The sequence below is a fragment of the Nuphar pumila genome, chromosome 6, assembly GCF_984573655.1.
Source record: "Nuphar pumila chromosome 6, dmNupPumi1.hap1.1, whole genome shotgun sequence".
Lineage (NCBI taxonomy): Eukaryota > Viridiplantae > Streptophyta > Magnoliopsida > Nymphaeales > Nymphaeaceae > Nuphar > Nuphar pumila.
The window spans coordinates 48,677,016-48,749,104 of record NC_143254.1 but is presented as its reverse complement, the minus strand read 5'-3'; the positions used below and the strand labels follow the sequence as shown (position 1 = coordinate 48,749,104).

The 72,089-nt window shown below is 36.1% G+C and overlaps 1 protein-coding gene across 1 annotated transcript; it reads right to left on the bottom strand.

Moving 5' to 3' along the window:
• Positions 1-19,550: 19,550 nt before the first annotated feature.
• Positions 19,551-55,322, bottom strand: LOC149834799 (mitogen-activated protein kinase kinase kinase NPK1-like). The gene is made up of 16 exons (XM_090010297.1): positions 55,035-55,322; positions 54,883-54,924; positions 54,353-54,418; positions 54,151-54,261; positions 53,982-54,062; positions 53,796-53,873; positions 53,543-53,625; positions 40,015-40,096; positions 39,779-39,879; positions 23,919-23,958; positions 23,714-23,836; positions 23,338-23,547; positions 23,057-23,257; positions 21,377-21,714; positions 21,210-21,271; positions 19,551-20,262 (listed from the first exon to the last, which is right to left on the bottom strand). Exons 1-16 carry the CDS (start codon positions 55,320-55,322, stop codon positions 20,159-20,161), a joined length of 2,010 nt encoding a protein of 669 aa, XP_089866423.1. The 3' UTR covers positions 19,551-20,158.
• Positions 55,323-72,089: the final 16,767 nt, after the last annotated feature.

Here is a 72,089-nt window from a genome sequence, read left to right as displayed (position 1 = left end):
CTCTTTTTTTTTTCTTTTCTCTCTTCTTTTCTATCTTTTATTCCCCTTCAAAAAGGGAATAGAGGCTAGAAAGGCAAAGAGAATGAAAAGAAGAAAACAAAAGGAAAATTTTTGCAATGATCACACCTGTCCAATTTCTAATTGATATCCATTCGTTCCGGTATAAATAGTAACTATTTGTTCGTCCACCGTGAGAGGGGATGATTGGGATTGTTTGAGCAACTCCCATAATTTTTGACCTCTTGCCAATTGATTTTCAGTAGCTTTATCTAGGTTGAAAGCGTATTGCGCAAAGTCTTCTAACTTTGCAAATTGAGCCAATTCTAATTTTAATTTGTCGGATACTTGTTTCATGGCTTTAATTTGAGCTGTGGGTCCTACTCTGGAGACAAAAATACCCACATTAATAGCTGGGCGGATTCCAACATTGAATAAATCTGCAGACAAGAAGATTTTCCCATCCACTAATGAAAATTACATTAGTAGGAATATAAGCCGCGATGTTCCTGGATTGAGTCTCAACTATTGGTAAAGCAGTCATACTTCCTTCGCCTAAACTAGAACTTGGTTTATCGGCTGTTTCCGGATAAGCTTCACGACCGGGTGGTCTTCTTAATAGAAGAGACATTTGGCGATAATCTTGTGCATGTTTGGAGAGATCATCATAAATTATTAATGAATGTTGTTCATGGTACATAAAATATTCAGCCAGAGACACTCCTATAAAAGGAGCGGGGTATTGTAATGTAGCAAGGGAATCCACAGTTATCGCTACCACAATAGTGTATTTCATCACTCCCCTTTCTTGAAAAGTAGTCACTACCTGAGCCACGGAAGATGCTTTTTGACCTATAGCTAATTAATCACATATTACATTTTATCCTTTTTTATTGAGAATAATCTGTAGCTATTGTTGTTTTATAGGTCTGTCTGTCCCCAATAATTAATTCTCATTGACCGCATCCTATAGGAATCATCAAATCAATATCATAATCCTGTTTAAAGAGGCTTATATACGGAACCTCTCAAAATAATACCTGGAGTGGGAGACTCAATTAACCGATATTGGGAAGCTAAAATTTCACCCCTCCCATAAATTGGTTTAGCTGGAACATTTGTAATACGACCCAAATAAGCCTCACTCAACGATATCTGAACAATTTGTCCTGTTGCTTTTACATAACTACCTCATTGTCTGTCATCTGTTAATACAATGCCAACATTATTTGATTCCAAATTCGGAGCAATACCTTTTGTACCCTCTTTAAATTCTACTAATTCACCTGTCATTACTTTATCAAGACCATAACTATGAGCAATGTCGTCGCCCACTTGAAGTATGGTGCCAGTGTTCACAATCTTTACTTATCTATTATATTGCTCAATCCGTTCGCGGATAATATTACTAATTTCTTGGGATAGTATCTCTTAATTCTTTCTAGAAAGCAAAAAGGAGAAAAACAATACCTATAGTCGAAGGACTAATCAGTTATTTCTTTCGTGGCCCTGAGTATGCCAATATTAGCACCGATGGTGCGTAAATGTAACATGTCATTCAAACAATTATTCAAAGTTCCTAGAGCCCCTTGTAAGGCTTGTTGGAAAACTCGTTGTTGGACCTGATTAATCGCTCTTTGTTGTTCAAAATGAATGGTTTTGTTTTTGTAATTTTCTAATTGTTCTAAATTCTGATAAGCGGCATTAATCAAATTCACCTTTTCTTGTTCTATCTCAGAGTATCCATTCAATCGAAACTCATTCGCTTCCCTTTTCACTTTCCGTAAGCGAGCTCATCCTTTTTCAAGCCGCTCAACGGCTCCTCCAGATAGTTCGTCTGAATTGCGAATAGTACTCAAGATCCTATGCTTTCTATTATCTAACAAATCACTTAATGAAAGTAGATCATGTCCCCACTAATTCCATAACTTCCACGGTCTCTTCCCAAAAAGAACGTGAATCTTTCGATTCATTTGGCTCTCATGCTCAATTAAATTATTGTACTTATACTTATGCGGCATTCCCATATCTCTTTCTTAATGAGCCTACCCTTTCTTCTCTGTTTGTATTCCATAATATCGAAACTAATATAAGAAAACATGGGATCTCTGGAGGGCTCTTATGACCAAACCAAAAAAACTTGTAATTGTCAGCAAAGTTTTTTCTTTTATTTTTTATTTCTTCAAATCCAAGGGAATTTTTTCTTATTTTATATACATTGGTCGTTGATTCAACATTAGATTAAAAGGAAGAGGCGAGGTACTCCAGTCAATGGTTCAAATCATTTTATTGATATGAGTGTTCTATATCAAATAAATTCTCAACTAAATTTAAATTATTTATGCATTTTGAAACCATCTTTTCTTGTACTAATGCAGTGGTAAGAAGAGTATCGTGTTGTGCTTAGACTTTAAACAGATTAGTTTTAGCCATGTTGACTAAATGGTCTCACATTATTGGTTAGTAGAGAATCAAAATTACCAATGAGTTACGAAATGCTATGGTTCTTACATAGGATTTATTGATTCATTCAGAAGTAATTCGTTGAGGTCGTGCACATTTCCCTATTATCTATTTAGATTACAATAGCAAAATATAAAGTGCAGTTGGTTGGCTCTAGCATATTCTTGAAATACACAACCCGCACACACTCCCTTTCTGAGAAAGATCAATACACCAAGCACTACACTTAGATTTATTAGATTTGTTGCTAAAATATCGGTATTAAACCCGAAAGTCTCGGCGGATGGCTAGTGACCCAAAAACGGGAAACAATCGGTTAGATTTTTCATATGCAGTCCTCTTATCTTATGGATAAGAATAAGTCTAACAAAATAAATAAAAAAAAGATTTCCTTTTTTGGTATCACTTCACTCATTTAGATTCCTGATAAGACACTTATTAAGTCCCAAGTCTCGTGTCAATTGCGACATACAAAAAAGGTAAAATGTCCATTGGACCAAGGGCGAAAAAGAAGAAAGCGAGTGGAAGCGGATCCACTAATTTCTCAAATCAGACTTTCCTGGAGTATTGGATCAAGGAAGAAGTGATTGTAGGAGTGAAGTGTTGTGTTGATATAATTTAAAGAAGAGAAGTAAGGCCAAAGCAATAAAAGTACGTATTTTCACGTTTTCACGTTTCTAGGATTACACGAAGGGAAGTACTAATGCCGCGATCAAGCTGTAAATTGTTAAAGCTTCCATAAAAGCCAGACTAAGCAATAAAGTGCTTCATATTTTACCTTCTACTTCTGGTTCACTAGACGTACCTTCTACAGCTTGGCCCACAGCAATACCTTGACCGACTCTGGGTCCAATAGAAGCAAGTTCTATGGCCAATCCAGCAACAATAACGAAAGCATCAAAAATTAAGGGATTCATGGCAAGTTCCTCACAACAAAAAATGAAGAAATGACTAATGATATAATCAAATAAACTAATGAATTATTATATATTACTTAATTAATGTTATTTATATATTTATAATATTAATTAGTTACATTACTTATTACTTCATATTCCATCACTAAGATCCATACAACTAAACTAAGAACTCCCAACCTAATTTGAGAAGTGATGATATTTGATATTATTGAATCACCAGAACTACTTCAATATCTCATTTTTATTCCCTATCCAAGTCTTTGTAAATCCATATAATATAGTTCTTATATTTCTTTTCTCTAAACCCATTCTTTCAATTCTTTGATCCTTCATCTTCTTTAAATGCATTCATAGGTTTGACTTCATATTTAATCCACACATGCAGTCACATACAGAAAAAGGAGAGCTTATATCGTAATCCATACAGAGAAAGTGGAATCTATATCCATATAAAGTCGATAGTAATATGGGGAATGAAATAATATAAATGGGTAGTTCATATATAACTACTGAATATCTACTATCACATATACATGTGTTTCTTCCATAATGTAATCCATCACCATCTATTTTCTATTGAATCAGATCGGACCTTGGAATCATTCTTCTAAGCATACACCAGAGTTCACATACAATATGTAGCTACGACTATATAGCTTGACCCACTTAACCTACTTGATTTTTACTTGTCTTTATCATTATCTCACATGGATACAAACGAAGAGATTCATCAAAACGAATCAATCCCATATCAAGATTTGATGATTGATTGATACAATTGCAATTGCAATTCATTCTAATTTTAGTTAATTGTTGAATAGAATGGAATGAAATAGCAACGGTTTCGCAGAACATAGTTCTTGTTGTTTCGTCGCACGCCCCAAACGGGTAACAATTATTACCCCAATTATGAATCATCATAATTGACTGGGAAAATTAAGGAGATGTATGACATGAATAGGACGAAAGGGGATCTTAGGAAAAATTGGGAATTCTCCCTTTTTCTTACAATTTCGTACTGTAATACATAATATAATAAATATTAATATCGTACATATATATCTCTTGCTCTTGTTTTCTTCCTACTCTATATCATACATATCGTAAATAAATATATTTATATCAATCATGTTCCTCAAGCAAGTATCTTGAGTTGTGCATGAATTAATTATTGGAATAAGATTCGTGGGCTTACTTAATTTTGAATTTAAATCATTTCAAAAAGAAAAAGTGACTCTTTGAAATTCAAAGCATGATTTTATTGTTTATTTGGATGGAAAGCTACTCAATGAAGACCTTCCATCGATTCACCTATATAAGCCAAGGTTTCTAGAATCAGAGCTTGAATACCGCTTGTGAATAATCCGAGCAACATCACTGGTATAGGAATCACTAAATGTACTAAAGAAACAAGAACAACAACTACTAATTTATTGACCAATATATTCCTAAAAAGTCAAAAACTAAGTGATAAAGGTTTTGTGAAATCTTCTAAGACATTAATTAGTAAAAGTATTGGAGTTGGTTGAATCTATTTACCGAAATAACCCAATCCTTTTTTAGTAAGGCCTGCATAGAAATGTGCCAGTGACGTGAGTAAAACTAAAGCAATAGTAGTGTTTATATCATTCGTAGGTGCAACTAACTCCCCATGAGGTAATTGTATAATTCTCTAAAGTAAAAGCGCACCTGACCAGTTAGAAACAAAAACAAATAGGAACAAAGTTCCAATAAAAGAAACCCAAGGACCATATTTTTCTTTTTCATTTTGAGTTTTGCTCACGTCTTGAATGAATTCAAGAACATATTTGAAGAAATTTTGGCTGACGGTCGGAATAGTTTGTGGATTATGAACGGCTATCGCAGTTGAACCTAATAAGATAGCAATTATGACCCAAGAAGTTATAAGTACTTGGGCATGCACTTGGAAACCCCCTATTTGCCAATAGAAATGTTGGCCTACTTTCACCCCCCTTTAGTGTGTTGATGAAACATGTTAGAACATTCATAGTACCTTCTACCAAAAATGGAACTTAAGAAGGAATTATTTTGATTCAACCGTTTCTTTTTTTACTCTCCTGTCTAATTTAATCATATATTTTGGGTACTAAATTAATTAATGAATTAATCACATAATATACCATACAACGTAAATTTTTTCATTTAGGTTACTTTGCATCCTAAATTCAGGAATCTATCCATATTCCATAAAGGAGTAGAATGAAATCAAAGTTTCACGTTCGGTTTTGAATTAGAGACGTTAAAAATGATGAATCGACATCGACTATAACCCCTAGCCTTTAAAGCTAGAGATGCGGATTTGATTTCCTTTACCCACTCGATATGAATCATAATACATACATCATTGATTTGAATATGCGTCCTTATTCCTTAAGACGCATACAATCTGATTGTTTATGTTTTTCTCCAAATTGGGAATGAAAACAAGAAATAAGAAAAAGAAGAGAATCAAAATTAGAAGTGTCCATTGTCTAATGGATATGACAGAGGTCTTCTAAACCTTTGGTATAGGTTCAAATCCTATTGGATGCTTTCTAAGAAACATATTTGGAATGATTCAAATAAGAGTCATTTCTTTTCTTAACAATTTCTGTCATACTAAGAGACCCTACCAAATGATCAATTTCTTTATGTTTGTTCTTGAAGTAGAAATATTTCGATCTGCTCCTGAATAACCTCCTTCAAAATGGCTTCTGCTTGCTCGGTGAATACTTAGTATAAGATATGATTTCTTGGAACTAAGGCTTATTCGTTCTTAAATAGGTACGTAACAGAACAAAAAAAGTCCTTACCTGTCTAATTTCTAATTGATATCCATTTGTTTCGGTATAAATAATAACTATTTGTTCGTCCACCGCGAGAGGGGATGATTGGGATTGTTTGAGCAACTCCCGTAATCGTTGACCTCTTGCCAATTAATTTTGAGTAGCTTTATCTAGGTCGAAAGTGAATTGTGCAAAGGCTTCTAACTCTACAAACTGAGCCAATTCTAATTTTAATTTGCCATATACTTGTTTCATGGATTTAATTTGAGCTGCGGATCCTACTTTGGAGACAAAAATACCCACATTAATAGCTGGACGGATTCCAGCATTGAATAAATCCGCGGACAAGAAGAATTGCTCATCTATAATGAAAATTACATTAGTGGGAATATAAGCCGAAATGTTCCCGAATTGAGTCTCAACTATTGGTAAAGCAGTAATACTTCCTTCGCCTAAACTAGAACTTGGTTTATCGGTTGGTTCCAAAAGGTGAGAATGCAAATGAAAAATGTCTTCTGGATAAGCTTCGCAATTGGGTGGTCTTATTAATAGAAGAGACATTTGGCGATAATCTTGTATATGTTTGGAGAGATCATCATAAATTATTAAGGTATGTCGTTCACGGTACATAAAATATTCGACCAGAGCGACTTCTGTATAAGGAGCAAGGTAATATAATGCAGTAGGGGAATCCGTAGTTGTCGCTACCACAATAGTGTATTCCATCACTCCCCTTTTCTGGAAAGTAGTCACTACCTGAGCCACAGAAGATGTTTTTTGACTAATAGCTAATTAAACGCATATTACATTTTGACCTTTTTGATTGAGAATAGTATTTGTAGCTATTGTTGTTTTATCGGTCTGTCTGTCTCCAATAATTAATTCTCGCTGACCGCATCCTATAAGGATCATCAAATCAATAGCAATAAGCTCGTTTGAGGAGGCTCATATACAGAACATCTCGAAATAATACCTGGAGCATGATACTCAATTAACCGATATTGGGAAGCTAAAATTTCACCCCTCCCATAAATTGGTTTAGCTAGAGCATTTGTAACATCACCCAAATAAGTCTCACTCAACGGTATCTGAACAATTCATCTTGTTGCTTTTACAAAACTACCCCATTGTATCATCAATCTGTCACCCGTTAATACAATGCCAACATTATTTGATTCCAAATTCAGAGCAATACCTATTGTACCCTCTTCAAATTCTACTGATTCACCTGCCATTACTTCATCAAGACCATAACTATGAGCAATGTCCTCGCCCACTTGAAGTACGGTGCTAGTGTTCACAATCTTTACTTATCTATTATATTGCTCAATCCGTTCACGGATAATATTGCTAATTTCTTCAGAAGCAAAAAGGCAAAAAATAATACCTATAGTCGAAGAACTAACCGATTATTTCTTTCATGGCCCCGAGTATGCCAATATTAGCACCGATGGTGGGTAAATGTAATTCGTCATTCAAACAATTATTCAGAGTTCCTAGAGCTCCTTGTAAGGCTGGTTGGAAAACTCGTTGTTAGACTTGATTAATCGCTCTTTGTTGTTCGAAATGAATGGGTTTTTTTTATAATTTTCTAATTGTTCTAAATTCTGATAAGCGGCATTAATCAAATTCACCTTTTCTTGTTCTATCTCATAGTATCCATTCACTCGAAACTCCTCCGCTTTCCTTTCCACTTTCCGTAAGCAAGCCCATGCTTTTCAAGCTGCCCAACGGCTCCTCCAGATAGTTCTTTTGAATTGCAAATATTATTCAAGATCCTCTGCTTTCTTCTCTGTTCGTATTCCACGATATCGAAACTGATATAAGAAAACACAGGATCTCTGGAGGGCTCTTCCGACCAGACCAAAAAAACTTATGATTGTCAGCAAAGTCATTTCTTTTATTTCTTATTTCTTCAAATCCAAAAGAATTCTTTCTCATTTTACACACATAGGTCATCGATTCAGCATTAGATGAAAAGGAAGGGGCAAGGTACCCGTTTTCCAATTCCTAAGGGGGCAGATCTTTGCAGCAACAGGGAAGATGGTGGAGCACACTGAATCAAGTGAATCTGAGCCCTGTTGTTGTGGCTAACCAATGGCTGTCTTGATGGGCAATGAAGCCAATTGGTGGTGTACGTAAGCAGATTCAGCAGCCCAAGGTAGATGGAAGGCAGATTCAGCAGCCCAAGGTAGATGGAAGTATATGGCAGTAGATGTGCTCCAAAGACCGCAGAAGGTGACAAGATTCAGAAGATACCAACTGTTGGCACTGGTTACGGTTACGTGGAATCTTGGGCCACCCACCCTCGTGGGCCCCAGATGTCCACAGCCGTTGGATGGTGGAAGCACCTTTTCAAAGGAAGGTCTTATGCATTTTTGTAGTCTTGGACATTAATGACAGTTATTTACCGTGCTTCCTCGGGTCATTGGTTGGACCTACATTGGATGGTGCCCGTTCCCAAACCCACATCATCCATGACCTTTCTTTTTACTTTTTCTAATCTTAGGTTGGGATTTGGGAAGGTCTTGGAATGAGGGAAAAACCCATAATACCCTTTGATATTTGGTTCACATTGGCAGTTCTTGATTGTTAGTCGCAATGAAGCCACAAAATCTGGGAAGTTCCTGTATTTTGTTAGTGCCATTCCCATGCCCACATCATGAATTCTTTTTTCTTTTCAGTTTCTTAGTCATGGGATGGAAAATGCTCTTTGACATCATTAGTTCTTGATTTCAGTTGCAATGAAGCCTGAAATTTTGGGAAAAATCATATACTTCGAAATCTTGGATGTGGCTTGAAAGTCGAAAGCACTCTTGGATGCCCAAGCACTATAGGAACTATGTAAATTTGAGGACTTGGGGTACTCTTCCAACTAAAATCTTAATAGAACTTGTGACAAATGAATCCACATATTAACAGTCTATTGCTTGGAAGTTTTGGATTCAGCGAATTTGCCAAGTGTCAAGGAGCCCAACACACGATAATTGATACGATTGAATGTTTACTTTATGTACAAAACTTTTGGAAATGATAAATGAGTGATCATGGTTAACTTGGCAAGCAATGGTAGGTTCATTGTTTTGGCTAACGAATGATATTGTCTATCCAAAACCTAGAAGGATTAACATGGTCATGGTGCATTATTTCCATTTCTTCCAAAATCGAACACAATCAAACTCCCATAGTTCAACTATTGCCTTTTATATTAAGAAACACACAATGTGATGTAGTCCTTAAACAAGAACCAACTTGATACCTTGTTCAACCCGATTATCTTAGAGGCACCCACGTCCATGTTAAAAGAGGATGCCACGTACCATCGGCTGCCCATGTGATCAGCAGGGTTCTGTGTCAATCTGAAGGCCTAGGATCAAATCACGATGGCGTGTAGAGTTTACCATTGCTTTATCATGGTTGGGGCACCTAAGTCTGGGTGGAGTCCGGATCGGGTGCAATATGATTGCATAAAAAATGTACATTAAGCACCCAATAGCCTTCCATCAGGTCTTGAGTCCCACACCTGACAGGCCCTGTCCCCAAGATGGAGGGTGATCAGGTGCTTAATGCACAAATATTTGTGCAATCATATTGCACCTGTTCTTTTCACGGCTGGGTGGTCGCGTCATCAACCTGCAGTTTTACCTTGTGGAGATGTGGTCTCATTAAGTTACCCTGAAGGGTTTTCTTTTGTCATTTAAAAGAAAGAATAAAAAAAAGAGGATGCTACATCACAGCTTTTGGGACGTTTCTTGTAACACCCAAGATTGTCAAATGAGCCAACTGGCCAAGATCTATATTACAATTGTTTGGAGAATTATTAGTCAGTTGACTAATGATGGCTTCATCTGTCTAACTCCATTGTGTAACCTTTACTATTTCGAAACTGGATTGAATCGTTTATTATATATCAGGAAGGACTATTACAAGGGGTCATGTACATGTAGATGTTTTTGTAGTGTATTGCAAGCAAAAGAAACTGTTTCACAATGTTGGTCACTATAAAGCTTCTACAAGCAAACCTCATTAGTTCCTACAAGCCACCAGTAGCCAAATAATAGCACATAAGTTGACAAAATTTAAAAGTGACCCTTTAATATCTAAGTTGCTTACAATGAAATCTTTAGATATTTCTGCTGATGGGGACCAACGTGTTGGATGGATTTGGACTTGCAGGTTCCAATCCAACCAGGGGCCACACCTCAGGTTCATATTAATGTGAAAGAAGCTGGAGATAGTATCTGCCGAGGAAGATGATGTCAGGAATGAGATCCTTCTTACATCCTCCACATACTAAACGGTTTCTACAATGGAAAAAGGAAAATCGCCTTTTCCAGTAATTAACTTTCCATGATTAGCAATAAGCAAAATATTGCATATCAAAATGGCACCTCATTACTTGAATTCTTGAACCATTTACTTGAGGTGTATGTCACATTCTCTTGTCCGTACTAACAGAGTTTACTTGATCATTCTCTTGTCCCCACTAACTGACTTTACTTTATCATCTTTCTGTAAGGTTGCTGATAATATCAACAACAGCTAGTATTCAATTCTATGAATACACTTAACTGATTTTAGATGAAGAAAACGGACGATCGTAATTGAAGTTATTTGCAATCCAACTAAGACTTTTTCTGGTGAAGTATTTTGGTCATGCAGTTAGTAGCATACTTTGGAGTAGGTTGTGCTGGTTGAATGTTTGGTGGGTCTTGTCCAGCCAGTATGATCTATTTTGAATCATGAGATTGCAACTAGGGCTAGGAAATAAGCAAAGCCACTCATGTCTCAGCTCCTGTTTGACTCATCGAGAGCTATTTCAAACTCGCAAAAAAGACTAGGCAAGCGATACATTAAAAAAAAAAGTGTTCAGCTTGGCACTACTGTCAAGCAGTAATAGATATATTTGTTGTGAATAGGAGTCAGTTTCTCTTGCCATTATTATCGGATCGGTTTTGATTTTATTTCCATATTGCATTTATCTTTAATAGCTATGTATATCTTTAACGGTGAGCTGTTATCCCTCTCATTTGGTGGTGTGTAAAGCTGTATTAATACCTTGTTTTACAGCATTGTAAAACCGTGAATGAAAGACAAGAAAAGAGAGCTGGTTCCTTCATCGTTGATGTAGGCTGGAATGCCGAACCACGTAAACTTCTTGTGCTTACTGTGTTCTTCTCTTTGATTTATCATTTTGTAACATAGTATCAGAGCCAGGTTCGACTACACGCACATAGTTCATGTTTCTCATTGCTGCTGATATCCAAGTCATGGAGGATGATCAAAGAAATCAAGACCAGGAAAGGGAAGATGACAATGGCCAGAAGACTACTGCCCATGATCACAATAATAACGTGCTGAAGATTACTACCGTTCCGCTGAATGGAGCAAACTACCTCAGTTGGGCAAAAGCCGCTCGACTATTTCTGAGTGGTCGATCCAAGGTAGGATACATCACTGGTAAAATTACTCAACCAGAAAAATCAGATCCTACATTTGAAAAATGGGAATCTGAAAATGATCTAGTTATGTCATGGCTTCTAAATTCTATGGAGCCGCATATTGCAAATAATTTTTTGTTTCAAGAAAGTGCCCAAGATGTGTGGGATTCATTGAAAGAGTTGTATGCCGAGCAAAATAATTTGGCAAGGGTCTATCAAATTCAAATAGACATAGCAAATCTCTCAAGAGGTGACAAGCCCATACATCTCTACCTTGGTCAACTTTGTAGCCTGTGGGACGAGCTTCTTCAATATCGTCCAGCCACCTCAGATCCAAATATCTACAAACAAAGAATTGAAGAGGACAAAATATTCAAAGTCCTAGCTGGTCTAGGAAGCGACTCTGAGGGTTTCCCAAGCCAAATCTTGATGACCACTCCCCTTCCTAACTTCAATAGTGTGTGTCAGGCCATTCAACGTGAAGACACCCGACGCAAAGTGATGAATACTCCAAAAGTTCTGGATGTTGGTATTGATACTCAAGAGAGGATGACATGTTATGCTCAAAATCAGAATTACAGCAACATGACTCAACTGAGGAATCAGGGTGAAGGTAATAACTTTAAAAAATATAGAAGTAAACTAAAGGGATCACACTGCAGGAAAACAGGACACACTCGTGAAAGGTGCTGGGAGTTGGTTGGACGTCCATCAAAGGAGAAAAATTTCAGTAAGCTAAATGAAAAAAATTCTGCCAATTTTGTCACCAAAGAGGAATTGGAAAATCTTTTCCAGCAATTCACAAAGACAAATCTCGTCACTTCTCAACCTGGCAGCTCCTCTCAAGGTAATGTCTCTTTACTTGCTCAAAGAAAAAGTTTGGTTTGGGTAGTGGATTTGGGTGCTTCTGATCACATGACCTGGGATTCTACTATGATATGGGATCTTGACACTGCTAAGAAAAATCCGGTATTCACCGCCAATGGCTCCCCCATAGTCGTCGAAAGCACAAGAGCAAAAGTATTTTTTAATGACACTAAAAAATCTAGTGTCCTCTATGTTCCAAAAATTTCTGCTAACTTGATATCTATAAGCAAAATCACTAAGTCTCACAATTGCTTGGCAATTTTTTCGCCAAAGGATGTGATTTTTCAAGACTTAGCAACGAGGAAGGAGATTGGTAGAGGACATGAGCAAAATGGACTATATGTAATGGACGCAAGCAGCTCAACTTTTCTCTCTCATTCAAACGCCTCTGATTATTGGACCTGACATTGTCGTCTTGGACACATTTCAGACAAAACTCTAAAAGCGTTGATTCCAGATGTTACTCCTGAAAACCACGCTTGTGATGCTTGTGAGTTTTCCAAATCCACTAGACTTCCTTTTCAGAAATATGTTGAAAAAACCACTGAATTATTTGAAGAAGTTCATTCTGATGTTTGGGGCCCTGCTCCTGTAGAGTCTATCTTAGGACATAGGTATTATGTGTCCTTCATTGAAAATAAGACTCGGGTAACGTGGATTTATTTTCTCAAAAATAAACATGAAGTTCCCAAAATTTTTGAAGAATTTTATAATCTCATTCACACTCATTATGGGGTCAAAATAAAGAAGCTAAGGTCTGACAATGGAGGAGAGTATGTTAATAGTGTTCTTCAAGATTTCATGACAAAAAAAGGAATATGTCCCAAGCTTACTTGTGTAGGAACTCCACAGCAAAATGGAGTGGTTGAACGAAAAAATTGGCAACTCCTTAATATTGCTAGATCTCTCATGTTTAAAATGAATGTGCCTCAATGTTTTTGGGCTGATGCAATAGGGACAGCATGCTACATTGCAAACCGAATCCCAAGCAGTAGTATTGACTATCAAATTCCTCTTCATCAACTCTTAAATAGGGAAATCTCTATTTCACCTAAAGATTTTTGGATGCAAGTGTTATGTGCATGTTCAAGCTCAATATAGAAATAAACTTGAAAAGTGTGCCATGAAGTGCATTTTTCTTGGCTACTCCATCAAAAAGAGAGGTTATAAATGTTATAACCCATGCTCAAAAAAAATTTATATATCTAGAGACGTAAGATTTTTTTAGCATGAACCATTTTTTGAGGCTTCCATTCAGGGGGAGAGATTACTGATACTCAAATCTTTCCTAGTTTCCCTCTTCCTCTCATCAGTGCCTATGATAACATTGATAACAGGCATGATAAAGCTTCTCACCAAAATCCCTCAACTCATCCTTCTCAAGAATCTCAAACACCTATCGAGCCTAAACCAAGTAGTCACATTGATCAACCTGTTAGAAGATCCACACGCCACCATCAAGACTCAATGATTTTTTCACCTATCTATCCACCAAAAATCCTCACTCCATTGAAAAATTTATTGCCTTTGATCACCTATCAAAATCATACCAATCTTTTATCTTCAACACCTACCTTCATCAAGAACCAAAAACCTTTGAAGAAGCCAACAAAGATAAAAAATGGAGGAATGCCATGGTTGAAGAAATCTTAGCTCTTGAAAAAAATAAAACTTGGGAAATGGTTCCTCTTCCTAAGGATAAAAGCATAGTGTGATGTAAGTGGGTTTACAGGATAAAATTCAATAGTGATGGATCTATTGAATGATATAAAACTAGACTGGTGGCCAAGGGTTTTACTCAAACTGAGGGAATCGATTATAATGAAACATTTGCCCCCGTGGCAAAAATGAACTATGTCAGAACTCTTATCTCGGTTGCTTCAAATAAAAGGTGGGAGTTGACTCAACTCGACGTCAAGAATGCCTTCCTAAATGGAAGCTTAAGTGAGGAAGTATATATGGAAAGTCCTGAAGGAATAGAAAATAAAAAAGGTTATATTTATAAGTTGAGAAAGGCTTTATATGGCCTTAAACAATCCCCTTGCGCATGGTTCTCTCATCTAAGAGAAGCCCTTTTGAAGATTGGTTTCAAACAAAGCTCCGCGAATTACACCATGTTTTTTTCCAACTACAATTCAAAAATTGTCATTTTACTTGTGTATGTAGATGATATTATAATGACAGGTGAAGACACAGAATTTATAACTTATGTGAAAAATTATCTCAATGAACAATTTGAGATAAAAGATTTAGGCAAGTTAAGATATTTTTTGGGTATTGAAGCCGCTCACTCGAATAAAGGTATTTTCTTGTGTCAAAGAAAGTATGTGTTGGACCTTCTCAAAGAAACAAGGTGCTTGGGAGCAAAGGCAGTTGACACTCCTATGGAAGTGAACCTAAAGCTAAAAAAGGAGGATGGAGACATTATTAAAGACACTCAAAGATTTCAAAAGCTTGTGGGGAAACTTATTTATCTAACAGTTACCAGGCCAGACATCACCCATGTCGTTGCTGTTGTGAGCCAAGAACTTTACACATGGATGTTGTTTACAGAATTTTGAAACATATAAGTGAATGCCAGGAAAGGGGATCCTAATGAAAAGGGATCAATTTTTTGATGTTATTGGGTATGCCGATGCATACTGGGCTGGAGACCCAAATGACAGGCGCTGCACTTCTGGATATTGCACATTCGTGGCAGGCAATCTTGTTACCTGGAAAAGCAAAAAATAAACAGTTGTGGCCCGATCCAGCGTTGAAGCAGAGTACAGAGCTATGGCTTCCTGCACATGTGAGCTTGTTTGGATGAAATCTTTATTGAAGGACTTGAACATCGAAATTGAGGGACCAATGAAGCTTATGTGTGATAATATGGCTGCCATTCATATTGGAGCAAATCCTATCTTTCATGAGAGAACCAAACACATTGAAATTGACTGTCATTTTGTCAGAGAAAAAGTTCAAGATAGAACTATAATTACTCCTCACATCAACAACGAAAATCAATTGGCAGACATATTCACTAAAGGACTTGGGAAGGAAAAACACAAGTATATTTCCGACAAGTTAGGGCAGATTGACATCTGCTCACCAACTTGAGGGGGAGATTGTTGTGGATAAGAGTCAGTTTCTCTTGCCATTATTATCGGATCGGTTTTGATTTTATTTCCATATTGCATTTATCTTTAATAGCTATGTATATCTTTAACGGTGAGCCGTTATCCCTCTCATTTGGTGGTGTGTAAAGCTGTATTAATACCTTGTTTTACATCATTGTAAAACCGTGAATGAAAGACAAGAAAAGAGAGTTGGTTCCTTCATCGTGGATGTAGGCTGGAATGCCAAACCACGTAAACTTCTTGTGCTTACTGTGTTCTTCTCTTTGATTTATCATTTTGTAACAATATTTTTACATATATTTTACATCATATATGGTGTCGAACAAATGATTAAAGCATTTGGCTTGTAAGGAATAAGTTTAGAAATAAAATCTTATTGCTTCCAGCTTTGAATCAATTTAGATGTTTTAATCTCATTACTTCTAGCTTTGAAACAATGTATTTTTTTTGTAAATCAGCTAGTTTGAACTCTCCTCGTTTGGCTCAAGGTGAGTTCAAACTCAGCTTGACTCATCACAAGAATGAACCAAGTTTGAACACTTTAAGATCAGCTAGCCAGCCCTGCGTCAATGGGTTTTTCAAGAGGTTAAAAACTGACAATTTACAAATGGGAAGGAGTTGTTACATATGAGGGGTTGGTGATGGGGTTTTTGGGGCTAGCTTGTACTCAGGTATCGGTTAAGAGAGTTGTAAAACAGTGAACTAGGTTGGAGCTGAAGGGTGTTGGGGTGGATAAAGGTCCAAATTGAAGTATGAGTTTTTGAAGAGGGGTGAAAATGAGAAAGGAATTGGTTCCAAAATCAGTTTTAAAAGGTAGTTTTGAGGAAATTTGAAAGAGATAGGGTAGATCAAGTTGATTGAACCAATTTAACGATGAACGAGTTTGGCCCAAACCATCCTCACTCACGATGGGAGGGAGTTAACTGAGGGGTCAATAAGGTTTGGGAACCCCTTCCTTGCCGCTTGCAATGCAAAGGCCGGAGCAGGGCTTCTGGCTGATAGGTGAAAGTCCTGCATGTTGGTCCTAACCTGTAGAAAGAGTGATGCAGATTAGAGAGGGATGTAATGGGACCATGGGATCTATTTTGGATCCAGTTATTTTATTTGAATTTTAGTTAGGTATTGGATTCCATTTTGAATCCAAATTAAAATGAGGGTTTTCTTATTTTTCTCTATAAATACTGAGTTGTAGAGGTTCCTGAGGAGGTGGTTGATGAATATTGAGTTATTGTTTTATTTTTTCATTAGTTTATTTTAATTTTCTGTAAATCATAGATTATCCTACTCCAAACCTTCCCTGCACCAATGGTGATTTAATGCAGGCTATGACTTGCTGATGCTTACTTGAACTGCTCATGTTAACTTGGCATGAGGGAAAAAGCATGTTGGTTGGGACGAACAGAAAGGTGCTTGTTTTAGGCAATTGGAAGGGGCATGATTGTACAAGTGTTGGGCTAAATCAACATAAATCATCTTTTGTTAGAGTAAAGAAGCAAACCCTTGATTGCTCTTAATATTTCTGCCTCAGATTTCGTGCATCCATAGAGTTATAGACTTCTCCATAAAATAAGAAATGGCACCTCCTTTTTTTTCAGACATTAATTATCTTTTTTGTCTACTTTTGATGTTCTTGACATGACTGCTGTTTATCTAGTTTCATGACTCATGACAAACCTAAGCACCAATTGACGTAAATCTTCTGAGGTTTTTGGATGTTTTATGAATACTTTTTTTTTTAACTTTCAGCCATAAGTGAGCATGATTATGCATAAAAGGAAAACTACCTGCTGTGGTTTATGCCAATTTTATGTAGTTATTTGTTATAACAATTCAGTGGTGTGCCTTTACCATGTCCAAAGCTAACTCACATTTTCTTTTAATTGCTTGATTTTGTTGCAAATGTATGAAGGTGGTTTCGTTGTAAATGGGGTTACCCCTGAAGTCTTTGTGTTTGAATTCCTGTATGACTAACATGGCACGATGGCAGGGAACCAAACTCGAGGCCATCTGCTTCTGATTTATTGCAGGTGATTTCTCAATCTGGTGAACACATTCCAACATATTAGTCTACTGTTTGAGTTCATGCTGAAACATCCATTTGTTGTAGGTGAATACCAGGATGTTCATCCTTTTGCTCGTTCATCTGTTATGGTGAGTTTTAAACCTCTTCGTTTTGCGTACAGTGAAACTAGTAAAGCATCCAGTCCTGATCCAGTGGAATGTTGTTATTCTTAGGAACAATCCATGAATTTCTTGCAGCAATCAGGGTCTTTTCTAAGAAACTCGTAAGTTATTATTCACGTGCTACCTTTTTGTATTTTCTGATACTTGTGTGTGCTATTTGATGTATACATAAGAATTTGTCCCATGACAGATTTAACCTGATGAACAGGTCGAGCACAAGTAGTAACCTTCAGGACGTCCCAAATCTTGGAAGTGTGGGATGCTCTACCGTATATCCCAAGAGGAAATCCAGAGCAAGTCCCATTTGGGAGACCAGGACAAGTGGTGATTTGTGTCGGCTAGGTGATGAAGAGGAGGATGTGTCTGTAAGGTTTGATCCTGTCCCAGCAGATGAACATTTTACAAGGGTAATAGGAATTACAAATTTTTATGGAACAGTTACTCGGTCATGAACTTTAGAAGCTTACTTTGTTGTTTTTGACTCCAGAGCTTCATTCCTATGTCTGAGCCATTTGATCATTGGCGGGTTGATGTTAATATGTCTAAGAACGAAACTGTTAGTAGACCCAGAATGTCTGCAGATGTTGAGAATGAAGGTTATACTTTCGGCTTTCCTTGTGGTCAGTCAACATATGAGAATGATGATGAAGTGACAGTCTAAAATAAGAGCTTTCCTAGATGAAAAGGTGTGTACATCTCATTTTCCAAAGAGCCAAGCAACATTTTCTACAATTTCTCTGTATTGTAGCATTAGAACTTGAGATAATTCTAATAAAATTGATTTGGTAAATTAACTGTGGTAATGTGGGTCAAACTTGTAAAAACCTGAGCGGGTGGCTTACATGGCATTATCTGCCAGACTGCCACCCGAAGGTGGTGAATATGTGCAAGCTTGTCCACGGCTTTTGAGCATAGTGATGGATTTGAGAAAACAAATTTACTGGCCGTGAATCTCTCATATAGATTGAATTTTTTATTCTTGGAATTCTATTAAAAGTCTGAAAAACATTGCAATAGGAAAAGCTGGAAAACAATGATCAAATGGTAAAATAATAAAATAAAGATTAGGAAACATCAACTTTTGATTACAATCTACTAGTAAGTAATGTGAAAGTTACACTAAGACTAATAATCAAGTTTTACTTAAAATTATGTGGAAAAGTTTCTTACACTGAAGAACAAAAAATGTTTTAAAATTTCAATTAAAAGATAAAATTTCAAACTTTGGAGTAGGTTGTGCTGGTTGAATGTTTGGTGGGTCTTGTCCAGCCATTTTGAATCATGAGATTGCAACTAGGGCTAGGAAATAAGCGAAGCCACTCATGTCTCAGCTCTTGTTTGACTCATCGAGAGCTATTTCAAACTCGCAAAAAAGACTAGGCAAGCGATACATTAAAAAAAATAAGTGTTCAGCTTGGCACTGCTGTCAAGCAGTAATAGATATATTTTACATCATATATGGTGTCGAACAAATGATTAAAGCATTTGGCTTGTAAGTAATAAGTTTAGAAATAAATTCTTATTGCTTCCAGCTTTGAATCAATTTAGATGTTTTAATCTCATTACTTCTAGCTTTGAAACAATGTATTTTTTTTTGTAAATCAACTAGTTTGAACTCGCCTCGTTTGGCTCAAGGTGAGTTCAAACTCAGCTTGACTCATCACAAGAATGAACCAAGTTTGAACACTTTAAGATCAGCTAGCCAGCCCTGTGTCAATGGGTTTTTCAAGAGATTAAAAACTGGCAATTTACAAATGCACCAAAAATGTGCAATTGCAAAAAAAAATGTGGTTTTTACATTACAAGTTATTCCAAGTACTTTTCCCCCACTAAATGAACCACGTTGAACGCGTTTATGAGGTACAGATTTGTCTCAAGTGTCATGAGATAATTGTGAAAAAGAAAAAGAAATGTATGTAATGCATGGAGCAGTGCAGGTGTAAACCAAGAAATCTGAATGGCTTTTGGAGAGTAACAGTAGATAGCAACTTGTCTCAGCCAGGCTTCCCTAGTCATTCAATCCTTTTTCCCATTTAGAAACTCTGCAACTTTCTCAAATAAAGAGCACTCACAAACCTTTTAGACATAGAAGTTGTCTGCAGATATTGCAAGAGATAATTATAAAGAAAAATTGTGTAGCATTAAAAGCTACCTGTAACATTAAGGGCTGTGCCCAGATGCAATAGATTTCTAAACTTTGGAAATTGTCACACAATGATCCTCGATGATTGGTGGATGATGAAGCAAACACAAGGCATGAGAAGCTGTGCCACCGTTTGCAAAAACTGCCTAGGAGAAGACCAGCACACATTCATCACTCCACGATACTGTGTGAGACTGTATCGGAAGTAGGAACACAACAGATGTGCCCCTTGTTATTTTCATGGAGAACCAAATGACCTTTGGTGATCTCTTTGGCGGTTTGGAACACTGTTCTTTTGAGAAGATGTCTGCTTGCCGTTGGCTGCCAAACGCTTCTTTCTTTCTGCATGCATTCACAAGAATGATCATATGATTAGACTGTATGAACATGTCCACATTTCAGGGGTTCTATGCCATTGGTTGTGCCCAAATAACTAGGGGCACCATCTTTACAGTCCCTTTATTACCCCACACGTCTCAATGAATAGAAAAAGTCAATTATTCTGCCAGTGAATTTCACTCCATTTAGAGATTTTCCTTGTGGGGTCTCTGTTACACCCACACTTCCCTTGAAAGGAATGCCCAAGAGAGAAAGTACTTCCCCATGGAGGGAGGTGTGAACCTATTTTGACAGGAAAGATGTCTTTTTGCATTTGTTATGTAGTCATCATCACCACATAATTATTTATGGATATGTATTTTTCCAGAAAGAGGACAGCTTTCATAGGAAGGGGCATGAAACAAGCACCCTGTTATCTGGGCATATTTTTAAAAACTCCCTATGGAAACAGCCTATTTGCTTTATTCCTATGGAAAGGAAGAGTCTTTCAAGGGAAAGCACATTTCTAAAAAGTCCGTACAGCTCAGCCTTCCCATGAAAGTTCTTTCATAGTAGAGGAGGTATGAAGAAGGTGGTGGGAAAAACTGGAGTCTTCTTATGCCAACACGACACTTTCCCACTGTGATGGTTGACGTTTGTTTGATCTTGGAAAACTATGTCACACATACTCCATTTTGACAACCGTTCTGTATTCCTTTATATACAAGTCATATTGGAAATTTCATAAAAATGGATGTATCCCTGTATCTGCAGCTGTATCCATGTGACATAGTTGAAAAATGAAGAGAGAGGGATGCCAGCTAAGCAAATTCTTGTGAAACGAACTGGCCCCACAAGAAAAAAGATCTTATTCTGCCATAAGTTTGATACTAGTCATATAGGCAATCATAATGCTATGAACTAAATACACTAACCAACGAGTAAATTGCTAGAAATTTAAACACCAATACCTCGTTCCCCCTCAAGTTCCCGATCTAACTCCTCTTTCCACAATCTCTGACGCTCGTAACAGCTAACACCAACAAGGATGCAAATTTAGATGGCCAACAAGGATGCAAATTTAGATGGCCATATCATGAGAAGTAATGGCCCATATAGTTGACAATTATATACTAACCTCGGAATGGTCGGTTTGTGCTGGCCATCTTGAGCTTGACATCTCCCCTCGTTCAACCTTGAGGGAGGAACTTCCCACAAAGGACTGCTACTCTGACAGTTTCCACCAGTTGAAGTGTGATGACTGCCTCTCCCTGGACTCATAGTACCTTTTGTAGCATTCCCCACTACCACTGACTCCCTGCTTGTCAACTTGCTGGGTGATCTGCTCTTCGGAGGTAAATTCCAAGATGTTGCATTTGTTTCATATCCAGTTCCATCAGTGGTTGGAGAAACAGCGTTCACAGTATTGTAGAATTCTTCATATAGAGGTGTCTGCAATTTCTTCAGCTCCAAGGCCTGTATACACATACCACGATATAACCAAACAAAAAGATGAGCTTTCAGTAACAGAAGTGTTCATATTAGTGATATCTGTTCAGAGATTGTGGTAACAAAGGTCAAAAACAGTCCGACACAGTTACCAGAGTATGAAGTGGGTGCGAAGGGTGTTAAAAAAATACTTAACACATGAAGCTTTAAGCGTTTAAAAAATATAAGGGAAGCAAATAAAAAGCAATAATGGAAGCAAGTAGGAAGCATCCAAAAGTACTCATGTAAGTTTTATCATAAAAAATAAGTTGTAAAAAAAAATATAGTTCTTCTAACATGAAAAGGGCATTTCTAACATCAAATAAAGTTCAAAGCAAAGTTATCACAAAAATTCAGAAGCATAAAAAAGTGCATGGTTTTATGCTTCTGAAGCAACATTCCTGGGAAACGAGCTTCACAGCACTGTGACATTTCACTAGAATCATGAAAGATTGAACCTACTGTGACTTCAATTGAAACATATTGTGATTCTTATGCAACATAATAAATTCATTGAGACAGGAAACAGCTTTGGTTTTTCATTTCTTTTGAATATCAGATCTTTTTTTTTCTGAAAGCATGAATATCAGCTTCTTTAAAAGAACCCATCCAAGAATGGACACCCAAGAATAGTCAAAACTGTAAAACGACAAAAAGAAGGAAAAGGAAAAGCAGAAGAGAAAAAGTGCAAATCTTCACTCTTTTTGCTTCGACTTTAATTATTATTTTGCACTGGAGGTTCTTCAAACATTCAAAGAATATTTAGGTTTCACGCTAAATCCCTTTGCCCTTTGTATGAAATTTTATCTTTTAATTGAAAATTTAAAACATTTTTTGTTCTTCAGTGTAAGAAACTTTTCCACATAATTTTAAGTAAAACTTGATTATTAGTCTTAGTGTAACTTTCACATTACTTCCTAGTAGATTGTAATCAAAAGTTGATGTTTCCCAATCTTTATTTTATTATTTTACCATTTGATCATTGTTTTCCAGTTTTTCCTATTGCAATGTTTTTCAGACTTTTAATAGAATTCCAAGAATAAAAAATTCAATCTATATGAGAGATTCATGGCCAGTAAATTTGTTTTCTCAAATCCATCACTATGCTCAAAAGCTGTGGACAAGCTTGCACATATTCACCATCTTCGGGTGGCAGTCTGGCAGATAATGCCATGTAAGCCACCTGCTCAGGTTTTTACAAGTTTGACCCACATTACCACAGTTAATTTACCAAATCAATTTTATTAGAATTATCTCAAGTTCTAATGCTGCAATACAGAGAAATTGCAGAAAATGTTGCTTGGCTCTTTGGAAAATGAGATGTACACACCTTCTCATCTAGGAAAGCTCTTATTTTAGACTCTGTCACTTCATCATCATCCTCATATGTTAACTGACCACAAGGAAAGCCGAAAGTATAACCTTCATTCTCAACATCTGCAGACATTCTGGGCCTACTAACAGTTTCGTTCTTAGACTTATTAACATCAACTCGCCAATGATCAAATGGCTCAGACATAGGAATGAATCTCTGGAGTCAAAAACAACAAAGTAAGCTTCTAAAGTTCATGACCGAGTAACTGTTCCATAAAAATTTGTAATTCCTATTACCCTTGTAAAATGTTCATCTGCTGGGACAGGATCAAGCCTTACAGACACATCCTCCTCTTCATCACCTAGCCGACACAAATCACCACTTGTCCTGGTCTCCCAAATGGGACTTGCTCTGGATTTCCTCTCGGGATATACAGTAGAGCATCTCACACTTCCAAGATTTGGGACGTCCTGAAGGTTACTACTTGTGCTCGACCTGTTCATCAGGTTAAATCTGCCATGTGACAAATTCTTATGTTTACATCAAATAGCACACACAAGTATCAGAAAATACAAAAAGGTAGCACGTGAATAATAACTTACGAGTTTCTTAGAAAAGACCCGGATTGCCTCAAGAAATTCATGGATTGTTCCTAAGATAACAACATTCCATTGGATCAGGACTGGATGCTTTACTAGTTTCACTGTACGCAAAACGAAGAGGTTTAAAACTCACCATAACAGATGAACGAGCAAAAGGATGAACATCCTGGCATTCGCCTACAACAAATGGATGCTGCAAAAGCAAGAAAACAATGTGCATGAACTCAAACAGTAGACTAATATGTTGGAATGTGTTCACCAGATTGAGAAATCACCTGCAATAAATCAGAAGCAGATGGCCTCGAGTTTGGTTCCCTGCCATCGTGCCATGTTAGTCATACAGGAATTCAAACACAAAGACTTCAGGGGTAACCCCATTTACAATGAAACTTCATACATTTGCAACAAAATCAAGCAATTAAAAGAAAATGTGAATTAGCTTTGGACATGGTAAAGGCACAGCACTGAATTGTTATAACAAATAACTACATAAAATTGACATAAACCACAGCAGGTAGTTTTTCTTTTATGCATAATCATGCTCACTTATGGCTGAAAGTTAAAAAAAAAAGTATTCATAAAACATCCAAAAACCTCAGAAGATTTACGTCAATTGGTGCTTAGGTTTGTCATGAGTCATGAAACTAGACAAGCAGCAGTCATGTCAAGAACATCAAAAGTTGACAAAAAAGATAATTAATGTCTGAAAAAAAGGTGTCATTTCTTATTTTATGGAGAAGTCTATAACTCTTATGGATGCACGAAATCTGAGGCAGAAATATTAAGAGCAATCAAGGGTTTGCTTCTTTACTCTAACAAAAGATGATTTATGTTGATTTAGCCCAACACTTGTACAATCATGCCCCTTCCAATTGCCTAAAACAAGCACCTTTCTGTTCGTCCCAACCAACATGCTTTTTCCCTCATGCCAAGTTAACATGAACAGTTCAAGTAAGCATCAGCAACTCATAGCCTGCATTAAATCACAATTGGTGCAGGGAAGGTTTGGAGTAGGATAATCTATGATTTACAGAAAATTAAAATAAATTAATGAAAAAATAAAACAATAACTCAATATTCATCAACCACCTCCTCAGGAACCTCTACAACTCAGTATTTATAGAGAAAATAAGAAAACCCTCAATTTAATTTGGATTCAAAACTGAATCCAATACCTAACTAAAATTCAAATAAAATAACTGGATCCAAAATAGATCCCATGGTCCCATTACATCCCTCTCTAATCTGCATCACTCTTTCTACAGGTTAGGACCAACATGCAGGACTTTCACCTATCAGCCAGAAGCCCTGCTCCGGCCTTTGCATTGCAAGCGGCAAGGAAGGGGTTCCCAAACCTTATTGACCCCTCAGTTAACTCCCTCCCATCGTGAGTGAGGATGGTTTGGGCCAAACTCGTTCATCGTTAAATTGGTTCAATCAACTTGATCTACCCTATCTCTTTCAAATTTCCTCAAAACTACCTTTTAAAACTGATTTTGGAACCAATTCCTTTCTCATTTTCATCCCCCTCTTCAAAAACTCATACTTCAATTTGGACCTTTATCCACCCCAACACCCTTCAGCTCCAACCTAGTTCACTGTTTTACAACTCTCTTAACCGATACCTGTACAAGCTAGCTCCAAAAAACCCACCACCAACCCCTCATATATGTAACAACTCCTTCCCATTTGACCTACGTCTAAATCCAACTTATACAAATTGTAACTCAAGTGAACTCTCGGTTGCCCTTACACCAAAACCTATTAAATATTCAAATCATGTTGTGGAGTATATGGGTCCAATTAAACCTATTTGGATCTGGAGCACCTTTAAATGGATCTTTCTAGTTTGGCCTATATACTAGGTCCATTTTCCACCCTCCCACATCAACTATCAATGGATCATATCTTCATAATCCTACTTAGATCTTCCATAGATTGGATCTGGCTATTGCCAGATCCCCCTTATCCTCACCTATCAGATCTCTATAAGTAGGACACTTTATTAGTTCAATAGTTTGCTTGGGTAGAGAGAAACTAGAAGAAATGCAAGTGAAGTCAAACTTGAGGGCGAGCCTTCTTCAACTCAGAGAAAGCGATGTAGATTGGAGGGGGACGTACTAGGACCTAATAGATCCATTTTAAAATAGTTCTTTTGTATCCTAATTAGGTATTAGACCCATTTTAGAACCAAATTAAGATTAGGGTTTTCTTATTTTCTCTATAAATACCCATTTGTAGAGACCCTTGAAAAGATCATTGATAAATATTGAGTTTTTAAATTTTTCATTAATTTGTTTGATTTTCTATACATCATAAATTAATGTAGTGTAATATAGAGGTAATATGAATGATAGTGTAGTTTTTCGATCTCCAAAGCTTTTCTACATCGACAACTCATGGACATATGTCATATCTTAAGCCCTTGGAGGATATGATTAAAACTTTACTACTCAAGAATAGAAAAACTTGGAGAGATGTCAGATACAAGTCTTGGTCAGACAACCCCAAAGTCAGCATATAAAGTTCTTAATATGGATTTTGAAAGGAATATTATCCATCTGCAACACAACAAAATTAATTTTGTATGCTTATATCTCGACTACCACGCTTCGCACGTCCATTCTTTATTTGATAAATTTGAAATAATTGCTCTGTTTCCCTATGTTGCTCCAATGGTTACAAATAATCATAAAAATAAGGTTAACTAGGGATTTCTTACTGCGATATTTATTCTAAAACAGGCCGACTGTAAACATAATTTCACTTGAAAATATGAAATCCTCATCAATACCTTGAGTCTTGTAAACATAATTTCTTGGCTATCAGACGTTAATTCAACATTTTACTACAATCTAGAAGTGGGAACGAGCATAGAATTCCATGACATTTTATTCATTGAAACTGATTTTTCATTTGAAATTTCTATGAGCATCAGGATCTAACACATAACTTGCCATTTGTACAAAGGTATTGTGAATACCAAAGTAGGAGAATCTTGGTCACTCTCTACTTGTATAACTTAGCTTCTTTTAAAGGCTATCTCCTTATTTAAAAAGCACATTATGCATTTAGAGACTAATCTAGTCCTTTCCAGCAATATAGGATTAGATTATGCATATGAGCACAAGGGTATCTTAATTCTTGATCTTTCTTTTTTGTATCACCAATATTCATGTACATATGCTAATATTTACATCCCTATTGGGTTAAAATGAACACTTTCCACTCCCAAACTTTTCCTTCCCACATGGTGCCAAAGCTAGAATATGGAAGACCCAAGTTTCCTTCAAGAGATTGGAAAAAAAATAATTGGATAAAGTTTGAGGTTCAACCTGCAGCATTGTCCATTAACATGTATATTGCACACATTTAAGTCATTCAATCTGCTGGAGACCACAGCTTTAATCATCTTAAGGAAAAAAAAAATCCTTTTAGGTCTCTTAGATACCTATACCTATATTGTAACGCCCCAAAATTTCGACTTGTGATTTCGAAAACTTTATCGAAAAAACCTTTCAAAGATTTAAAGTTTTAACTTTTAAAAACGACAGCGGAAGACATTTAGAAAGGAACACAAGTCAACAATTCTGGGTACGTTAGCTGAAAAAAAACCATCATTCACATGTACAACAACTTAAAGGAATTTAAGAAATAAGGCAATAGATTAAAATCTGCAATTTATTACAAAATGAGCATTTTATTCCAAAGTTCAATAAATCTAAGAAAACTCAAAAAAGTCTCAAAGCCAAGCCGCCAGCAGAAAGAAGATAAATCTTGATCCATGTTGCACCACGCCATCGGCCGCCAGTGAAGTCCTACTCCTCACCTGCCTATGAAATGGGTCGGTTTCATAACAAACCAGTAGGTGCACGAACAGATAAGTAGGATGAAAATAAAACAGGACATTCATGAGATAAGCAGTTATGATATTTAAGCAAGTAAAACAATTGTAGTCTATTCTAACAAATGTAATAAGTGAAAGAGCTATTTAAGTTTCAGTCATCTACAACTATTCATGAAGATATTCTTTAAGTTTTGATATTAACTGGCCTGTGGGTACGCACAGACGCGAAACGTAGAAACAGCCGAGACCGATCCGGGGGTTTATTATGTCAGGTGTTTTCATTAAACCCGGATGGCTGACTGAGTCCGCTCCTAAGGGGACGGTCAGTGACCAAGAGAGTAAATCCCCAAAGGCATTCGTGGCCCATGGATGCATCCAACTTCTGCAGAAGTGCCTGGGAGTTACCACCTAGGATAATTTATGGTAATCCCAATTCCCCTAACTCCGATGACTGGGGAAAACCGAGTCTTTTGCTCGTGGGGTGGTTGTTAACAACCTGTCCATCGGAGTCTTTGTACCATCCATCCTCTCCCTTGATGAACCGTGAAGATCCGATGGGTACGACGGGGGTTTCCCTATCGGGCCGAAGGCGCGATGGGCTCGGGTCGGGTCCGGAGCACGGGTCCGATTTTTTTTTTTTTTTTTGAAAACGCGGGTTTTACATCCTACCCCTCTTAAAAGAATTTCATCCGCGAAATATCATTAAAAGATTATCTGCAACAATCTGGTTCTTAGTTAATCGCTGTTAATGAGGATTTTTGGGGCGTTACATATATTAACCACTAGACAATCCTCATCATCATATTTCCCCACATGGAACTATCCTACATTCCCTGCACCCATAATAATGAACTGCCTTACTGAAAAGAAGAAACCAACTCCATATTTACCGCTTTTGCAAGGAGTTCTCTAAATTACAAATGTCATGGTTTTATCTATGCTAATTCCTACGCTCACTCTTCACTACATTTACGTAGTCACCAAGACAGCTAATTGCACTGCATCCTCTCTCATTCAATGTTGTCCTTCATGACTACCTATGAAGTAGCATTGCCTTTTTTAGTTATTGCTTTAACTTTCTACGTCTTATTGATTACTACAAGCAAGTACTTCACAACGTGATGAACAATGACTGTTCTTGTTTAACTCCTACTCTATGTGCCGTTTGAAACCCTATAGCTGAACTTTGTGCCCTACACACACAATGTGAGATGGTGTTTGGACACACAAAGTCTGTGTTGCATCATTCAAACCCATTTTTAATTAGTCAGGTATTTGTACACTGGCCAACACATTAATGCCTACATAAATTTGCAGATGGTATAAGAAAAGATCATGGTCGTTGATTTTTTTTTAAATTGGATACTGCATTTATAGAGCTCCAAATTGACAACAATGTGAACATAAATAAAAACAAAGGTGATTCCATGATTATTGGAAATATTGAAGAGCAAAAAAGCATATAAGATCGTAAAATCTTGAGTGTTTACTAAAATCTTGGGGCATGCTCTAGAAAAGGTAAATCAATTAATATTATTGAGACATCAAAATGATACCCAAAAAAATAATCAATATACACTTGTAAGTCACCATGGGAATGGTTCTTTATATTAATTCATCTGAGAAACCAATCCAAAAGTGAGCCTTGACACTACTATCAATCTTCTACTAGGTCTTATATATACAAATCCAAGAGATTAGGGCATTCCAAGAGAAGAACGAGAGAAACTTAAAAGAGCTTCATTAACTTCAAAATGAAAAGGTTACAACAATAAAAGGAGTCGAACCCCATACCCTAACATTGATATTCTTAAAGTACCCTTATGAACTTGGAATAATACAAGGGTGAAAAAATACAATATTACCCCCATAAACAATGTTATGTACATGAAAGGGGTAGCACACAAGGGTTATATATTTTTGTACATTCCCTAACACTCCCCCTCAAACTTGGGATGATGAAAAAACAATCATTCCAAGTTTGAAAAGAAAAGGTTGGGATGTCTTCAAAGGCAAACTCTTAGTAAAGCAATCCGCTATTTGACTAGTGGTCCCAATGTAAGACAATGATATGATTCCTTCCAAGTATGCTTAGTTCTCAATGTGATCAGTTCTCTCATGAAATTCTAGATTTTTAGCTATATGAATAGCACTCTTATTGTCACAATACAATGTAGTAACTCCTTCAACAGCAACACTCATAGCATGTGATGATCATCTCAACCAAGTGATTTGTACCTTGATATGGGCCATAGAACGATACTCAACCGCCGCAGTGGTGGAATACATGATATCAAAGAGTGTTTTTATTTCTGCCAAGATATGAGCAACTCTTTGTTTTTTTGTTTTTTTCTCTTCCATGATATCAAAGAGTCACCCAAGAATAAACAAAATCCAGTGGTGGAATGCATATCCTATGAAACTCCCCCCAAAGTTTGCATCACAATAAGCTCTCAACTCTAATGCAGAAGCAGAAAAGAATAAGGCATAATGCATTGTGCTTTTAACATATCTAATGATCCTCAACACAGCTGCCAAGTGAGGAGACATAGAAGCACTAATGAACTGGCTCACCACATGCATAGCAAATGTAATGTCTAGCCTGGAGATGGTCAAGTAAATCAAGCTCCCTACGAACTGCCTATATACAGTAGGGTCATCGAGGAGATCACCCAAAGAGTGATTTAATTTGCAGTTGGCTTCCACAGGAATATCAACTTTCTTCTTATCCTCTGCTAATCAACTCAATTGCATACTTATCCAGAGTCAACAAGTAGCCTCTCTAGGAGTATACAACCTCAAATCCCAAAAAGTACTTCAATTTACCCAAATCCTTCATCTCAAAACTATCTGCCAATCGGGATTTCACATTCTCTATCATAGAATCTACATATAATAGATGTATGTGTTGCCCTTGAATAGAGGATGCTAAAAATAATGCAGGATCATGAAAGCTTTGTTTGAGGGCCAACTTTGTAACTGCATTACTAAATTTATTGAATCATGCTCTTGGAGCTTGCTTCAAACCATACAAAGCTCTCTTTAATTTCCACACTTTGCCTTCCTTGTCAATGACTCCTTGGGGTAGCTCCATGAATACTTCCTCCTCTAAATCACCATTCAAAAAGGCATTCTTGACATCTAACTGCCACAAGTCCCATCTCTTAACAGTTGTCACAGCTAACAAGGTCCTAATAGTAGTCATATGTGCAACTAGAGCAAAGGTCTCAACAAAATTTATCTCATACTGTTGACTATATGTAACGCCCCAAAATTTCAAACTTTCGAACCTTTCAGAAAACAGGCAAGAGACTAGAAGAAAATCTCTTTCCTTTTAGAGTTTGTTTATGTAATCAGCGGAAGATAATTCTTTTGTTGAATTTAGAAAGGCAAGATAACAACTTTGGGCATGCTAGCTAAAAGAACCACAATTCACTACACATGATACTTGGAAAACACTTGAAAAAACCACTTTCATTTAAAGAAGTTCCCAAATAGTACAAAATTTGAATATCCAAAGGAAAATCTGTGACAAAACCCAAAAAACGTCCAGGACGCGAGCTAAGAGCAAGAAAAGGAAATCTTGAAGTCATCGCGCCATCGCTCGTGGTGTACCTAATTATCACCTGTACCCATAGAATGGGTTAGTTTCGCAAAAAACTTGTAGGTGCACAAGAGAGACTACAGGAAACTGAATTAAGAGCATTTAATTCAGCATACTAAGCAGTTTAAGACAGATCAACAATTAAACAGGTAAGCAGTTCAAAGAAAGTAAGCAGTGCAATTGTCAAATGCAACATGGCAATTCATTTGATCGTAAGCTGTGAACTACCACGCAACTAGCAAGTCTTATGACCCATCAACCAGTGTGAACAGACTTATGTTTCGATATTACTGGCCTGCGAGTACGCGCAGACAAATCGTAGAAACAACTGAGACTAGTTTGGGTGTTTGTTATTCTATGTATTTTCAATAACCCGAATAGCTAGTTGAGTCCGCTCCTAAGGGGACGGCTTTAGCCGAGAGATGATTCTCCAAAAGCAGGTACTTGGCAACTGATGCATCCAACTTTTGTAGAAGTCCATGGGATCTACCACCTAGGATCATGTTTGGTAGTCCCTTTCCCTAACTCCAATGACTGAGGAGGCCGGATCTTTGCTCGTGGGGTGGTTATTAACAACCTGTCCATTGGAGTGTGTACCGCTCTGTCCTCTCCCTTGCCAGACTACAAGAAGTGAATGAGTGCATCAGGGGTAAACTGACGACTCATTCTATATGCTCGGGTCTTTTGACCAAATGAGCATCTTACTTGTGAAGGCGATCCAATTTTTATGTGTTTACAGTATTGTGCATTTAGCACTGTTCGAGGTCGCACGACCGTCTCATCCGATCATCGTAGTACTAGCGTGTAGTGTACGACTGCAAGTACTCTATGATGAAAGGGGTATAGTTCCTCAATAAGAGTCTCAACAAAAGTGTTTCACAAAGATGTAATGTGTCTCAAACTTTACTTTTGACATTATTTATCTTTTGAAACAGCCAACAGCTTGTGCCAACATTTGGCATGCGATTTTCTAGAATCTTATCCAGTATCGTGGTATCTACATGTCTCGCATGACTCGATACCGACCTTAATGAATGGGATACGGGTTTCTCAACAGAACCCCCGCTAAGAAGTTTGCTCAAGCCCCCAATTCGGGGTTACCCGAGATATGTCAAATAGACGAACAGAACCAGCCAATCACATCCTTCCAAATACTTCGATTTGGGCAGTCTTTGATGCTTTTGCGCAACTCCCTAAATTCTCAAATCTACTTTGCAGGATTGCTCACTCGAAAAGCCAAGATCCCTGCTAGGGATCTCTCTCCTTAGACGATGATGTATCATTAAGCTCCTGACTCAACTCTTGTCGCAAGAGGGAGAGTGGTAAATGCCTCTTGCATCCTCCACACGGATGCCTTTATAGCATATGCAATGAGCAAAAACCTGAGCATCATCTGCAATAGCAAGGCAGTAACGAAACATTTGCAAAAGCAAGAGCCTGGGCGCAAAGCATGACTGTAAAGTAAAGACATGACAGAAAGTAAAGGACAAGGATCGCGAAACCGCGTCCTTGAGTTAAACGCGTACTCGTATAAATATATATGCATATATATTTATTTAATTAGCCTTTTTAGTTAATTGAACTCAATTCAATTGTCCAAGTCCTCCGTGCAATCTTTCTCAACCTTAGGGAGTTACGAGCTTGTTGGCATCTGCGGGTGTAAGCGATGGACGGCTCGGGTCGCAGGGCGCGAGCGGGATCCGTCGTACGAACTGACTTCCAGACGGGAGGTCGCCGGTGGTGGTGGGTCGTCGGAGGGGGGTATCCTGCGCCAATCCCGACAGCAAGAGAACCGAGAGAGATGCAGGGAGGAGACGAGAAAGAGGCGATGGTGGTGGATCTCCGGCGAGCAGAAACAAGAGGGGGTCGGGGGGAGAGAGAGTACAGAGAGAGGACAGAAGAACAGAGGGGAAGGAGGTTTCAAGAAACCTCCCCCTTTGCCACTGCGTGCTTTTATAAGCACACAGCCGACTAAGCATTCGGGTCGGATCCGGGTCTGGGTCTGATAAATTTTTTTTTATTTGTGGGTTTTACACTATAACCTTTTGTCACAAGTCGAGCTTTATACCTCTCTACCGACCCATTAGCCTTTGTCTTGATCTTGAATACCCATTTGCAACCAACCACATTGTTTCTTTCTGGCCGCTTTACCAACTCCCAAGCTTTCATCCTCTCCAGGGTTTTCAACTCCTCACACATAGTTTTCTGCCACTCATGATCTAACACAGCTTCAGCATAAGACTTAGGTTCATGATAGAATTGGATCATGGCTAAAAATGCCTAGTGAGTAACGAAAAAAGACTTATATGAAACAAAATGAGTAGGAAGAACAGAAAGGCGAGAACTCCTACACACATGAGGGATAGAAGGAGGCACAGGTTCTTTCGGATCAAGATCAACTTGGGAAGTATTGGGACTTGACTCAAATGACACTTCATATTCCTAATCATGTTATTAAAGAAAAGAGTGAGTAGGCACCCTTGAAGGTCTTCGCTCATACGTAATCCACTCCTTATCTTTTTCTGAATCTTCTGAGAAAGGGACAAGAAATGAGAAGGTAGACTCAGATTTCTCAACTTGATGCTCGTTCTTATAATATGGCATATGCTCTAAGAACTCAACATGCCTGTTCTTTCCTACATGATCAAAATATTTATATCCTTTTTGTCCTTCAGTGTATTCAATGAAACAACACTTAATTGATCTGAGAGACAACTTATCCCTAAATTGAGAAGGAATATGAACAAGACAAGAAATGCCAAATTACTCTTAGCAACTCATAATCAGGCTCTCTTTCAAACAACTTCTTATATGGAGAGACCCTTCCAATGATCCTTGAAGGCATCAGATTTATCAAGTAGACTGCAGTTCCCACAGCTTTGCCCAAAACTCCTTGGGAGTCCTAGTACTGAATAAAAGAATTCTAGTGGTTTAAGTATATGCCTATTCTTTCTCTTTGCCACTCCATTTTGTTTTAGCCTATATGGACATGATTTATGGTGCACCATTCCTTTCTCCAACAAAAACTCATGCAAATTATGCCCCACATATTCTCCCCCCTCTAAACAAACTTTAACCTTAGCTGCAAATTGAGTCTCAACATAAACATAGAATTTTTTAAAGATTTCAAACAATTCACTTCTATTTTTCATAATATATATCCATGTATATCTAGTAAAGTCATCAATAAAAGTCACAAAGTATATGGACCCTCCTTTGAACACAACCGGTGATGAACCCCAAATATTAGAGTGAATTACGTCAAAAGGACAAACAGACTCAACTTTCCTAAGAGCATGACTCTTACACAACCTACAACTCTCGCAACACTAGACCTCAACAGATACCTCACAGGTACAATCACTACCTAGAACTAGGGGTGGGCATTGTGCTAGCCCAGCCCATCAATGACAAGCCGGCCCATTGGGAAAACCCCACAGTCCGCCCGTTAGGCACATGGGCCTAAACGGGTACAATCAACTCTCGCAACACTAGACCTCAACCGATACCTCACAGGTACAATCACTACCTAGAACTAGGGGTGGGCATTGTGCTGGCCCAGCCCATCAATGACAAGCCGGCCCATTGGGAAAACCCCACAGTCCGCCCGTTAGGCACATGGGCCTAAACGGGCCGGACCAGCCCTATTATATAATATATATTATATTATTTATAAAATATAGCATATATTATTTATATAATGTATTATACTATATATTATATATTATGTATATTATGTTATATATGCAATATATTATATATATATTATGTTATATATAATATATGTAATATATTATATATATTATGTTATATATAATAACAGGCTAGACCAGACCAAGATGTGGTCAAGCAGCCCGTGTTGACCCGCTTCGGGCCGAGCTAGGCCAGAGGCAAGGTTCAGGCCGAGCCAGGGCTAAATATACTATCCTAGGCCCAGTCCCCAGGCCGGCTAGCGGGTTGCCCGACCTAGTGCCCACCTCTTCCTAGAACACCAGAAGCTATGTCACATAGGTGCGGGTGTCGGTGCGGGGATGCGGCACTTCCAAAAAACCCGGGTGCGGGGGTGCGGTAAAAATATAAAAAAAAATTATATATATAAATATATATATAGTCCTTCAGATCCTGGGTGCGACACCTTAACATCTGTGTTTTACCAACCAAAGGCCAGTCAATTTGTGGTTAATGATGGGAGGGGGGTTTCCTCCTGATCCAATTAGCTTAAAATCCGATACTTAAGGGTTTTAATCGGATTTTGGATTCGGGTATGAATGCAAAACTAAATACCGAACTCCAATCCGATCATTAATTGGATTCGATTCTGGCTACCAAACCCGATTAATCGGTTTCGGATGTCGGGGGCGGAATGTTCTATACGTGTATATACTACGGTACCCACCCACCGCCAACCGGGGATAGCCGGTGGGCATCTGTTTTAGGGTTACGGGTCGAGCCGGTCAGGCAGTATAAATACAAAGCCTTGGGAAGATAGTAAACCTCTCTCTCTCTCTCTCTCTCTCTCTCTCTCTCTCTCTCTCTCTCTCTCTCTCTCTCTCTCTCTCTTATATCGAACCAACAAAACCCTCTCTCTCTCTCGTATATATAAGCGATTGTCTTCCCTCACTCTCCCGCTATAAAACCCATCGAATTCAAATTTTTCCCTCCTCGATCTCGAACTATCCCACGAATTTCCCGTCGGCGGACGAATCTTTTTCACCGGAATCGTTCGTCGATGAGGAGAAATTGGGGATCCTTATTTCTTGGGTTTTCTTTGGGTGCGATCGGCGGTTGATGAGTGGAGAGTGGGTGATCTGAGGTCGGGGAAGATGTCCGATCAGGAACTAGAAGGTAGCCAGCCGGTCGATCTCTCTAAGCATCCCTCTGGCATAGTACCGACCCTACAGTAAGTTCTTGGTTCCCGATCCGTGAGTTTTTTCTATTGTTTTTTGTGTCGTATCGACGGATTGGTCGTCGATGGGGCTCTTTTTTGTTTCTTCTCTTTCTTGGGTTTGGGCAATCCGTTTGGTGAATGTTTTTTCTTTCTTTTTTGTTGGGGTGTGGGTCTCGATTTTTTTTTGTTCATTAGGGTTTTCTTTGATGAATGTGGTGGTGTCTGTGCACAAGAAGGCGCGTGATTGTTTTGTGGGGAAGGATCTTTTATCTGAAAATTGGATCAAAATGACCCTGGGTGCGGTCAACGCACCCAGGGTCGGGTTGACCGCACCTGGTGCCGCACCTGCACCCGCGTCGCATCGCGTCGACGCGGGTGCGGCACCCTGCTAGCCGAATCCGTGTGACATAGACCAGAAGACATCACATACTTTAACCTAGAGCCAGACACATGACCAAGTCGACGATGCCATAAGACAGAAGTCTCCAAAACTGTAGCACCAACACTATGTCTATCAACACCTCCATAGCATTGATCCAATTGGTCCACGAAATAAAGATGGCCTCTCCTATGCCCAAACCCAATTTTTTTCTCTGACAACCGATCATGCACAAAAGAATGGTTAGAAGTGAAAACAACATCACAATTGTATTGGGTGATTTGGCCAACAGAGATAAGAGAAGGAACTAAGCAAACTTCAGGAAAATTAAGTTTTTCACAAGGATTAGAAGCAAAAGGTACCACAACATTCATAAGGGAGCCATTTGTGATATCAAAGGTACCACAACATGGTTAATAATTGGTCAATATGGATTCATTAGAAGTCATATGACATGAAGTTCCTAAATCTATTAACCAACTAGGGCCAATATCAAAGATACCTGCGAAAGCACATCCAAAGGTACCAAAGAAGCGGAAGCAGTTGAAGTTGTGGATAAAGAGAAGAGTTATTAAATTTGTTGTTGCAGTTGGTCTAGCCTTGAGTGAACAGATTGCGGAGTGTCAGAGGTGAAAGAAGATGTTGTTGCCATCACTCCTTCCTCATCCCTTCCAATGCTTTTTTCACCACTCAAAGCACTAGATACAAAAGCACTCCCACCAATCTTAGCAGTCTTCCTTTTCAGCACTGGACAATTCTTTTTCATGTGCCCCATCTCCTTACAATAATGACATTTAACCCCATTCATGTCAAACTTGGATGTCCCAACCTTCGCTCCACCATAACTCCCTCCTTGCTTGGATGCCATCATAACAGAATTGTTAAAATGTATGCATTTACGTATGCATGTATGCTATTATATACATATATATTTTGATATATATATATATATATATAGTTGTATATTAACATAACCCTCAGGGGTATTTTTTGTCTTTCTTATCATATGTACTTAGCACAGTCCATTAGGGACTTTCCTCTTTTTTTATTTTTTACTTTTTCTAGTTTTACTTTTTCGACTTTTTGACCATAAACTAAGTTGTCCACTTTATAGGACTGTTGGGATTCTCCCCAACGGGGTCACAAATGTGACCATTGGGGAACTCCCAACAACTCTATTTAGCTCCCCTTTGTTGTATAAATAGGGACCTTGTCCCCTCTTATTTGCATGGCTCTTTAGAGCATTTTATCAATAAAATACATTATTTTTTATGTTCTTTTGTGCTCTCTTGTGCTATTGTGCCTAGACACCTTGTGACTTTATGTATCTTGCCAATTAGTGGCTTGTTATTGCGTATTTAGGCATACCACTTGTGATTCCTCATTTCATTACAAGAATCTCCTATAGGATAGGACTAACGAGACTTCATCTTAGTCTCGTCTGCAATCAGCTTAGAGAAAGCCTATGTAAGTGGAGGAAGAAAAGTCTTATGAATGGCAGCACTTCTCACATTATCATATTCAAGACGAAGTCCCATGAGCAACTCAATCAATCTCACAGTTCCCTTCGATTGATTTTCAGCATCCACACATGCCTTGCAATCTTTGCATTTCTCACACTTCTTGCTACTTTCTTTCTATCAAGGCAAGAGAATCCCATAGTTGCATTTCAAAATAAAAGTCTTGAATAGACTTGTTCTCCTGCCTTAGAAACCTCGGATCGTGCATGAGTTGATATTGTCTTGCCCAATTTTCCTACATATAAACTTGCTTCAAGTATCCCCATGCATCTTTGGATTCTTGGAACTTAGAGATATTCATAGCAATCTTTTGTTCAACAGAACCAAGTATCCATGACTTCACTTTTGCATTATTCATTTTTCATTCCCTTATCTGAGTCTCATAATTCAGAATCCGGATCACCTTCCTTAGGCCTCACACTGGTACCATCAAGATACCCTCATAAGCCTTTTCCATCAATGATGGTTGTCATGAAATCGGACCAAAATGTAGTTGGTCCTGTCGAGTTTCACCAGAGTAAGCTGAATAGGATCTCCTTTCTCCATTTCACACCCAATCCTCCAAACTACAATTCGATGCTGCACATGGTCACACAAACACCAAAGAGAACGAATGCCAAATACAAAACTACTATAAAACAGCTCCAATCAAAGGAGTTGCATAATATCAACTGCAAACAAACAGTCAACACCAATATGTATTCAATCAACAAGCAATAGCCTACCTAAATATGTCAAGCAGTAACCAAGAACTACTACCAACCTTGCTGCAATCAACACACTACAACACTGACACAACGAGTTATCACCTCAAAATAGCCCTACCATCAGACAAAAATGGTATCAATTAGTTCCTTGGATAAAACGACCAAAATCCATGCAAAGACGCCTTTAACTTGCATCGATTAGGTCAGAAACATCAAATCTTCAAAACTGGTACCTATCTACCCCCACAACGAGCTATCACCTTAAAATAGCCCCACTGTCAGATCATCAAAAAAATTTATTCACACACCTTCTAAAATCACCAGCAAACAATCTCTTGCCTCACCCAAGCATACCCCCTTCAACTGAGCTGACATCAACAAGTGGCACACAAACCGATATATGACTGTTCTGGTGCAGGATGAGGCCTATATTTTCCTCCAATGTCTTCACAGAAACCCTAATCTTGTTTTGTGTATGGCTCTGATACCATATACAAATCCAAGAGATTAGGGCAAATAAAGAGAAGAACGAGAGAAACTTCAAAGAGCTTCATTAACTTCAAAATGAAAAGGTTACAACAATAAAAGGAGTCAATCCCCATACCCCAACATTGATATTCCTAAAGTACCCTTATGAACCAGAAATAATACAAGGGTGAAAAATACAATATTACTCCCATGAACAATGTTTATGTACGTGAAAGGGGGGTAGCAGTAGCACACATGGGTAATACAGTTTGTACATTCCCTAACATTATAGAGCCACTTTTAGGGAATTAACATGTTTGTCAAGAGATAGAAAATGATTAAAAATAATTTTGATTATTCATTGCTTCAACACATCAATGAGTTTTTGCAAGCATGTGGGAAGTATGGCCGGCTACATGCAATAAAAGAAAGGGCCCTACAATTAAAAAATAAATAAATAAGAGTACATTTTTATGAATGAGATGTTCACTTACATTCTACTGAACTGATGAGTGGTGGTCTTACAAGAACAATCTTTATTTCATGATTAAAAAAAAATTATTTATAAAAAATGTTTCCATGTCAAGGTAGAACTAATTTTGATGCTGCTAAATTTTGAATTGATAAGGATAGCATAGAAAGGCATGAGATAGAATTGATAGTAAAAACTAATATAATTACAGGCTAGGTATGAGACAAAAGAAACTACAAACTCCACATACTTTTGCAAGCATTTAAGCAAAAAATCCTGCGCTTCTAGAGAAAGATGCTCAGGGATTGGTGGATGTGATTTAGTTGTTCCAATATGAAACAATGCAGCAACCTGAAGTAGAGCACAAATAATAAGTTAGAAAAAATATGCAATTTTTTAATTGAAATAATTTGCATCCAATGTAATATTGTTTTGGTACACAATAAGAAGAAATACATGGCTTGGAAGAATATCCAAAACACATGCCTCTTGGTACTTGTCACTCCAAGGAGGCTTCCCTGTTGCCATCTCAATCACAGTACACCCAACGCTCCATATATCAGCCGAGCTGAAAAATTGGTTTCCGTTAATATATAAATAGGAGACATGGTTCCATCCATTCATAAGAAACAGTGCAACATAAAATTCAATAGTGGAAGAAATGAGGGAGCATGTTCTGAGGCTATAAGATCCATGGAAGGAAGTGTTTTATTTCACACAAACATTTTAAATTTTCAAATATAGCAAAATATCACTCACGTTTCCATAGTCCACACTTTCAAAATTAACTTGAAGACTCACAAATGTTAAGACTCAACATAGAGCTTTGCTTTTCGGCTCCTGCCTATGTAGTCAAAAGCGCTAGGCAGTGCCTAGTCGGTAGACCCTTAAAAAACTAGTTGAGGACTAGTCGGACTAGTCAGTACCCCAATTAAATATAAAAAAGTACACAAAATATACATAAAAATATGTTTAATTCTTTTACTAATAAGATGATTTCATTACACAAGTACAAAATTACACATGCTTTCACAAAATATATTAATATACATAACCAGAATATACATATATATAATTATACACACACAAATATATATATATATATATTCAATTATTTATAACATATTCAGTATAATAAACAAAATATGCTTTCAACATTTCATGGAAAGCACAATAACACATACATATATAAATAACATATTACATAATTCATAATTCTAAACATGCTTTCAGGATTTTATAGAAAAATTCATCAGAAATAAAATAACACTCACATCTGAAATTCCACTAGAGGGGGGGTGAATAGTGAAATATGAAATAGATCGATAATCTAAAATTTAAAGGCAAAAAGGCACAACACAGAAAACACAAGATTTATACTGGTTTGGTCGAGTTACTGACCTACATCCAGTCCCCAAGCAAAATACTTGAACCTTTCACTGTAAAATCCGAGTTACCAGATAAATAGTACAACACCATCTTCCTCAGAGGTCTACTTCTCTCAACAGAGAAGGGAAAACACCCTCTTTCACAGAGGTCTACTTCTCTCAACAGAGAAGGAAAACACCCTCTTTCACAGAGGTCTACTTCTCTCAACAGAGAAGGGAAACACCCTCTTTCACAGAGGTCTATTTCTCTCAACAGAGAAGGGAAACACTCTCTTTCACAGAGGTCTACTTCTCTCAACAGAGAAGGAAAACAGTGAATAACAAAAAGTTACAATACTTCCTAAAGAACCTTCAGAATGATATGAATGCACGAATGAAGATTCTCAGAATGTCCTTTTCTTTTCACATAGATGATTCTTTTTGTCAAAGAGCTTTTCTTGACTTTTTCTCTTTCTTTTCTCTTTATTTTTCTAGGCTCACTTCTTCGAATATTGAATAGGAATTTTTCTCTTTGTAAGCTCACATATCTTGTTCGAAATACTATTTTGTTAGTGTATATATAGCCTCAAGAAAATAGTCGTTGCCTTTTTGAAATGATTGTCCTTTTGGGATATGAGGTGTTAGGTCATTTCAAAAACAACTCTGTGTGTACTATATTGTTTTTTCAAAAAGTCTTCTTTCCATAAGTGTAGCATTTGGGGTACACTATTCGTTGTTGTATTTTAAATGTGATATAATTTATAAAAGGTCTATTCTCATAATAAATGATTTGTAGTACATTGAACGTTGGAGTGTAAGTTATCATGTAGTTTTGTCTTTACTCAATTTAATGATTTGTAGTATATTAGTATTTTTCTTACAAATCGTCACTTCTTTAGTTAAATGTATGTAAGTACAATAAATGCTTTGTTGAGTACTTTATTTATAAATGGTCATTTCTCAAATGCTTTTTGAGGTGTCATTTAATGTTTACAGAAAGAATGATGACTTTAAGTCGACATTCTTGAGTATGAATTTATTATTAAATAAATATGCTTTTGAGGTGGCTTTTAATGCTTACAGAAAGAATGATGATTTTAAGTAAGTCGACATTCTTGAGTGTATAAAATAAATAAAGTCTTTTTCAAACACAATTGTCTTGTATATAAAATAATATTTGTTTTCTCAAATTGCCAATTCAAGATAGACGATTATGTATTATGATTAAATTCATTTTGTCTTTTTCTTTCATACTTGAAATCATTATCTTTTATGAAAACATAGCTTTTTGTAAATAGATGGCTTGTATGATAAAGCATGTAATATGAAATATGCAATATTCATGCTTCTGAAGGTTCTGTTACATATGACTCTAAAGAAGAAAAAAGTCCTCATCTTAAAGTAGCTGATCTCCTTGGATGATCTTTAAGAATGTATGGCCCATCAAGCTTTTTCTTCAGAGAGCATGATTGCACCAAATAATTATACTTGAGCAGGTTGTCTTCATTCTTCTTAGATGAAATAACCTTGCATCAAATACTCGTTAAATGCATGACAAATCATATCTAGTCATAATATAACATTTTTCATGAAGGCATATCATCATATCATATTAAAGCATTTGATATGATGATATGCCTTCATGAAAAATGTTATATTATGACTAGATATGATTTGTCATGCATTTAACGAGTATTTGATGCAAGGTTATTTCACCTAAGAAGAATGGAGACAACCTGCTCAAGTATAACTATTTGGTGCAATCATGCTCTCTGAAGAAAAAGCTTGATGGGCCATACATTCTTAAAGATCATCCAAGGAGATCGGCTACTTCAAGATGAAGACTTTTTTCTTCTTTAGAGTCATATGTAACAGAACCTTCAGAAGCATGCATATTGCATATTTCATATTACATGTTTTATCATACAAATCATCTATTTACAAAAAGCTATGTTTTCATAAAAGGATATGATATTTCAAAAACACCTTTTTGAAACAAATCATTACTCTTACAAGTATTTATGAAGAGGTATTTTGACAAGATGTAATAGCTCATGATTTCAAAAGCATTAATTGTATCTTCTAACATGCATTTATAAAAAAGACAACTTGAAAAGAAATAAAAGCTAATGATTTCAAGTATGAAAGAAAAAGACAAAATGAATTTAATCATAATACATAATCGTCTATCTTGAATTGACAATTTGAGAAAACAAATATTATTTTATATACAAGACAATTGTGTTTGGAAAAGACTTTATTTATTTTATACACTCAAGAATGTAGACTTACTTAAAGTCATCATTCTTTCTGTAAGCATTAAAAGCCACCTCAAAAGCATTTGAGAAATGACTATTTATTTAATAATAAAATTCACACTCAAGAATGTCGACTTACTTAAAGTCATTATTCTTTCTGTAAACATTAAATGACACCTCAAAAAGCATTTGAGAAATGACCATTTATAAATAAAGTACTCAACAAAGCATTTATTGTACTTACATACATTTAACTAAAGAAGTTACGATTTGTAAAAAAAACACTAATATACTACAAATCATTAAATTGAGTAAAGACAAAACTACATGATAACTTACACTCCAACGTTCAATGTACTACAAATCATTTATTATGAGAATAGACATTTTACAAATTATATCTCATTTAAAATACAACAACGAATAGTGTACCCCAAATGCTACACTTATGGAAAGAAGACTTTTTGAAAAAACAATATAGTACACACAGAGTTGTTTTTGAAATGACCTAACACCTCATATCCCAAAAGGACAATCATTTCAAAAAGGCAACGATTATTTTCTTGAGGCTATATATACACTAACAAAATAGTATTTCGAACAAGATATGTGAGCTTACAAAGAGAAAAATTCATATTCAATATTCGAAGAAGAGAGCTTAGAAAAATAAAGAGAAAAGAAAGAGAAAAAGTCAAGAAAAGCTCTTTGACAAAAAGAATCATTTATGTGAAAAGAAAAGGACATTCTGAGAATCTTCATTCGTGCATTCATATCATTCTGAAGGTTCTTTAGGAAGTATTGTAACTTTCTGTTATTCACTGTTTTCCTTCTCTGTTGAGAGAAGTAGACCTCTGTGAAAGAGGGTGTTTCCCTTCTCTGTTGAGAGAAGTAGACCTCTGTGAAAGAGGGTGTTTTCCTTCTCTGTTGAGAGAAGTAGACCTCTGAGGAAGAGGGTGTTGTACTATTTATCCGGTAACTCAGATTTTATAATGAAAGGCTCAAGTATTTTGCTTGGGGACTGTATGTAGGTCAGTAACTCAACCGAACCAGTATAAATCTTGTGTTTTTTGTGTTGTGCCTTTTTGCCTTTAAATTTTAGATTATCGATCTATTTCATATTTCACTATTCACCCCCCCCCCCCTCTAATGGAATTTCATTTGGTATCAGAGCAGGTTTTGCTGGTTTCAACATAACTAGTCTTCCAGCACAAATGACATCAACCTCTTATGCTCGTGACATTGAAGGACAACACGCATCTCGCCCTCCTTTCTTCAACGACTCCAACTATGGATATTGGAAATGCAGGATGGTCATATTTCTAAAGTATATAGATTTTGCTGTATGGAAAATTGTTGAATATCCATACACATCTCCATCCTCAGACTATAGCTTATGTTCTGAAGAAGAAAATAAGATGGCCAATCTAAATGCAAAGGCTATGAATGTTTTGTATTGTGCCATTGATCAAAATGAATTTAACAGAATATCAATTTGTGAATCTGCTTATGATATTTGGCACTCTCTGGAGGTTATTCATGAAGGAACCAACAAAGTGAAAGAAGTCAAGATCTCATCTCTGGTTCGAAAATATGAGTTGTTCAAAATGAATAAAGATGAACCCATCACAGAGATGTTTACAAGATTCACCAACATCACCAACGACCTTAAATCTCTGGGAGAAACTTATTCTCAGACCGATAAGGTGAAGAAAATCTTGAGATCTCTCACAATTGATTGGGAGAAAAAGACAACAGCTATTGAAGAAGCTCAAGATTTATCCAAGCTTACTCTGGATGACTTAATAGGCAATCGTATGGCCTATGAAACTCATATGAAGGAAAGAAGGGAAGAGGAACAACCTACAAAGAAAACTCTAGCCTTCCCAACCCTTTCTGAGAATGAGGACTCAAAAAAGGAATTTGAAATTGTGTTGCTTACTCGAAAATTTCAGCGCTTCATGAGAAAGAACAGGCTATCAAATAAGCACAAGGAAAAGAAAGATTTTAAGGAAGATACCATGTGCTATCAATGTAATAAGTCAGGTCACATAAGACGTGATTGTCCTCTTCTAAAAAGAAAATCCAAAACTGAGGAACCAAAGTAAAGGTTCTTCAAGAAAAAGGCTCTGCATGCTCAATGGGATGATTCAGAATCATCCACAAGTGAAGAGTCAAGTGATGATGAAGCTGAAACAGCTAACATGTGCTTCATGGCAGAAGAAAGCTCTGTAAGTGAATCTTGTGATTTTTCTTTTGAAGAACTTCAAAATGCTTTTCAAGAACTTTTTGAAGAATCAAGAAAAACGATTCTCAAAAACAAAATTTTGAAATCTGAAAATCTAGAGCTGCTCCAAAAAAATGAAGAACTCAGTATTGAAATTTCTGAGTTGAAAAAGAAAAATTTTATTCTTACTTCTGAAATCAGTTCTACTAATTCCAAGACAAAAAATCTTCAAGTAGAAATTTCAGAATTAAAAAACAAAACTGAAAACCTTATGAAAACGGTTTTCAAGTTTACCAAAGGGAAAGAGAACCTGGATAAACTCTTATCCTCTCAAAAATTCTCTTTTTACAAGAATGATATTGGTTACTCTCATATAAATAAACCTTCTTGTATGAATCAAAGGACTACTTTTGTCAAAAGTTCTGCTGAGCCTAAACAGGAGTATTACAACTTCAATTTTAATACTATGTACTCCTCTAAATCTGTAGACAAACCCAAATCTATATGGATATGGGTTCCAAAGTCTAACAAAAAGGGACCTGATCGGGTACCAAAAAGAAGCTTTACTTGATGTTTTGCAGGCTCTAAAGAAGAAGAACAGATGGATACTAGACAGTGGATGTTCAAAACATATGACAGTACATCCAGATCTTTTTGTTGTTCTTCATCATAAAGAAGGAGGAACGGTCACCTTTGGAGATAACAACAAAGGGTTGATAATTGGTATTGGCAATATTGGTAATATCGATAAAGCTCTTATCAAAGATGTTCTCCTTGTTAGGCTTAAAACATAACCTCATAAGCATAAGTCAAATGTGTGACACAGGTTATAACGTTAGGTTTAAACCATGGTTGTCAGTTGAGGAAGCGGGAGCGGGAAGCGATACGGGAAGCGGGAGCGGGAAGCGAGGCACTTTCAAAATTTTAGGAAGCGGGGAAGCGTGGGACCACTTAGGAGCGATTCGGGAAGTGTCTCGGAAGCGACCTAGGAAGCGTCTCGGAAGCGACCTAGGAAGCGTCTCGGAAGCGAGGGGGAAGCGAAAAAAATAAAAATAAAAAATAAAAAATACAAAAAATTTAAAAAAAACAGGGGAAGCGAGGGGGAAGCGTGGGGGAAGCGTGATGGGAAGCGCGCTTCCCATTAAAGGGAAGCGCGTCCCCCATTAAAGGGAAACGCGTCCCCCATTAAAGGGAAACGCGCTTCCCAAAAAAGGGGGACGCTTCCCCCCACGCTTCGGAAGCGCGACGTTCCGCGCTTCCGAAGCGCGCTTCCCCTTTTAGCTAGGCGCTTCCGGTAACCCTGGTTTAAACATGATGCATGCCTCATAGCAGACACCAACGAAAATATTATTTTAAAAGGTATAAGAAGAAATAACATATATGAATTATACCTAGAGAATATCACTGAACACTGTCTTATAGCTAATAATGACTCTCAAAAGTTATGGCACATGAGAATGGGTCATGTTAACTCTAATTATATGTCTAAATTAGCTAAGAACAACTTGGTACGTAGGTTACCTAAAATATCATTTAAAAAGAAATATTTTTGTGATGCATGTCAATTAGGAAAATTGTCAAAATCATCTTTCAAATCAAAAAATATTGTTTCAAGTAAAAGACCTTTAGAGCTTCTCCACCTGGATCTTTTTGGTCCTTCCAGGGTAGCTAGTCTTAATCATAATAAATATGCTTTTGTCATTGTAGATGATTACTCAAGATTTACTTGGGTAATATTTTTGAAAAACAAAAGTGATACGTTTTATGAATTTGAAATTTTATGTAAAAAGTTACAAAATGAAAAATCCTCTACTATTATTAAAATTCGTAGTGACCATGGAGGAGAATTTGATAATGATCTTTTTGTAAATTTTTGTAACTTGCATGGTATTTCATATAACTTTGTCTTTCCTAGAGTTGCACCTCAAAATGGTGTAGTAGAAAGAAAGAATAGAACCCTTCAGGAATCTGCTAGAACTATGCTCCAACATAATAATCTTGCCAAATATTTTTGGGCAGAAGCTGTTAATACTACATGCTATATATCAAATAGAGTTCCTATCAGGCCCTTATTAAATAAAACTCCCTATGAACTATTCTATGACAGAACTCCAAGGATAGACTACTTTAAAGTCTTTGGGTGTAAATATGCTTTATCCTTAACACAAAAGATAGCCTTGATAAATTTGATGCTAAATCTGTTGAAGACATATTCTTAGGATATTCAAGTCATAGTAAAGCTTACAGAGTTTTTAATAAGAGTTCAAATACTATTGAAGAATCTATGCATGTCAATTTTTGTGAATCTATTGATCAATCTGTTCATAAGCAGACTAACGATGATGATCTTGAAAGTACAGATTTTTTCTTAGATAACACAACTAAACCTAATCAAGATGATCTTCAAAGAACATTTCCTGAAATCAGAGATCATCTTCAAAAGCAGATTTTGGGAGATCTGACCAAGGAGGTTCAAACTAGAGCTCAACTAGAACGGATTGCAAACATGACATTCATTTCTCAACTGGAACCAAAGAAGATTGATGAAGCCATCATTGACGAGTTCTGGATGCTAGCCATGACTGAAGAACTAAATCAGTTCCAAAGAAATGATGTCTGGGATCTTGTACCAAGACCAAAAGATCATCAAATTATTGGGACAAGATGGATCTTCAGAAACAAGCTGGATGAAACAGGTAATGTTATAAGAAACAAGGCAAGGCTAGTGGCTCAAGGATACAATCAGGAGGAAGGTATTGATTTTGATGAAACATTTGCTCCTGTTGCTAGACTTGAATCTATAAGAATGTTTTTAGCACATGCAAGCTATATGGATTTTAAACTATATCAAATGGATGTTAAAAGTGTTTTTCTAAATGGTTTTATAAATGAAGTTTATGTAAAACAACCTCCAGGTTTTGAAAATGAACAATTTTCGGATCATGTCTTTAAACTAAAACGTGCTTTATATGGTTTAAAACAAGCACCTTGTGCTTGGTATGACAAACTTAAAACTTTTTTATTAAAAACTGGATTTTCTATAGGCAAAGCAGATTCAACCTTATTTGTAAAAATAGTGAATAATCATACCTTAATCGTTCAAATATATGTGGACGATATCATCTTTGGATCTACTAACAACAGTCTTTGTGAAGATTTTTCTAAGTCCATGCAGAAAGAATTCGAAATGAGTATGATGGGATAACTCACCTACTTTCTTGGACTACATATTAAGCAAACCAAGGATGGAGTCTTAATCAATCAGTCTAAATATGCTCATGAACTTCTGAAGGGGTTCAACATGAACCAGGGTTACCGGAAGCGCCTAGCTAAAAGGGGAAGCGCGCTTCCCCGAAGCGCGCTTCGGAAGCGCGGAACGTCGCGCTTCCGAATAGTGGGGGGAAGCGTCCCCCTTTTTTGGGAAGCGCGTTTCCCTTTAATGGGGGACGCGTTTCCCTTTAATGGGGGACGCGCTTCCCTTTAATGGGAAGCGCGCTTCCCATCACGCTTCCCCCTCGCTTCCCCCACGCTTCCCCCTCGCTTCCCCTGTTTTTTTCAAATTTTTTGTATTTTTTATTTTTTATTTTTATTTTTTTCGCTTCCCCCTCGCTTCCGAGACGCTTCCTAGGTCGCTTCCGAGACACTTCCTAGGTCGCTTCCGAGACACTTCCCGAATCGCTCCTAAGTGGTCCCCCACGCTTCCCCGCTTCCTAAAATTTTGAAAGTGCCTCGCTTCCCGTATCGCTTCCCGCTCCCGCTTCCTCAACTGGCAACCATGACATGAACTCAACTGCTTCAAAGAATACACCTATGAGCACAACTACTGTACTGGACAGAGATGAAGATGGTAAGACTGTGGATACAAAGTTATTCAGAGGTATGATAGGATCACTACTTTATTTAACTGCTAGTCGTCCAAATATCATGTTCAGTGTTTGCTTGTGTGCTAGATTTCAATCAAATCCAAAGGAATCACATCTTAAAGCTGTAAAAAGAATAATGAGATATCTAAAAGGCACAGTTGATTTTGAGTTATTTTATTCAAAATCATCTATATTTGATTTAATCTCATACAATGATGCTGACTTCGCTGGAAGTAAATCTGACAGAAAAAACACAAGTGGAACATGTCATATGCTAGGGCACTCACTAGTTTCATGGTTCAGTAAGAAACAAAACTGTGTATCATTATCAACTACTGAAGCTGAATACATAGCTGCAAGCCTAGCATGTACACAAGTCATCTGGATGAAACAGACTTTAAAAGATTTTGGTTTAAAATTTGAAAATACAACTATTTTTTGTGATAATACAAGTGCTATAAACTTATCTAAAAATCCTATTTTACACTCACGAACTAAGCACATTCAAATTAGACACCACTTTTTAAGAGAACAAGTCCTAAACAACATAATCAAACTGGAATTTATACCCACTAATAAACAATTAGCAGATATTTTCCCTAAACCTTTAAAAAATGAAGACTTTATAAGAATTAGAAGAGAGTTAGGAATCTGTAAATTAAGTGATTTATAAATTTAATTCATATGACTAATTGGGATATAGTAAAATCATTTTACATGAGTTCACCTTTACAAATATTAAACTATAAATTTACTACATAAAATTTAACATGTAAGAATGTCACAAGCACTTTATGTCTTCACACATTCATTTACGAATTGCTTATTAGACTATCATCATAATCGAGTGTTTATTCTTTTTTATGTTTTGTTTTCATTCCCTTTTTACCACCTTTTTCAAAGTCAAAAATAGTGATACACGTACACCACAAGCTTTTTAACACAAAAACAAATGCTTTATGTCAAACTCTTCTTTGTCAATACATCTTTCAAAGTACACTCAACTTTATGTCCAATCACCTCTTTTACACATATCTATAAGAATCCTTACAAAACTCATTTTCGACAATCATGTCTCTCTTCTCATATATTTTTTAAATCAATTAAGTATTAGTTGTCTGTTTCATTGGTCCCACCTTTCTCTCTCTCTTCTACGAAATTTGAATCCACCTTTTGTCATCTCAAAACCGTGGTTTTGGCCCCTTTACAAGCCTTGACAAACTCATTTTAAAAAAAAAAAACTATGAACTCTCTCATATCGAGTTTCTTTAAAAACTGTCTTTCAAATAAACATTAATTCTAGACAATCATGATATTACTTTATGTCATTCATCTCATGTCAATCATCAATTATTTTTGTCCTCTTCTCCATTCATATCTTATTCGAAAATCCATGTATGACATCACCTTTTTTTCATGTCTACTCTTGCTCCTTCCACGCCTATCCATAAAAACTACTTTTTCTATAAACAATCATCACTCTTCTCTCATAAGTCTCCTTTGTCTTCTTCTAAATGCATCCCTTACGAATTTAGAATATATCCTCTTTAAGTAAAAAAATTTTTACTTGTTTGTTTTATTAGGCCATTATTCATATCACATGATATTGCTTTATAACACTCTCACACACCTTCTTTTCACATCTCCTCATCTCTTTAACGGAAATCTTTAAAATCTATGGATCATTATTTACATCGTGTAACTCACCTCTTTGGCTCCATTCATTTCTTCTTTCTTTTATCCATCCGATTTCAATCACACACTATACTTCCAAAGAGCACTTCATACTCAAACCATGACAAATTTCACAATACGATGGACTCTCCTATATTAAAATTTCCTTATATAGAAAAACAATTTTTGAAACTATGTTTTTCTTGTCATCTATCATAATATAATATACTCTTATCAACACACTCTTCCAAAGAATGATTTGATCTATCATTCATAAGTGCCTCAAGTTGCAACTCACGAGTTCTCAATTCAACTACAATCCAAACTTCCTTCACTTCAATTGTCATTCATTTGTTATTATAACAATTTTCATCCTCTATTTAATGAAATGATTCACTCCCCACGAATTCATTCGAAAAATTATATCAACCTACAAGCTCTTATTCTCTCCAAGCTCTCATTCTCTCCAAGCCTTTATTCTCTCAAGATTACTTGCAATGGCATCTTCTTCAAGATCTTCTGATGTCAACATGATTAAGGCAGCTGAATTGAGATATCCTGATCTCATTCACCACTTTCACTCCATTAACTCTCTGTCGATAGAAACTGGTAAGCTAGTCCACTTTGAAGCATTCACCTCCTTCGACCTAGAAACCTCTCTTCAAGACTTTGTTTATATCTTAGGATCGTCCAACTCTATGTCTATTTATCTTCAGCTAATCAAAATTTTCTACACCAACCTTTCAGTCAACCATGACCAGTCAACTATCACATCCATGGTCCATGGAAAAATCACTTCTTTCGACATTCCTCTGTTAGGCTGTATTCTTAACATTTCTTCTTATGGCATCGAACTCCCAAACATAGTACCTATAGATCGTACTGTGTTTAAGAAGGTCCTCCACTCCACTCGTTCAACCCACTTCCCATGGCATACAAACAATCTGAAACCTCATGCTCTGCTATTGTCACAGATCCTCTCATCCAATGTCTTCCCTAAACAACCATCCAAGGGATTTGTGGCAAACGAAATCTCTCTCATCATCTATGCGATCTTCTGTAACTTCCCCATAAATTAGTCCAGCATCATTTTCAATAACATGATTAATTTTCGTACCTTCCGTTCTCTCCCATTCGGTTATTTCATCACCCATATTCTTCAGTATTTCCAAGTGTCACTTCAAAATGATGTCGTCTCTTATTCCATTCATGCTTTTGATGACTCCTACTTCCTTGAGGAAGGGTCACAACACCACTCTGACGACGAAGGCCATGGTGAGGCAGATCCAGCAGCAACTTCTGAATTAGACATTCTCCGCCCTTGTCGACGTCCAGAACTCTCAGGATCTCCTACTGAGGAACCAAGCTTCTCTGCACCAAGTCTTTCAATCATTGAAGATCGGTCAAGATGCTCTACTCCAGAAGTTTAATCACACATCCGATTCCGAATGAACTTTTTTATTTGGTCTGTAATAATACTTTTTATACTCTGATCCCCTCCTTTTTGTCTATGACAAAGGGGGAGAAAAAAAAAACCTGTCTCCTATGTTGGAGAAAAATACTTTGATCCCTACTTTAAACTTAAACTTTTATTTTCTATGCATTTTTATGATATCATTATTATTATGCATATGGCTTTTTGACAGGGGGAGCATATATTGTCATCAAAACATAGTTTCTCAACAACATCTATAAAAAACATAATCAATTAAAATTAATTATAGCTTTCAATGTTTCACAGAAAAAATCCCAAAAGCAAAGTAGCACACACATATATAAATATAATAACTAAGCATGTTTTCATGATTTCACAGAACAAATCACACAAACACACACACACATACACATAATTATATATACAAAAAAATAACAAAATGTATATATGAATAATAAATAACTAAACTGCCCTCGCGCCTAGGCGAAGGCAGCTTAGTCGCCGACTAGGTGCCTTAGTCGATGCCTAGTCGGCAAAATTGGTACCTTTTAAGGTACCCACCTAGGAATTGCAAAGCCTAGGCATTTTACTTAGCCTAGACCGACTAGTCAGCCTAGTCAGGGCTTTTAACTACATAGGCTCCTGCCACGTTTGCTGCTAACAAAATTCACTATTCTGTTTCAAAGGGATCTTGAATTGAAGTGCCACGCTCCTCATTGTGTTATTTGCAACCATCAGCTACTTTGACTAGAAAAATTGGACTTAAAAGTGATCATGTTTACCTAGGCATAACCAATTAGTTATTTGTGGAAGCATACTAGGAAAAATAGGTATCAGATAGTGAAAATCATAATCATCTGCACATGGCAAGAGAATGGATCATATTCTTATGAATGCCAGCTCTAAAATGAACACACATGCACACACACCCCATACACACACATGCACAGACCAACCGAGAAAAAAAATAAAAACTCTTGCCAAGGAGAGGATCTCCTTTCTAGACTTGAATCTTTTGAAGGTTTAAACATTAACATATTTAAAGCATTCAATTGAATTTATTAACATTGATAAGGATAAAAATCTACAAGTGAAGTAAGAGTAACATTAAAAGATGAACCTAACTCATGCAACAGTACGATTTCCACAAAAACATTAAACCACAAATTATAGAGGTTTAGTAATGGTCTTACAAGCCATGCCCAGTCTGAAGAATAACTTCTGGAGCCATCCAGTAGGGAGTACCTTTCATCGACTTGGCACCTGATATAGTCGCCTGTCATAACCCACAAGTGCCAATGAGCTAGTGCTCCACAGGTTGTAATAGCAATAGCAAAGTTAGCATAGAAAGGTATAAAAAGGGGTAAGTGTGCATGGAAGCACCAAAATCAGCTCTTACAAGCCATGAACGCATCAAAAAGAATAGGAAACAACATATAAAATTACCAGCTCAACTACTTGCTTGGAAGCACCAAAATCAGCTAGCTTGATGAAACCTTTGTTATCAACTAGAATATTTGCCCCCTGAAATACAAAGACATATTCAGAGGCCAATAAGCCAACTCGAGTCAAAAGATACACGCAACAGAAATGTGATATTTCATCACAAACACATTTTGAAACAACTAAAACCTTGATATCCCTATGGATGACTCCTTTTCTATGGAGATACTCCAGCCCCTGAAGCAGTTGCTTTGTGTACATTCTTATAACCTGCATATGTGTGCAAAAACAAAAATAAGCTAAAGCACCAACATTTATACATTTTCTGTTTCATTGTCAGGGAAGAATAACCACTTACAGGTTCTGGAAAAGAGCCAAATTTTCCAAGAAGCGATGAAATGGATCCACCAGGGACAAATTCCATAAGAATATTCAAGGCTTCCTCCTCCCTAGCTGTCCCCAGATAGCGCTGATGAACCCAACATGAAGGAACCATTAATGGAAGTAGATTAGATAATAAGCATGAAAAAAGTAAAAGCACCATGTAGTGCAACACTCACCACTATGTTCTTATGAGAGAGATTCTTCAGCAGCTTAACTTCTTCCTCAAGTTCCCTAATATGAGCCTAAAATCCAAGGGAAAAATAAAAACCCAGCAACTAAAAGAAAAATAAAGAGGGAATTACAAAGATCCTAGGATTCAATAGGGAATGAATTGCAAAATTCGAGGAAAGACAATCATCCCCTCCTCTTGTAGCAACTGAAAAACATGAGCAATGAACACAAACACTGGTGTTTAAAAAAGTGATTATGTGTCCTTGCAACAATTCTCTCAAAAAACAAGACCAATTTTAATTCAGACCATGGAATCAGCAGAGCAAGCAAGGAACTGCGCAAGAGCTGTAGTGTATTGATTTATCTAAAATGCAAAAAAAAAAAAAAGTTTTATGTATACAGTGTGTTCAGGCATCGGAAATTTCATGACACAATGAACTAATGGCTAAAAAGAAAGAATGGAAATCAATTGAAAAAACATATATATTTAGAAAGGAGCAACCAAAAGGGGAATTAGAACAAGTAGGGTTGTTACTTGCGCTTTCTCCTTGGACACATTGTTCGCCCCAATCAAAACCTATAAAACACAAAAATGTGGAGGAATCAAGAAGCAAGCATCGGAAACAATGAAAACCAAAAATTCAATAAAAAAAATGCGAACTGTTGAGAATTCCCTGAAGAACCGACCTGCTTGACGGCCAGAAGCTCCCCAGAGTCGAGATTCATCCCCATGTAGACGCGCCCGTACGCTCCGCACCCGATGGTCTCCCCCTTGCGCCACCGGATTGGCGGCGCATTGTCGTCCGGGAGGCACCGCGGTGGAGGCAGCTGTGGCGGGGATCTATGGAGGAATCCGATCCGTGACCGCCTCACGCAGTTCCGGATCCCTTTCATCAGCCCTCCATCCTCGTCGGCATCAGATGCGGAGCTCTGGAAGACGAGCGACTGCCGGATCGATCCGAAAATATCCTGCATCTCTCTTCCTCCTAGGGTTTCCGGTTGGAAGAAACGGGGAGCGATCGCATCGAAACAATCCTAATTTTAAGAGAAAATTGGAAGAAAAAAAAATGGGAAGAAGGAAACGAAGGCGATCGGTTTGCTGGGATCCTTAGGATTAGGGTTTCCGTACAGAAGTGTGGAGTGGCAGAGACAGAGGAAGGGGCGGTTCTGTCGTTTTGAAAATGGGGTTGTGGGGTTCGTAACGGTCATGAGGTCGGGGACGTACGCGCCGTTGGATCGTGGGATGCAAAGGTAGATGGTGCCCCCCCCCCCAAACCCACTATTTGGTGGTACGTTTGAATTTCAAAGAGAGGGAAGAGGGGGTCTCGTGTGTCACTGCAGATCCTTTTAAGCAATAAACTAATCAGACGAATAAAAAAAACTAATTAGACAAGATGGCAACGTGGGGTAGACATATCTTAGCTTCAATGGGCAATCATAAACGTTAGAGTTTTTCAAGTCCACTCTATAGTTTTCTTTTACCTCCAAAGTCCAGGCTGGATCCCCAAGAATATTTTATGGGCGAAGGGACCATCTTCAAGGACCAAGGTATTGGCTTGGTTGATTCTTCGTAATCGGATACAAACCCATAACAATATCAAAAGGCTAGGGTTTCAATTTTCAAGTTGATGTGTGCTTTGTCGATAGCCTGAAGAAACCACACAACATATTTTTTGGTCGTGTGAAGTATTTCGAGAACTGTTTTTTATAACTTGGAGGGCTCCATCAATTGTTGTGCGGGAGGACTACTTTGCGTTAGATATTATCCTCGGCCCTGCTATAATTAGACCCGAAAAAAAGTTGAAGACTATTTGGAGAGTTTGGTTATTTACAGTGTGGTGGTTCATATGGATGGCCAGAAATGATGCTACTTTTCGGGATGTCCTGTTCAACCTTAACTGTTTGACTCATAGGGTCTTGGCTGATGTATATATTATCTTACGCATATATCTCAAAGACCTGCCTCTGCCTCCAACTGATCCTCATCTAGATGTTTGTGGTTCTCGATGAGTTTTTTGTTTTGTGTTCGGGTTTTTCTGTTTTATGTAAATGGTGTTTTCATGTTTTGCTATTGTGTTTGTGCTGGTGAGACTCAACGCTTTGTTGAGTTTCACTTTTAAGTAATGTTGATCGCTTTTCCTCTCTCTCTCTCTTTGCAAAAACACGGTTTTCTAATCAAACTTTAAAAACCAAAAAGCAAATGAGAGATTATAATATAATACAATAAATTTATATTTTAAAAAGTACTTATTAAAAGACTCTTACATACAAATTCAAATGGGGTAATATTTGGTGTTACCAAAGGCACAAAACATCACTTCCTTTTCTTAATTTTAAAAAATCACCTTTTTAATGTTTTTTTTTAAATAAACATTATGAATGTGACCCATAAGGATAGTTTAGTATAAAATGAGTTTTGAATCATGCCATTATGACATGAAAGCAAGTGTACAATTTGTCAGGTCTGAATCCCCCACGCACCAAAGAACTCTCTTATCACTAATATGGGAACTATAACTCTATCTGCCACCAAATCTCCGTCCAATCTCATAGAGGCGTTCCTCGGCCTCATTGGACTTTGCAAATCAAGCATGACGCCTTAGCAGGTCGATAGGCTTTGCAAATGAATGTTTTTATTTGAACTCATTTAAATCTAACATGTATTTGCTTATTTTGATGATAACACTATTTATTGTACCTTGTATTTTTATGTAAGTATCCAAAGTGATGTTTAGATTGTTTTTTCATCGTCTAATTGAAACTAATTGATAAACATTGACATTCACAACAAATGCTCCAAATGCCAAAAACCGGATCACAGGTGTTGCTGCCACCACCAAATTTGGCTTCCCTTTGAGGTCCGTCCTTACATCTTACCTGGGCATGCATATGATCAATATTACTGTCAAGGCACACTCTTGGAGTGTTGCTCATTCAAAAGAAATATAATATGGTTGCCCAGTTGTTGATGGGTCAATTTTTCGATCCCGTGCACTCATTCAACTTGTTCTAGGAATGCTCTTTTTTCCAAAAATCCTCATGGTCTTTGTTGGATTTCAGCATCCGAAAAGATTCTTGGTTTCTTGATACGATTCTTCATGCCAGATCCATTTTTTGCCGCAACCATTAGACATTTGTCTGGCGATGCTGGTTATTCTCTGCATGCATGGTGGGCAGTCTGGAAAGAACGTAATTCAAGAACATTCAAGGAAATCAGCAGCAAACCGACTACCATCCTATCTCATGTTTTATCGGATGGTTATGATATTGTGGTCCGAACATTGGGTTTCCAAAACTGTCAATGGTTACAACCTATTTTTAGATAATGTATTTCCCTGTTTATCTATCTTTAGGTTGATCTCTCGATGACCTGAACTCATTTTAATTTGTCAATGAAACATTTTTCTTATCCTTCGAAAAAGAAAGATGCTTAATTTTTTTTTTAAAGGCTTGACAAAATCATGGCTCACATTACACTAAAATTTTATAACTCAAAAAACCCATAATTTTAGATTTAGATAACATGATCAAAGGTTATGTGGGAAATTCTTTGGTATTGAACTGGGGTTCAAGAAGAAGAAGTTGGTCCAACTCGATATCGTAAAGAATTCTTGACTATTGAATGAGAATAGATTCATCTTTGAAACATTTATCCCTTCCAATATTTTTTTATCATAGCTTTCCGCATTATTTTTATCGAGCATAATGATGTGAATCAAGATTTTATGAGTTTTTTGTATGTTCTCCCCCTGAAGATGCATTGTTTGCTACAGTGCGTGTTCGGGGGTCCGAATTAGCGCCATCTATATAAGCACGTGGGGCTTGAAACTGTTGTAGGATCAATGCAACGAGCACTAGAGGGGGGTGAATAGTGCTTTTAATCTTAACCTTTGAAATTTGAAAGAATTTGAATACTGCAAAGCAATCACGCACAAAGAACATAAGAATTTTATCATGGTTCAGTCTTCCAGACCTATATCCAGTCTCCAAGCAAAACCCGCTTGAGATTTTCACTCACACTTGTATCACCACAAGATCAAACATATCAAAACCGGTACCGCTTTCAGCAACAACCCTGCTGAAAGCAAACTTCTTCTTTAAATCAAGGAGACTCTGTCCTTTTACAGAATAACCAACTTACAATCAATCTACGAGCATTTCTTATTAATGCAAATGAAGCGGAATAGACTTATAAGGCTGTTGAAATACTCAACTCACAATTCCACTAACTCACAGAAAGAATTAGAGTGAAAATACTCACTGAGTGAGAAAATGAATACTTGAATGAATAGGAGTGAAAAACAAAGAATTTGATCTTTCAAATCAATGTAATTCGATTTAATTCAATTATTTTGAGTGTAGATCACACTCTTATTTATAGCTGAGGAATTTCATACGTTGGTGGTACAAAAGGGTGTCAAAACAATTAGTTTTGAATGGTCAAATCGTTTGAAAAACTAAAAAGATGCACATTTTCAAAGTTTCAAAAAATGGCTATATTAGTCGATTGGAAAAGTTATTAGTCGACTAAAATCAAATATTAGCAGACTGACAGTTAAAGTCAGTTGACTACTGTGTCTAGCTGAACAGATTTAAATTATGGTTTTTGAAACTTAGTTGACTAAAGAAAAGTTAGTCGACTGATGAAAATCATCAGTAGACTAAAAAAACTTTTAGTCGACTCCTGTTAAATTTTTCAAAAATCAAACATTCTGGCCAATCGACTAAGAGTCGATTAGTCGACTAATCAGAAAGTTGACGTTTGCTTTGAAAACTGACGCAAAAAATCGGTCGACTGATGAGTCTATTGGTCAACTGCTAAACCTGAAAATGTAGGTAAAGAGCTTTCTAAAATGATTTCCGCCAGGTGTTCTTTTAGAAAAAATTTTATTAAGTATTTTTAGGTGAAATGCAAGTAAGACATGCAATCAAAGTAAGGCTCTTACAAGAATATAAGACTTTTAAAGATATTTATATTTGCACACTTGTCTTCACAGATTCTTCAACGAATTCTTCAATTCTTTTCATCTTTCTTTATTGTCTTAGCTGAAATTCAGTTGTTCCAGTTATTCATCATCAAAATCTTGTGCTTGAATTATCGTGTATAGCTTCCTTATCTTAACAATCTTCCTCTTTTTTATGATGACAAACTAGTCACAGATAGAACATTGATAAACAGATAGAAAACTTACTCTTCATATCAATATGTTGTCAAAACATAAGAAGTTAGCATAATATCAGCATTGTTAACACATATTGTTTTTCTTCGCATGCATATTATTTTGTTTTTCTTCTTCCCCTTTGTCATGATCAAAAGGAGTAGGTGGAGTCAGAGTATAAAAAAAATGCAGATACAAGTTCAAAATATTACAACCAAAAAAAAATATTATCAAAGCAATATCAGTAAACAAAGTTCAAGAGAAGTGTTGCTTGATCATCTCCTGGATTTCAGCTATATCAGACTGAATAGATGAAAGTTGTTGAGTAACATTTTCACAAAATGTATGTTGTTGAAGTTCCAAAGCTTTAATGCGTTTCAAAATTTCATCATCATCTTTTCCTATAAAGAATTTCTTCTTTTTGCCTTGAGATGGAGGCGATATAGAAGATGGTGATGGTTCAGGAGATATAGGAATCCCGAGGATGAAGGTACTAGATAGAAAAGTTTCATTCATTTAAAAACATTTTCATCAAAGATTTTCTTTTGAGAAACAAACTTTTCATTATTCAGAGGCACTTTGAAATATTTGAAGATTTAGGTAAGGATACACCCATACGAAATAAAAGGTTTTTGTTTCCATAACGCAGTAAAAAAGACGTGTGTCCAATTTGCAGATATATTTCCAAATAAGACATATAGAGCAGTAGAAAGATCAGTTGAAATTATATATTTTGCTTTGAAAGAACTCTTGATTTGTTTACCCATTTGGCAAGCATCACACAAATGATTTTTTTTATATGATATTCTAGGTAGGCCTCTAACAAGATCATTCTTGGATAACTTAGAAATTAATTTGAAGTTAATATGTCCAAGTCTCTTGTGCCATAACCATTGAATTTCATTTGAAGCAATAAGACATTTTTCATTGAAGGTTGGTAACTCATCAAGATAAAGTTCATATACATTGTCCCTTCTTTTTCCTTTAAAGATGTTCTTTTTAGAATAAGAATCAGAAATAAAGCATAAATCAAGTTCAAAAGAAATGAGAAAACTTTTGTCACATAATTGACTAATAGATAACAAATTATGCATTAATCCATCTACTAAAATAATATTTTCTATCAAGGAAAATTTTGGATTATCAATATTACTAATATCGATTACTTTTCTCTTACTATTGTCACCAAAGGTGACAGTTCCTCCATCCTTACTTTGAATGGTGGAAAATTACTTCGGCCTTCCAGTTATATGTTTGGAACAGCCGTTGTCAAAGATCTACTTGTTTCTTATTTTGTGTACCTACAACAAAATTGGAAGACAAAGCATTTGACCCCTTTTTATATTCAGGTCCATGAGAGTTAGTCTTAGGAACTCAAATCCATTTGAATTTTGGTTTTCTTTGAGAATAATTACTCTTTCTATCATAAAATGATTTAGCATTTCTAGAATGATAAGATGGATAATCATGTTTAGGCTTGTATGCATTGGAAGTACCATGATGTGATATGTTTCTATCATGATATTCATGTCTACAAAACTGAGTTCTTTAAACCAATGATTGAGAATTTGGACTTTGATTTTTTACCACATAGTTTGGTCTATTTTGAGTATCAAAGAAACTATATTTCAATCCAGTTTTGTTAATCGAGTATCTTTGAGAACCAAGAAGTTTTTCTAGATTTTTTTTATCATTAGTGAACTTAGTCACTATAGAGAGAAGATTATTAGATTTTTTTTTTCAAACTAGATATCTCTTCTTGTAAGACATTAGTTCTAATACTAATTTCTTTTATCTTAGATGCTTGAGAAAAGTTTTCCTTCTTGAGATCTTTCATCTCTTGAAGTAATAAATTGTTCTTAGAGTCAAGAGTCAAATTTTCTGTTTTCAACTATTTATTTTTAAAACTTACACTCTTAAATTTAGCATATAAATCATTAAAAGCTTCTAATAAGTCATCATAATCAAATTGATATACCGAGTCTTCTTGTGCTACAAAGCACATGCTGACGACTTTTTCATTTGATTCTTCATCGAAAGAAGAGTTACTTTCATCCCAACTTGCTTGAAATGCCTTTTTCTTCTTGGATTGGTCCTTAGGCTTGATTTTGAGAAGAGGACAATCTCTTTTGATATGTCCAGCATTTTTGCAATTGAAACACTTGACTTTATGAGGATTTAATGGTTCAATTTTCTTCACCTTTCTTTAGAATCTCTCATTTTTGATGAATTTTTTGAATTGCTTAGTGATAAGGGCAATATATTCATCTTCATCTGAATCTTTAGAGTCTGAATTGGCTTTGAATGCAAGAGATTTTTTTTTTGGTTCTTCTTCTTGTCTATCTTGAAGTTGAACTTCATATGTCATCAAATTACCAACTAAATCTTCATGAGTCACAAGAAGAGTATGCCAAATTTCATTTGCAGTAGAATATTGAGAGATACGATTGAACTCTACTTTGTCAATGGCACAATATAGCGCATTCATAGCTTTTGCGTTGAGTGAAGCAGTTTTCTTTGTTTCATCGGTCCATACGCTGACATCTGTTGATGGTGCTTGGTACTTTTCCAAAACGACTCTCTAAATTTCAAGATCCATGGATTGTAGGAATATTGTTATTCTTACTTACCAATAGTCATAGTTTGTTTCGTCAAAGAGAGGAGGATGAACTGAGGAGCATTCTTTTTTGTGCTAATAAAACGATGTTGTTCCCATGCTAGATGATGGTAAGATCAAAAGATAGCAAACCTGGCTTTGATACCAAATGAAAGTGTTGTAGGATCGATGCAACGAGCATTAGAGGGGGGTCAATAGTGCTTTTAATCTTCATCTTTGAAATTTGAAGGAATTTGAATACTGCAAAGCAATCACACACAAAGAACACAAGAATTTTATCCTGGTTCGGTCTTCCAGACCTACATCCAGTTCCCAAGCAAAACCCGCTTAAGATTTTCACTATCACACTTGTGTCACCACAAGATCAAACAGACCAAAACCGGTCCCACTTTCAGCAACAGCCCTGCTGAAAGCAAACTTCTCCTTTAAACCAAGGAGATTTTGTCCCTTTGCAGAATAACCAACTTATAATCAACCTACGTGCATTTCTTATAAATGCAAATGGAGTGAAATAGACTTCTAAGGTTGCTGAAATACTCATCTTACAATTTCACTAACTCCCAGAAAGAATTGGAGTGAAAATACTCATTGAGTGATAAAATGAATACTTGAATGAATAGAAGTGAAAACCAAAGAATTTGATCTTTTAAATCAATGTAATTTGATTCAATTCAATCATTTTGAGTGTAGATTGCACTCTTATTTATAGTTGGGAAATTCCATACGTTAGTGGTACGAAAGGGTATCAAAACAGTCAGTTTTGAATGGTCAAATCGTTTGAATTTTTTTTAAAGACGCACCTTTTAAAAGTTTCAGAAAATGGCTATATTAGTCGACTGGAATAGTTATTAGTCGACTGAAATCAAATATTAGCAGACTGATAGTTAAAGTCAGTCGACTACTATGTCTAGCCGAACAAATTTAAATTCTGGTTTTTGAAACTTAGTCGACTAAAGAAAAGTTAGTCGACTAATAAAAATCATCAATAGACTAAAAAAAAACTTTCAGTTGATTCCTGCTAAATTTTTCAAAAATTGAACATTCTAGTCGATCGACTAAGAGTCGATTAGTCGACTAATCAGAAAGTTGACATTTTGCTTTGAAAAACTGGCACAAAAAATCGATGGACGGATGAGTCTATTGGTCGACTGATAAACCTGAAAATATGGGTAAAGAGCTTTCTAAAATGATTTTCGCCAAAGGGTTATTTTAGAAAAGTTTTTATTAAGTATTTTTAGGTAAAATGCAAGTAAGATATGCAATCAAAGTAAGGCTCGTACAAGAATCTAAGACTTTTGAAGAGATTTATATTTGCACACTTGTCTTCACAGATTCTTCAACGAATTCTTCAATTCTTTTCATCTTTCTTCATTGCCTTAGCTGAAATTCAGTTGTTCCAATTGTTCATCATCAAAATCTTATGCTTGATTTATCGTGTATAGCTTCCTTATCTTAACAGGGCTCGTATCCCCATGTGTGTCGGCATCACTTAACATTGGAGTCTGGTGCAGTTGCAAAGGCTTAAGTACCATTTCCCACCATTCTCGCCAAGAAACGACGGTTTGAGAAAAGAACAAAAATGTCCGCCATCCAGAAAAGGGAGGATGATCTTAACTCTTCAAAAAGTCCAAAAGTTCTGTTTTCGTTCTAGGCAGTAAACTCCTATGCTGCCAGCGGATCACCCTTTGACGACGCACCATCTGCTGTAACAAGAGCTCCCTTTGACAACGCACCCTTTACCGTCATCTGTTGTCGTCGAAGCACCCTGTCGTCTCGAGTCCAGGTTTTCGCCTTGGTTTTTAGCTTTTGTTACAACAAATTGCCGCCTTCTTGTTCCTGCCTTGTGTTACAAAACATTCTCGGGTTCGTTCCTACCTCGTGGAGATAACTAAAAATCGATCGACTGGTTCGATCATTGGTGGGCGTCATAGGAGCATTTGTCGGCCATCTCTTTTTACAGTCTTCTCTTCTTTTTCATTTTTGTTAGGCAGTATGAAAAAAAGCAATGACGCACAAACATTCCAACAAGTGTCATTAAGGCATCGTGAGTACCTTTGCATGTTATCATGCTATTGTTAAAGAACGTATATTGTCGTGAGTGCCATTAAGGTGTTGTTTTGTTATTGCAGGTGGATCTTGTCTTTTTGACGGTTTGAAAATTAAAGATATTTGTAAGATGCTAGGACCTGTTGACAAGAATGTGTGTTTACAGATACGAGGAAGGGTCTCTACCCCATCCGGTATCGTCCATTCACTCAGTATATGCAATGTATCGCAAATCGCGATTGTAGTAACATACTACCAATTTATAAGATATTGTTTTGTTTGTTAATATCGATTTATAAGCTATTATATTGAATTTTTGTATCGATTTATAATATATTTTATGATATGTATATCGATTTGTAAGATATTATGTGTTTTCTAGTATCGATTTGTAAGACATTTATAGAACGAATTTTAAAACGTGTGCATGGAGAAATATATTGTTACGCACTTGCGGTGGTGATTTTCGTATTCAAATAGTTGTTCATTTAGCGATTTCTATTGAAATTGCTTCACAACGTCGTAGATATAATTAAATTGCAGTAACGTGAATCACTATCGTCAACACACATATGCAACAAATTGTTTCTTTTATTGGCATGGTAAATAACAACTCGATGCATAGTATAAGCAAATAACAAATCGTTGTTGCTTTTATACTGTGATTCATTCAATCGTTTCTTTGACTTCCCTAACCTTATCAGTATCCGTTGTTATATGCATCTTGAATAAATCATAGTAAACGTATGTGCTGGCTAACACAAATTGATATATTGCTTATGACAGTAGTGAGCTTATCATCTATACTAATGACGCACCTAAAGAAGTGAACATGTGCACTAATGAGGCACATGATAAGAAGGGTGCAAGTATTGGATTCACTCTTGACTTAAATGTTCCTGCAGAAGAAATGCAATTCGCTAATGAGGTAGACGATCATGACAATACACTTGATAAAGGTGCAGACACTGAGAATGTACATGATAGTACACTTGACTCTGATCCCGTAGAAGGAATGTAGTTTAATAATGAGGAAGTTGCATATAAATTTTACAATGATTATGCCTTAAAACTTGGCTTCAGTGTTAGAAGGTATTCTTGGTCAAAAAATGCACAGGGTATCGTGGTGAGAAAGACATATGTTTGTTCTAAGAAAGGTTAAAAAAAGTCTAGTGGAAATTTAACAAGGAGCAAGCCAGGTTCAAGATGTGGATGTCCAGCAAGAATGGTGTTAAGAAGACTTTCGAATAGGAAGTATGTAGTTTGTACTTTAATTAGTGATCATAACCATGATTTAGCAGCTTCATTTATGACTCATATGTTAAAGTCACATCGTAAAGTAACTGAAGTGCATGCTGCAATTGCTGAAATAGCTGATAGCGTCGGCATTGCACCAAGGAAGACATACAATTTGTGCGCACACATAGATGGTGATCGGGAGAATGTGTTATTCACACCTATGGATCTAAGAAACCACTTGAGAAGGAAGATGACAGATAACATGAAGAATGGAGAAATATGTTCTTTGGTTGATTACTTACAGAAGAAATCAAGCATTGACCCTGGTTTCTTTAGTGCAATGCAACTGGATAAAGATGGATATGATGTGAATGTGTTTTGGGCATATTCAAAGTCAAGAGTAGATTATGAATGCTTCAATGATGAGCTTGTTTTTTATACGACAGTAAAGATTAATGCTGAACAGTAGCCATTTGTGCAGTTTGTCAGAGTGAACCATCAGAGTTGTATATTAGGCGGCGCTTTTTTGTATGACCAGATGTGATCGTTGAAAAAAAAAATTCTTTTGTTCCTTTTTAAGGGAAGAAAGAGAAAAACTCTCGCAAGGTCTCACTTGACCTTTGGAAAAAGAATTTGAAATAACCCGCCTTCGTTTTGAAATTTATGGGAAAATGGGGATACAGGATTCACTCATCGGTACGAGGTTTAACCGTTCCTAGTACATTTACCAGGGGTAATCGAACCAAGGATCGAATTTATGCCTTTGCTTTGCCTAAATTTATCTAAGAATCAGACTTGTGCTATGATTTTGAGTTTGAGCATGTGTATGCTTTTGAAAAAATTTCAAAAATCTAATTTTTTCAAGTGATTTGGAAATTGAATTCAAAGTTAAGTTTTGAAATTTGAGATCTGAATTGAATTTAAAATAGAAAATTGAATTTGGAGTTTGATTTCTGAATTGAGAATTGAATTTAGAAATCAAACTTAGAATTGCATTTGGAATTTTAGGATTTAGAAGTTTAAAAAAGAGATTCTAAATTCGATTTGGAATAAAATTAAGAATTGAAATGAAATTCCAACTTAAGAATTGAAGTTTTAGAATGGAAAATTTGAAATTGAATTTGAAGTGAAAATAGAATTTAAAACTTGGAATTTAAAAGAAATAAAGAATTGAATTCAATATTTGAATTTGAAATAAAATTCAAGTTAAAAATTTTGAAATTTGAAAATGGAAAGTAAAATTGATATTTAAAATTGAAATAAATCAACATTTGAAATTTGGAAATTAAAATAAAAAAATATAATTTTAGAAATTCTAAAACAAAAAGTTAGAATTGAAAATAAGAATTGAAAATTCGAAATTGAAAAAGATATTTAAATTAAGAAATAAAAATTATTTTGAAAATCACTCAAAAAATTGAAAATAACTTGAATAATAATTTTGAAAAAGAATGATGGAATTTTATCTTAAATGATGAATGCATTAAAAGAATTTGTTGGAATTTAAAAGCAAAGTCCATTCTTTAATAGAATTAAAACAAGATTAAATTTTAATATATTCATGACTATGGTTACAACATATTCTAATTTAATCTTTATTTAAATTCTAATAAAGAATAAAATAAATTTTTGTGCCTTTATAGAATTAAAATAAAAGTTTCATATATTTATGACTATGGCCATGAATATACTTTAATTTAATATTTATTTTTAGAGTCTAATAAATGAAGAAAATGCATTTTTCTTAAAATATGATGATTTTGAAAGACTTAAGAGTGTAAGTTGATTTTTGTATTTTAATAAAGAATAATAATTCTAAGTATTATTCATATTTCGACTATGGTCATAAATACAAACTTTACTTAGCATTATTTATTCTTTATTAAATGGTGCACGTGTCATTCATATTTCTATGGAAAAAAAATTTAAATAAAAAAATTTGCAACATATTAAAATGAAGAAATTTAAAGTAATATGCTCATTCATTATAAACTAAGCATAAAATAAAATTATCATTGATGTATTATTACAACACTTGAATGAATTTACATTAATTGAAAATAAAGAAAAGGAAAATCTTGCAAAATGAGCAAACATGTTAGAAATAAATATAGGCATTTATAGATTTTTTTGAATTATTGAAAAATTGAGAAAAATCCATAATTTAGCTTTTTTATGCCCCAAAAAATGAAAGAAAAATCCATAAACATATTAGAAATTGATGAAATTTGATTTGAATGTTCCTAATAACCTTAAAAGTATCTTAGAATCGAAAAGTGTAGAAAACATTTGGAGGAAACCCCGAATTGAGTTTTTTTTTATCCAAGTAAAACAAGATATTTCAAAATTGAGATATATAAATTGACCCTGTCGGAGTATTTCAAATGAATAGAAGCCTAAAACAACTCAGATTGAGCTAAAAATTGATTCCATGGATTTTTAACTCTTTAAAAAAGCATATTATTTTTACAGATCTCGAAAAACATTTTTAAAACTCGAGATATGATTAAAACATTGAGAAATAAATTTTGAAATTAAGAAATTAAGCTTTGATAGACAAGTTTCTGTAATTTTTGAGTTTCAAGGGCTAAATTGATTCAATTTCTCCCACAGTTGTGGGAGAAGTTGTTCAGTTCAACCATGAAACATTTACAATTTACAGATCTAGAAAATGATCTTCCATTGAAGAGATCCCATCTGATCAAGTTGGTCAAAAATCTGTAAAAGCTTATGAAAGAAAAATCAACATATTTCTGATTTTTTATCTGAATGACAAATGAAAAATAATGAAAATTTATAAACATTGACATGCACAAAATAGACATTCTAAGAAAAAAAAATGATAGATATAGGACTAAAAAAATCTCAAAAGGTGGTGCCAAGCCCATGTGGGCATTTCCTATTTTGTTAAATGGGCAAAAGTGGCCTTTTGTGAAAAGGTTGACATGTAGTACCCTCTTGCAAGAGGGTTCCCATGTGAGTCATTTTTTAATTTTGTAAATGGGTAGAATGGCCACTTTTTTGCAAATTTGACACATGGCATCACCTTGTGGGTGATGCTCATGTGGGGTTTTTAACAACAAATGGGCTTTTAAAGATTTTGTTAAAAACAATTTTTATTTTTTATTTTAAAAATACCAAGTGGCACCCCTCATTGAAAACAATATTTTTTTATTTTTTATTTTGAAAATTAAGAAAAAGGAGAATGAAATTTGAAAACGAAAAAGGGGAATTTTAGAAATAATGGAATTTCAAAAATTCAATCTTGAATAAAAAACTTACTCATTCTAATTTCTTGACATGGAAGAGACAAATACTTCCGTTTATACGGAGTCAGGATCTCGATGAACATCTGGATGGTTTTGTTCCTGTACCACCACAGTTTATTTTGCAGGAAACCAAGGATGAGAAGGGTAACACAATTACCAAATCTGTTAAAAACCCAGAGTATACAGCTCGGAGAAAGCGAGATCAGTCTTTGGTTATTTATATTACGTCAACACTCTCTCAAGAAGTGTTGTCTACTCTTTCAGATGATTGCATTGTGGTTGATCTATGAAATAAGCTCTCTCAGACATACTCCAAATTGGGCAAAAACCGGATCCAGATTACATTTTTGAGATTTTTTACAAAACACTTGTTTTAGCTTCTGAAATTTCAAAAATTATTTTGAAATTGGGGATAAAACTAGATTTTGATTTTAAATTTGAAATCCCCAATTTGATTTTGAATAAAAATTGGATTTTAAAATTGGATCTGGATCCATTTTGATATTTCGAAATCCAAAGTGAATTTTGGACTAGATTCAGGGTATTTTTTAAAAGAACTTTTGCAAAATGGTTGATTTTAATGTAAAATCCAAAGATTGTTTTTGAATTTAGGATAAAAAATGAGTTTTTAAAAGGGATCCGGATCTAAAGTTTTGAAAAAGATTGGATCTGGATCTCAATTTGAAGGAAATTGGTTTGAAATGGGAATTGAACCCTAAATATGGATTTCTGAAGAATTGAAAATGAAAAAAAGCCCAAAATTCATAATAAAATTGGGGTTTTGATTTTGGATCTTGGATCCAGTTCTGATAATGGAATTGAACCTTGGATCTGAATCAGAAATCATGAAGTAAAATTGCATCTCAAATATTAAATGAATGTGAATTCAAAAATTTGATTGAATTGAACTTTTGAACAGATCAGAAGGTGGATCCTGACTGAAATGGATCCGAAATGGTTTAATTGGATCTTGGATATTTGATGAGATATTCTAGGTTCAAAGCATGAAATTGAACTCTCGATATGGACTTCTGAATGAATTAGATGAAAAACCTAGGTCCAGGAAGAAATTAGACCCCAGATCCAGTATTGGATCTAATATCCGAATTGAAATGGACTGGATCTCAGATATGGATAAGATATTGGATGAAGGAACTGATCTGAGTCTGAATTAGGACTTGTCTCAGTTCGAAAAAATGTTAGAAACAGTTTCCTAAAAAAATTGTATTTTTTTGTTTTTCACCCTTTAGAGGGTAGAAACACGGTACGGAACAGGTCTAAACTAATTTGAGTTGGAGTGGATCGGAATGAACTAAATCTGAAGCCAGTTATACTTAGATGAACTAAATTTGGAACTAATACACTAGCTCAACTAGCTGGAGTAAGCTCAATTTGGACTGAATTGAGCTCAAACGAGCTAAAATGAGCTTAAAATGAGTTAAAACAAGGTCTGAGTGACTTTGAACTGAAACTGATCTGTTCGAACTCCTAGTGAACTTAGATTAGACTCACTGGGATGGGATCTAATGGATTTGACTGACTCTAGGATAGTTTGGTTAAAATTTGAGCTAAAATGAGCTTATTTCGCCCGAAATGAGCTAAATTAGCTGAAATGGTCAGGATTCGCTCATCATGAGTTCACAGGTGTTAGAAATGACAGTCATTCTAACTTTTCTAAACTCGAGATGAGTTTGGTTGAACCTAGCTGGCGAGAAGTTTAAGGGTGACCTAGGGGTAAAATAGTAATTTTATTGGTTGAAAGGGGGTACACAACACAAATTGAATATATGTCATAAAAGAGACAAATTTTGAAAAAACTCGTCACGAGGTTTAGTCAAAGCTTGTAAAAGCAAATCACGATAGGACAAATCTTTTCTGCTTTATGTCTGTGGCTATACATGTGGTGATCGGATACTTCGTCTATGAAAAATAATTCTTGATCTGTTATAGAAAGAATTATATAATCATAGAATGTTACGTTACACAATGAATTATAATTTATTGCAAGTCAATCAGTATCAAGCAAATCTCGATAGCACATAGCCTTCATGTGTACAAATCGTTTCAACCTTTTATCAATCATTGTGTAAATCACGATAGCAAGACCGTAAAAGCAAATTGTGATTTCCAATCGGTATCAATTCTAATCGCTCTTACGATTTTCATTTACAAAGGCCAAATTTTACAATGATTTGTTCAGTGGCACTAGTATTTTACGCTTGTTAAAAAAAGAATACATTGTCCAGGCCTAAAACCCGTTCTCCAAGTTGTCCATCATCACCTATCCGACCCGTTTTCTAGGTCTAAAACCCTAATATATTTAACATCTCTTCCTCTTTTTTTTGATATACTTGATGAGAAATATGCTACAGTCGTGTGGGCTTCATCTTCTTTGCCTCTTAGAATCTATACCTTATGTAGCTTCGTCAGCTCTGCCTCGAAGCTTTATGCACTAGCCCGCAGACATGAACGCATGAAAAGGCTTATAAGTGCTCAATCTAAATGCTTGCAACGGGACCACGACTATGGCGTATTTATCGTGAAGTATATCAAAGTTTACGCATAATATAACAATGACAAATATGCTATAATCTTGTGGTTCCACCTTCTCTGCCTGTAGAAACATATCGATGATGATGAGATCACATACATTATGTAGCTTCGTCAGCTCTGCCTTGAAGCTTTCTGCACTATTAGTGTTTCCTTCTGCAAATTCATCTTACAGCCGCCTGATGTTCTCTTGGAGTTCTTTGCTGAGTTTTCAGGCATCTTTTTTTGTGGATATTCCATTGACATTAGCAAAATATTCAATTAAATGATCTGTCTCATTATATTACAATTTTTTTTTACAGTACACAAAATAAATCGAATATACGACATAAAAGAGACAAATTTTTAAGAAACTCGTAACACGGTTTAGAAACTATACGCCTAATTCACCGTTGTTGGTCGTGTAGTTGTCGAAGTCTCTTTCCTCACCATCGATACCCCCTTTGCGATGAAGCAGGTTATATGTTCAGCCCACGAACACGTCATTTATAAAGGAAACATTGGTTCATCTATTCCTTACTCACGAAGCAAAGCGAAGCAACAACCTCCTGAACTGGTGCGACGTGTCATTCATTTATAAAAGAAATGTCGTTTCACATACTGCTCCTATTCAAAAATTGCGTGCAAAGTCTATAATTATATAAACAAATAAATTGCATTGCATATTAATTAAAAATTGCCGATTTGTATTTATCAAGTAACCTAGATTTTTACTTTACCAATAAACATCATAGTGTTATACCAGATAGTGTCCCATAGCGATTTACACAATGACCTCTATATCGTTGAAGTTAACTCGATTTGTACTTTACTAATTATAAACATTGTCTCAATTTATGTATTATTTTTTTTTACGCCTTTA

Excerpts from the sequence above, each read along its gene's own strand:
- LOC149834799 (XM_090010297.1), bottom strand. The coding sequence starts at position 55,322 with ATGCAGGATATTTTCGGATCGATCCGGCAGTCGCTCGTCTTCCAGAGC. Across the intron at positions 40,097-53,542 it reads CTTCAGACTGGGCATGGCTT|CTCGGCTGATATATGGAGCG; the intron begins GTAAGACCATTA and ends CCAATTTTTCAG. Across the intron at positions 20,263-21,209 it reads GGAACTTGAGGGGGAACGAG|AAAGAAAGAAGCGTTTGGCA; the intron begins GTATTGGTGTTT and ends GAATGCATGCAG.